This window comes from Mercurialis annua, linkage group LG7 (genome assembly GCF_937616625.2).
Source record: "Mercurialis annua linkage group LG7, ddMerAnnu1.2, whole genome shotgun sequence".
NCBI lineage: Eukaryota > Viridiplantae > Streptophyta > Magnoliopsida > Malpighiales > Euphorbiaceae > Mercurialis > Mercurialis annua.
The window spans coordinates 7,898,536-7,962,912 of record NC_065576.1 but is presented as its reverse complement, the minus strand read 5'-3'; the positions used below and the strand labels follow the sequence as shown (position 1 = coordinate 7,962,912).

The 64,377-nt window shown below is 33.1% G+C and overlaps 3 protein-coding genes, 1 long non-coding RNA gene and 1 pseudogene across 4 annotated transcripts; 1 reads left to right on the top strand and 4 right to left on the bottom strand.

Moving 5' to 3' along the window:
• Window positions 1-21,587: 21,587 nt before the first annotated feature.
• On the bottom strand, window positions 21,588-27,279 carry LOC126657339 (protein DETOXIFICATION 27-like). Its single transcript, XM_050352012.2, has 8 exons — window positions 26,839-27,279; window positions 25,973-26,514; window positions 25,369-25,455; window positions 25,207-25,263; window positions 22,818-23,056; window positions 22,603-22,721; window positions 21,824-21,913; window positions 21,588-21,743 (listed from the first exon to the last, which is right to left on the bottom strand). The coding sequence occupies exons 1-8, from the start codon at window positions 27,130-27,132 to the stop codon at window positions 21,696-21,698; spliced, it is 1,476 nt and encodes a 491-aa protein (XP_050207969.1). The 5' UTR covers window positions 27,133-27,279; the 3' UTR covers window positions 21,588-21,695.
• A 261-nt stretch (window positions 27,280-27,540) lies between these two features.
• On the top strand, window positions 27,541-30,889 carry LOC126657342 (uncharacterized). Its single transcript, XR_007633298.2, has 2 exons — window positions 27,541-28,679; window positions 30,053-30,889. It is a non-coding gene; the product is annotated as an uncharacterized LOC126657342 (long non-coding RNA).
• Window positions 30,890-35,013: 4,124 nt separating this feature from the next.
• LOC126656716 (uncharacterized) lies at window positions 35,014-37,495 on the bottom strand (annotated as a pseudogene).
• Window positions 37,496-45,460: 7,965 nt separating this feature from the next.
• LOC126656715 (uncharacterized) lies at window positions 45,461-45,917 on the bottom strand. The gene is made up of 2 exons (XM_050351321.1): window positions 45,670-45,917; window positions 45,461-45,602 (listed from the first exon to the last, which is right to left on the bottom strand). The coding sequence occupies exons 1-2, from the start codon at window positions 45,915-45,917 to the stop codon at window positions 45,461-45,463; spliced, it is 390 nt and encodes a 129-aa protein (XP_050207278.1).
• Window positions 45,918-48,346: 2,429 nt separating this feature from the next.
• Window positions 48,347-55,552, bottom strand: LOC126657340 (protein DETOXIFICATION 27-like). Its single transcript, XM_050352013.2, has 8 exons — window positions 55,066-55,552; window positions 54,387-54,928; window positions 54,222-54,308; window positions 52,522-52,578; window positions 49,348-49,586; window positions 49,146-49,264; window positions 48,795-48,884; window positions 48,347-48,572 (listed from the first exon to the last, which is right to left on the bottom strand). Exons 1-8 carry the CDS (start codon window positions 55,345-55,347, stop codon window positions 48,525-48,527), a joined length of 1,464 nt encoding a protein of 487 aa, XP_050207970.1. The 5' UTR covers window positions 55,348-55,552; the 3' UTR covers window positions 48,347-48,524.
• Between the last annotated feature and the right edge of the window lie 8,825 nt (window positions 55,553-64,377).

Here is a 64,377-nt window from a genome sequence, read left to right as displayed (position 1 = left end):
GTGTCAGAGGAAACATTCCTCACGTACCTGTCAGAAGATCTTCTGTGGTCCCAGGATCTGGTACACGAATGAGCGCTCTTGGGCAGGACCTCGGATCCCGGATAACTTGGGAGTCAAGTTATCATGGTTCCTGTATCTGAGAGCAGCTCAGAGCTCGGAGCTCGGCTTAGGTCTGAGTTGACCATACTTCAGAGCTCGAGTAGGACTCTTGGTCCGACCTTATCAGGCATGATTGTCTCGGATGATGTTTGAATTCCCATCGATCCGGTGACCCCCCAAGTCATGCGTTCTATGATTTCAAGAAGGTCGGACATTGTTACCAGGTCGGTGAAATGCTTGACTTAGTGATGTTCGTTCCTGGCGAGGTTGCTTCGCCCCTACTAGATGTGCTACGTTATCACTAGTCCCCCCCAGTGTGTCGGATATTTATGTCCGAGATGGTAGTGTTATCCGAGTTATTAGGTCACGTGATTCTGGGCGTACTTGCTTTGTTTTTGGGTGATCTCTGACACCGAGCCCTTTGTCAGGGGGAGTAGCTGGAGGGAGATAGTGACGTGAAAGGACCTGTCCTTTCGAGTTGGTGTGTCTGACAGCTGTTTGGGTGTGTCCTGGATGGCGGTTGCGTTTCTATGCACGTTTCAGCCACGTGTATAGCCGTTATTGCTGGTGCGATTTTCTAGGAGACGCTTTGAGTGAGGAGAGAGAAAAAATTGAATGCGTGCCGTTTCATTTTTCCCTCTCTTTTTCACTTATATACTTTATTTGTTCAAAGTTTTTAAACTTTCCAACTTCTCATTTCTCTGTTTTTCTTTCGTTTTTTGGCAAATTACTGAGTCTCTGTTCTTCGTCTTCTCCAACTGTCTGTACTCATTTTCCGGTTGCTGGAGTTTTTACTGTTGCGTCTCTCCTTTGCCGACTGATTCTCTGTGTTTGTACTCGTCTGCTCCAGAATTCTTGTTCTTCATACAAGTAAGTGCCTCTGATATGTTTGCTTGCTATTTTCCTGTTGTAATTTCTGGTTTTAATTTCTGCGTTCTTAGTGATAATTGACTGTATGCTGTTTTTTGATTTCCTTTGTTCTTGTGGTTTTCCGTGAGTTAGCGTATCTGGTTTTGCTGAATTTTGTTTATTTTTTTTTTATTATGTTCTCTGTGTTTGTTATTTGGAGACATGACTTTCCAGAATTCTGGAGGTTCATGCGTGTTCTTCGTGTTCTTGTTTGGGGTGTGAATTTCCAGAAATCTGGAAATTCATGTTTGTCGTTTTCGTGTTTCTGATGGTGTCACCCTTTAAAATTTCCTTTTGATCCGTACGTTTAAGTCTTAGCTAGTTTATTTTTGTTAGTGAAGCTTGTCTCATCCGAGCTGGTTTCAGTGTCTCTAGGTATGTCGGGTGACCCATCAGATCGCGAGGAAGGGGTAGGTTATGATGATAATGATCAAGGGACGGCTGAGGCGTCTGTGGAATTTCATGTAGTTCGCTCCATCCGAGCTAATTTCTCGGAGGCGGAGGAGGTGGGGACCTCGCAACCGCGAGTTTCGAAGAAAGCAAAGGGAAAAGATAAAACCGCGGATGTTGGTGGTCGACCGAATGATCGGGACATTAAAGTGTCTCGGTGTACCGTTGGTTTTTTGGACGCAGTGCGCGTAGCTTTCAGTATCCCGGAGGAGTACGAGCTCTCCGTTATTCCCGAGGATCAGAGATTGAACGACACCCCTCCGGCGAATACGATCATGTTGACTCTGGAGCACTTGCAGTCAGGGATAAGGTTTCCTCTGTCCGAGGAGTACCAGCGGTTGAGCGCCTATTTCAAAGTTCCTTTGTCTCAGATCCACCCTAACGGAGTTCGGCATTACTCGTGCTTTTTGAAGCTCTGTCAGCGGACTGGGGTCGTGGATTCTATGAGGTTATTCTGCTGTCTGTATCTGTTGTCTTTGAAAGACCAGAACCATTTTGCGTATATTAGGTTCCGAGGTGAGAGGAAGGATGTGCCTGGGGGTTTGTTTACTGGGATAACCGACTCTCTAAGGGATTTCAAAGAGGACTATTTCCGAGTTACTCATCCGACCGCCTTTCAGGGGATGATCGGCGCCTGGAGTTCGGGTTGTCATAAACCGGATAAATGGTTTCATACCCCCAGCCCTTTTGAGTCGGCTGACATAGTTAAACTTCGGGATGCAACGCCCGATGGGAAAAAAGCTCACGCCGATGTTCTTTGCCCAAAAGTCGTTTTTGACTTTTGGAAGACTTCAATGCCTGCTGGTAGATCCTTGTACATTTATGCGCTTTTGTTTCGTGATTGTTTTGTTTTTTTTTTTTACGACTTGCTTGACTTGCTCTTATCTGCTGTTTTAGCCGTACTGACCTTTGTCCTATGTTTCTTTCAGTGAACAGTATTGATGTATCCCGGCTTGCTGGCAAGAAGCGCAAAAGACCGGCGAACCGAGCTCCTGCTCCGGCGCCGGCTCCTATTGCCAGAGCTGCCGCAACTGCAGCCACTCCCGAGGCTTCCGGGGTGCCGAGGACTGAGGTCCCTGAGAATGCTGCCCCCGCGGTGGGTGTGAACCCCGTGCCTCTTCGGGTTCAGCTGCCGGGTGGGATAGAGGTCCCTGTTTCCGCAGAGCCCGTGGGGACTATCCCTTTTATAAACCTGGATTCAACCGGGACTGTAGATGGTCCGGTTCAAAAAGAAGCTGTTCCCCGAGGAGATGCTCCTAAGGAGGCTGGCCCGAGCTCTAAGGGTCCCCGAGCATCTCTGGCTGATCTGCCGCCTGTTTCTTCGGACTCAAGCACGGCGGCTTCGGGTCCCCAGACAATAACTCGGGCAAGCTTTGCCGAGTGGGTAAGTCGCCATAACGATGGTGCCCGGGCAACCTTGAACGAGCTTCCGATTGCCGGAGACGTTGCTCAGGTAACAACTTTACCCATCGACTTGGCCCACTATAAAACTCACTGGCCTGAGAATTTACTGGCTATTGTCTCTTCGCTCTGTCTCTAGGTATTTTTATATTTTACTTAGTAATTTTTCGTGTTTGTGTTTTTTCTACCTTGTACTTATAGTGTTTGATTTCTGGTTTCAGGCAGCTCAAGTATCTTACTTGGCGGACCAGAATGCCAATAAGAACGAGGTCGATCTTTTGCTGGCCAAGAACCTTCTTCTGTTCGAGCAGGCGAAAGTGCGAAATGCTGAGAAACGTGCTGCTGACGCCGAGAAGAAAGCCTCCGATGGAGCCGCCCTGGTAGCTAAGCTGGAATTGCAACTGAAGAATTCCGAGGATCGAAGGTCAGAGGACTTGGAGATGCTCGGAAAACTGAGAAATGACGTCAGTCGTCTGGAGACAGAGAAGGCTGCTGAGAAAGAAGATTTCTCGAAGCAACTCGCCGACGTCACTCGTCGAAACGAGCTGGCTTCCAAGGGGCTCCGGGGTTCGGTGGAGGATCTAAAGAAAAAGCTGGCCGAGGCCGTGGCGCGAGCTGAGAAAGCCGAGGTCCAAGTCACAGAGGGCGCCACCCGAGAGGAGAATTTGTACGAGGACTTCCGGAAGATGCTGTATGTTGGCGAGGTCCAAGTTGGCGAGTTCGTGAGAGGTCGGTTTGGAGCTGATGTCGACGTCTCAGATTTCAAGCTGGACGTGCTTGAGTTGCACCGCCGTGCCAAGGAGCTGCCTGAAGATTACGATATACCGGCAGATATTGAAGATTATCTGGCCGATGATCAGGGCGAGGGCCCAAACTGAGGCAATTTGTTTTTTGTAATTTTTGAACAATTATTTGCTTTTATTTTCTAAGTTTGTAATTTGTTGAACGCTGAGCTCTGGGCTCTCTTTTTATACTTTGAATATTTTTGCAAAGTTTGATCACTTTGGCCTTTGTATATATATCTTGTTTTTTACTTGCCGGTATGCCTATGTTTCCTTTTTATCTGAATGTTTGCTGTTATCTTTCTGAATGAAGTTTTTGTTTTTGAGAATTTTGACTAAGTACGTGACAACATGTTTTTCATAGCTAACTAAGCTTAGTTTCCGAGCTGGTTCCAGTAGTGTAAATTTTCTAGTTTCTATGTTGTTTTTATACATGGGCTCTTGACTCAGACTTGGGATAAAAAATGCTAGGGTAGGTTCTTGGTTGTTCATAGTTCGAGCTTGATCAAGTTGCTCGGCGTGGATAACCTGTTATCTCTGGATGACCCGGGATTGCCATAGCTCGCAGGTGGCACATAGCCCGTGGGTGGCACGTAGCCCGTGGATGGCACATAGCCCGTGGATGGCACATAGCCCGCTGGATGGCACAAAGCCCGCTGGTGGCACATAGCCCGTAGATGGCACATAGCCCGCTGGTGGCACATAGCCCGTAGATGGCACATAGCCCGCTGGATGGCACATAGCCCGCTGGTGGCACATAGCCCGTAGATGGCACATAGCCCGCTGGTGGCACATAGCCCGTAGATGGCACATAGCCCGCTGGTGGCACATAGCCCGTAGATTTTTTACCGAGTAAAGTGCTCGGGTTTTGGAAAAGACATGAATTCTTTTTAATCTTTTTTATTCATTGAGGGGAAAAACTTATGTTTGAGTTTTACAAAGGCCTAACTCAAACATAAGTGAAAAAACCCCTAGGTACCTCGAAAATGAAAACAAGAGACTACTGATAATGTTTCCGAAGAACCTGGGAGTTCCAAGTTCTCGGGAGCACTCTGCCCGACATGTGTGCTATTTTATAAGCTCCTGCTCGTCCGACCTCAGTGACTCGATAGGGGCCTTCCCAGTTGGGTTCGAGCTTTCCCACTCCAGCATTTCCCTTAGCGATGTCTGCCCGTCGCAGGACCAGATTGCCGACTTGGAAACTCAAGGGTTTAACTCTCTTGTTGTGATACTTAGCCATTCTTTGCTTGTATGCTTCGATTCTTAGTGCTGCCTGCTCTCTTCGCTCCTCCAACAGGTCTAGGCATAATTTCTGCTCTTCCTCGTTCTTAGCCTCATCGAAGATTTGGACCCTTAGAGTTGGCATCCCGATTTCCACAGGTATCATTGCCTCACACCCATATGTCAGAGAAAACGGGGTGTCTCCTGTGCCTGCCCTTGGCGTGGTTCGGTAAGCCCATATGACCTTTGGTAGCTCTTCCAGCCACTGCCTATCGAATTCCCCTAGCCTGGCCTTGAGCCCTTTTAGGATCGTCCGGTTGGTTACCTCGGTCATCCCATTGCTTTGCGGGTGAACTACCGAAGTGAAACGCAGGTCGATGTGCAAGTCGTTGCAAAATTCTTTGAAGGCTCGGCAGTTGAACTGCTTTCCATTATCAGTTACCAACGCTCTGGGTATACCGAAACGACACACAATTTGCCTCCAGAAGAAATCCCGGATCCGAGCTTCTGTGATGGTGCTCACTGCCTCTACCTCGAGCCACTTTGTGAAGTGATCTACTGCCACTATCAAGAACTTTTTCTGCCCCGTGGTTGGCGTGAAAGGTCCCAGGATGTCAATTCCCCAAGTTGCAAATGGCCAAGGACTGGTAATAGGACACTGCTCTGTGGTGGGAGCATGTCGGATGTTCTGATGCCTCTGACAGTTTTCACATTTCTTTACTATCTCCTCTGCTTGCCTGACCATTAGGGGCCAGTAGTAGCCCTGCAACACTGCTTTCTTTGCTAACATGCGAGGAGCTATGTGTGCCCCACAGATGCCTTCATGTATCTCTCTCAGCACATACTCCCCTTCCTCTGCTGTCAAGCATCTCGACCACGGGTGGGTGAATGACTTTCTGTACAAGACTCCGTCGAGGAACGCGTAGTACGGAGCTTGTCGCAAGATTTTGTAGGCTTTGTCTCTGTTTTCTGGCAGAGTTCCATCCATCAGGTAGTGGGCTATGCCTTGCATCCAATTTTCCAAAGGCTGAGTTAGAAAAATGGTTTCATGGTTGTCGATACTGGAATGCATTTGAACAGAGAAATGGACCCCCGGTATCTTTTCGTTCACTGTTGCTGCTTTGGCTAGTACATCAGCCTCTTGATTTTCCAAACGAGGAACTTGCTCTATCACTCATTTTCCTCCGAGCTCCTGAATTTTGTTCAAGAATAACTTGACTCTATCCACGTATCTCCTCATTTCCGAATCCCGAGCTTCAAAAGTACCCAGGGTTTGACAAACGACTAACTGAGAATCACTCCTTATTGTTACGTGCTCGGCCTTGACCACGTTTACCATTCTTAGTCCGATCAACAGAGCCTCATATTCCGCGGCATTGTTGGATGCCGGGAAATCGAATTTTACCGAGCTTCGGAGTGTGACTCCTTGAGGGCCTTTCAAGACTACGCCTGCCCCAGATCCCTCCAGATTTGATGCCCCGTCGACTTCTAAGACCCACCGTAGAAGTTGTTCATCAGGTTCTTCAGGTTGGTCGCTTGCTGTGGTCTCGGCTATGAAATCTGCCAATACTTGTGCTTTCAGAGCCGGTCTCGGTTCATACCGGATGTCATATCCTCCCAGCTGACCAGCCGTCCCGACATCTCTGGCCTCTGCAGCGCCTTTCTCAGAGGTTGGTTCGTACGTACTACAATGATGTGAGCCTCGAAATATCTCCTTAGCTTTTCCGCCGCCACTTTCAATGCCAAAGCAAATTTCTCAATTTTTGGTTATCTGATCTCCGGGCCTTTCAAGACCCTGCTGAGATAGTAAACTGAGGTTTGCAGACCCTTATCTTCTTTCACCAGGACTGCCGCTGTTGTCTCGTCATTCACCGAGAGATACAAATATAAGATTTCCCCAGGCTCAGGTCTACCTAGTACCGGGGGCGTGCTGAGGTAAACCTTCAGCTCTTCAAAAGCTGTGCTACACTCCTCTGTCCACTTGAAATTCTTTGTATTCTTCAGGATTTTGAAAAATGGCAAACATCGTTTGGCCGAGCAACTCATGAATCTGCCCAACGCCGTTACTCTCTCGTTCAACTTTTGTACTTCTTTCACCGAGCTGGGTGCTTTCATGTTCATTAATGCCTCGATTTTCTCCGGGTTGGCCTCAATGCCTTTCTCCGAGATGAGGTGCCCTAGAAATTTCCCAGAGCGGACTGCAAAAACACATTTTTCTGGATTCAGCTTGAGGTTAAAACCCTTCAGCTTTTCAAAAGTTTCTGCCAAATCTTGTGCGTGATCCTCGATCCCCTTGGATTTCACTACTATGTCATCCACATAAACCTCGACATTCTTGCCCAGTTGATCTTTAAAAACATGATTCATGAGTCTTTGATAGGTTGCCCCAGCATTTTTCAAACCAAAAGGCATCTTCTTGTAGCAATAAGTCCCCAGATCCGTTGTGAAAGTTGTCTTTTCTTCGTCATCTTTACTCATTGGGATTTGGTGGTATCCCTGGGAGGCGTCTAAGAAAGCATAAACCGCAAACCCACACGTTGCGTCCACCAGTTGATCGATGTTCGGCAGAGGGAAACTGTCTTTTGGGCAGGCATTGTTTAGATCAGTGAAATCTATACAAAGCCTCCATTTACCGTTAGACTTCTTGATCAAGACTACATTAGCCAGCCATTCGGGGTAGTCTACTTTCCTGATGAACCCGGCTTTCAAGAGCTTCTCCACCTCCAATACTGAAACTTGGCTTAGTACCAGGCCCCGTACTTGGCGGACTGGTTTGAGCATTGAACGGCTTGTTACCCCTATACCCCGAAGTCTCATTCAGAGGTCGGTACCGATCTTGGCCGCGGTTAGATCCTTGAGTATTCGGCGTTTTACTGGGAACCGGGCTTGCCGTCCCGTAAGACTTCCTCTGCCTTTCCTCATCGAGATTGATATAATTCCAAGCCCTGTCCATCAACTCGGTGTAAGTGTCAACCGGGTTGGTGATCAGGCTGTCTCGGAAGACTTGCATGCTGGTGTTATCTTTCATAGCATCGATGGCGGTGTCATCGTTCAAGTCTTCTATCATGATCGCCTCGGCATTGAACCGGGCTACGTAAGCTTTCAAACTTTCTCCCTGCTTTTTAAAGCATTTCTTTAAATCACTGGATCTCTTCTTTCGCTCAATGCTCGGAGCAAAGTGAGTTTTGAAGGCCATGGCGAGCTCTCGGAAACTAGTAATAGAGCCCTCCTTGAGGTTCTGGTACCATTTTTGCGCTGCATCGCTCAACGTTGAGGGGAACACTTTGCACACCGTGGCATCCGAGACACTTTGGACTCCCATGGCAACCTGAAAACAACTTAAATGAGTCATCGGGTCGGATTTACCGTTATATCTGTCAATGGGCGGATATTTAAACTTATCTGGAAATGGGTCGTCCCATATGGCCTTTGACAAAGGGCTAGCAATGCCACAGGTAGTAAAGGGTCGAGACTCTGCCTTGTGCCCTTTATGCCTATCCAGCTCGGCCTGGACCAGACGAGTAACTTCGTCATGCAGAGTTTTCTGATGCTGTGACGCTGCACCCGAGCTGTGAACACTTTCTGCACCGTTTCTCCTGACCGGTGGGACTCCTGCCCTCGCGGTCCGCAGAGGATCTGCCTCCGGGTCTGGGTCTCCCCTCCCCAAACCAGCGTCACCGCGCTATGTCCCCGGTGGTAGATTCTCGTCTTGCACCCCCTCCCTTCGAGGAGGAGGAGGATCATTCTGACCTTCATCTCTCGGAAAAGGGCGATCGTGCCGACCTTCGTCTCTCGGCAGATTAGTGTCACGATGATCTTCGCCTCTTGGTGCTTGATGCTCTGTGGGACCCCTAGGTCTGGATCGGGGGTGATCGTTCCGACCTTCTTCTCTCGGAGGACAACCATCCTGAAACTCAGCAGCTCGGGGCGGTGGGGCCACAGGGGTGGCTGAGGGATTGTAACTGGGGTAATACTGGGACATGACTGCAAAATGCATCTGCTGGGCCTGGTGCAGTTGGCGAGCCATGTATTCTAAATATTCTTGAGCTTGTAAGACCGCCGGAGGTATATCCTGCCCAGGAGTTGTTCCTGTTCCCGTAGCCACCAGTGTAGCGTCTACCGGGAAGTTGAGTTGAGTGGGAGACAAGGTATTGTGGAGGAAACTCTGAGGCACGGTGGTTCCTGGGGTTGAAAGGTGAGTGTGACTTGCATCTGAAGCAAAAGGGTTCGCCCTAGGATAGTTTTCCAATCCATATAAAGGCACAAATCCAGCTCCACTGCCGGAGGCCCTGGATCCTCCCACCTGAGCATTCGCCGGAGGAGTTAAGCCAGTGATCACAGAGGTCCGACCACTAGCAGAAACTCCACCAACCAAGTTAGTGTCTGTAGCCGTAGTTCCCAGAGGGTCTACCCTGTCCGAAACAGGATCATCAGCCATTGTTTCTTGTCAAGATCTGATCAGCAACGTCAAGAGAACCAGAGTAGAACAGGGGAATACGAAACGATTTCCCACAGACGGCGCCAAGTGATGAATCACCAAACTAAATCCGAGCTGTAACGACCTGCACACCACAAGCAGACAGAGGTCAGAAATAACTCCGGTGGGGGTCACCGGACGTTCACTCCGACGCTCAAGTAAGATTTTGAGGTAAAGGAAGAAGAAGAAGAGAAAGGAGAGTGCTTGGAGTAGAGAAAAAGAAAATTACCTAGGGTTTGTCCTTAAACCCTCTATTTATAGTTAGGGTTTAAGGACAAACCTGCCTTGCTGGCAAGCTGTGAGCCCAGTGGTCCCAGAAATCAGTTATGCTGACGTGGTAGAATATCCCTGCGGGAGGCACGGGTTGTTAGGTGTGTCAGAGGGAACATTCCTCACGTACCTGTCAGAAGATCTTCTGTGGTCCCAGGATCTGGTACACGAATGAGCGCTCTTGGGCAGGACCTCGGAGCCCGGATAACTTGGGAGTCAAGTTATCATGGTTCCTGTATCTGAGAGCAGCTCAGAGCTCGGAGCTCGGCTTAGGTCTGAGTTGACCATACTTCAGAGCTCGAGTAGGACTCTTGGTCCGACCTTATCAGGCATGATTGTCTCGGATGATGTTTGAATTCCCATCGATCCGGTGACCCCCCAAGTCATGCGTTCTATGATTTCAAGAAGGTCGGACATTGTTACCAGGTCGGTGAAATGCTTGACTTAGTGATGTTCGTTCCTGGCGAGGTTGCTTCGCCCCTACTAGATGTGCTACGTTATCAATTATAATGGGGGTAATTTTGTCGAAATAATTAAAAAAGTTGAATCAGCTATTAGCTGTTGGCAAAAAACTCCAAAATGGAGCTTTTCAAACAGCAGCTGTTGGAGGTTCAAAAAGCTCCAAAAAACTCTTAAAGAAAATTTCGCCAAACACTTTTATGGAAATTTTGAAAAGTAAAATCTAAAAGTTCCACCAAAAAGTTGAACCAAACACCCACTAAAAGGTAAAAATTTGAAAGAAAAAAATGCGGGAAAGATTCATAATTCTATTGTTTGAAGATAAATTTGATCGATTAATGTTAGAAACTTCGAATAAACATTAGTATTTCCATTGATTTGTTTTATTAATTAAACATATAGTTAATCTAAAAAAATACTAACTAGTTAGTTTAAAAATTAAGTTTTAATCTGATTCGTTAATAAATATGTTTATTTTTTTAAAATATAAGTAGATTAATAAAGTAACAAGGCGTGACAATTTTCACTTATCGAAGAATTTACGCACACTTAATGCTACGATTCTGAAAAAGGAAAAAATATAATGCCAATGAAAAAAAAGCAATCAGGAATTTAAAAAAAATCAGAATCCGAATAAGAAAAAAAAAGAACTATTTGAACTCTTAAAATAATAATAAAAAACAGCTTCATGAAACAACAATCAATAATATCGAATATTAAACCTTCCGAATCACTAAACTTACCTATTATTACAAAAAAGGTACTAGATTTTATTTTGTTAGAAAAAAGTTATTGAGTTATTTCTTTTGTTATAAGATGAATCTATTGAATAATAAATTTTCAAGGCAATGTGACATAACCCAATCCGAGAAGTAAGAGAAATATCAGAATTATCCGCTTAACCCCTAATAGAGAGCTTCTGCGATAGTTTATCTTCAAATCCGAGATTAATTCAAAACAATAAAAAAACAGAGTCTAGTCACTAACCTGCTAATGATCAAAGGAATATATGAAATCATATCATCTGTAAGCCGAAAAATGGCCATTAATTAAATCTGCTTCCCTTGCTCTTTGGGGAATATTTTAATCCTTTAACTGCAATGATAAAAAGATAAGGAGAAATGAGATCTCTCTACTGAACACCACACCTTCATGAACTATTCAATCAAACTATCATTAACCAAAACCGAAATAAAACCAATTGAAAGACGGTTCTAAATTCAGTTGACCTAAATGTTCATAAAAGATGTTAAGCACATAACATATATAAAAGGGATAAGAGTTTATATGTCTCTAATGCTTGCAGAGACGGACCTAAAAAGAGCGTATGATGGGCAACTGTCCACTTTATAGTTTTGAATCCCTTTAAAAAACGTTGATATGTAATTGAAAAATATAATTTTATCACCTTAACTTATATAATTTGCCCACCTTAAAAATTTATTTGTTGTCAATTTTTACTCTTCTTATAAAGTTTCATTATAATTTTGACCACCTTATAAAATATTTTTGGGTCCACCACTGAATGCTTGGACTCAGGGTCATATATGCCCTCATGATTCGGAAAGATACATATATGCCCTCAATATATTTAAATAGATTTATTTTAAGTCTTTACAGTTGACACGGTTAGAGGTATATCTGATCATTTTTAAAAAAATGTTTGTGACCTAGATAAACCTATTTAAAAACGTTAGAGGTATATATACACTTTTTTGAATCATCATGACATAATTTTTTTTTTAAGAAGTGTAAGTTTATGAAACTAGACTAAAAGTGAAATTAAGGAGTTCTTAATCTGGTTACTTTTTAAATGTGCTATTTAATATGTTAGTTTTGATTTTATGTATTAATAACTAATAAGTGTGGACACTAGAAGTTTGATTCGAGGAATTGTAAGTTTGGGTCTAAATTGGCATTTAATTAAGAAAACTGATTTAAAGAAACTTGGAAAGTCATTCCCTTTCTTAACAACTGCAAAAGAGAATTTGTGGAACAACAAACTATTCACGTGTTACAGGCAGCATGATTCAAATACGACCCAGCCGAACTTTGGTTTTATCGACAGGATTTTTTTATCTACTACTTGGCAGTATTTTAACAAAAAATATACATAATAAATACAAATATTTTATTGTTATATTTTATTGTTATATTTAATATTATATATATTTTGATATTCAATTAATAAAAATATTAATTAAAGAAATGAAAAAAATCAGAAAACATATTTTATTGATAAAAATTAAGATTTTTGTTTTAAAGGTAGAAATAAATTAAATTAGTGGACTTGAAGTAGATTTAGCATATCAAATACTATAAAAAAGATTAAAATAAAATAAAACTAACACTTGATCTAAATACTTGATCTAAATAGAGTTTCATTTTTAGTTCTTTTTCTTTGAAATAATTAGGAAAGGGAGAGCACTTGTGAGAGAGATTGAACCCACGGCTTAATAAAATACTATTCAGTGCTGATACCCTTTGAGCTATTACTATCATATATACTTATTTTTTAAATGATTTTCATTTTAATTTTCAAAATTTTTGTACAAATCACGTTTTGAGCTATTACTATCATATATACTTATTTTTTAAATGATTTTCATTTTAATTTTCAAATTTTTTGTACAAATCACGTCGTATCTATCAAAATGATAAATAAAAGAATAGCGTAACTTAAATCAGCATCACGCCTTTCACTTTAAAAAATACTTGCTTGCTTTTTAAATGGCTTTAAAAACTTATGAATGAAAATACTAGTTCTCTCTGATTTTTGGTGATTTCTAATAGTTTGGACATTCACTTTTGGTTTGATCTCTTAACTGGAAATCACGCTCGTTGGTTGTCTCATACATGGTACGGTATTATGGCTGTTTGTATAATGGATTCGGCTGCTTGGGAGTCCCTTTTCTCGCAAATTTCAGTCAAATTGGGGAATGAATCACCAACTAAATTTTAATTTTATAAATGGTGTGGTGCAAATGCTCTCATTACAGATTATGGTTCATTATTCATTCTCTGCATAAATAAGAACATTATGGTTTCAGAAGCTTTGCAGCTAAACCAGCCGACGTCTATCAATATCACCTGAAATCCTGAACTCATCTTTTCTAGCTGAGCGAAATGGAAGACCTTCAGCGTCTTAAGCGCAGCTCGCTTCTGCAGGAAGCAGTGACTGTAAATTTTGGTAGGTCGGTAAGATTTACTCTTCTATGTATATGCTTCAGATTTTTGGAAATCATTTGCTGGACAAGAATAATTCCGGCGGGAGGAATTATTTCATTCGTATAATTTGGTCAATAAGGCTTCCTCCTCGCATTCAATTCTTCCATTAGTTGTTAGCGAGAGATAAAAAATTTTCTAATGCAAATTTGGTTAGAAGAGTGTATTATTTTCTAAGAAAATAAAGGTTGTTTGCTTTGTTTGGAGGTGGAGACTTCGGCGCATATTCTTTTAGTCATTTTATCTGGTGAACTTGGATGCATATGTCGTTTTCTTGAGAAACAATTATCAGGTGGTTCCTTCTTCTACGAAAGATTTTTTCAGGCAAAGGTCTTCTCTTTGTACGAATAAATACATATCTCTATGGATTTTAATTTGGTTCATCATCAACTGGTCCTTATGGAAAGCGAGATACATTTGAGTTTTCAAGTTCAAGACAACTAAAATTGATAGCATAGTTTTTGATAGAATTAACAAGTCTATTTTATTTTACAAGTCTTTTCATTCAAGCTGTCTATTCTAGCTTGAATGTTTTTAGAAGTTTGAATTTCTTCTATATCCATTCTTAGCTTTTTTGTTTTCCTCTTCTTGAGGTTGAGCTAATGCAAATATCTTTTATCAAAAAAAAAAAAATACAACAAAAAAGACTTCTTATAACTTTTTTACATAATTAATATTTTATTTACTAAAGTTCCGGCTTTACTATATTATTATTTTATAATTTTTTTATTTCATAATTTTTTTATGAATAATATGTATATTAAAATTCACAAGTAGTAGAAAAATCAAAAACTCTATCATTTTGCACAAAAATAGTACACTCAAGAGGGCGCACTAGAGGCTACGGAATAGACAAATGACAAGGAGTCATAAACTCGAGAACAAGATACAATATGCATTTCTAAAAAAATCCATTCCCGAATAACAAAAACTTATATTACAAATTCTATATTGAAAAATCGCCTTAATAAAGCAGTATAAAATAATCGCTTCCTGTTCACTATAGAATTCGAGAAGACTTTTATTTCTGCATTTATTGATTTCCCACATTACCAAAAACCATAAAATTTGCCATAATTCCTAATATGACCCTTTACGAACGATGTTCTATTATTGGCACCACATATCCGAGAAAATCCAAACCAAACCAACCCTTTAGGATACCACAACAAGCACTTACAGTAAAATTACAGTGAATCAAAATATAAGACTGTGTTTCTACACATCAAAAATAGAGCATAGAGAATTTTGCAATGTGACAATTGAACGCCTCGCTAAGAACTCAATAGAGGGAAAATTATTATGCATAGCAAGTCAAACAAAGAACTTGACTCTAGGGGGATATGATACTCCGTAATTTTAAAATGTCAGATTTGCCACGTTTGGTAAATTTTAATTGGAAAAGTGAGATTAAATATTAAATCGGACTGAGAAAAATCTAACGGAATTGCGATATTAAATTAAAAATGACATGAGCTAGATTATTTTTGAAGATTTGGAAAATTCTCCGAAAATGCAAAATATCAAAAATTGAAAAAAATTGGATAAAAGAATTCTACCGGGACTAAAGTATTTTATTAATAAGGAATAATTTAAGAATTATGGAAAATATTTTAAAATTTGGATAAAAATAAATAAATTAAAAGTTCTGAAATAATACTTTTAGAAATTGATTACTGAAATTAATATCGAGATTTAAATTTCCAATATTAAGTAGTAATTAATCAAAGTGAGTATATTGTTAATAATTAGTTTATGTACTTAAATTAGTAGTTTGATAAGGTGTTCTTTTGACTTTTAGCCATTTATTATATACAAAAAAAAGAAGGGAAATGAAATTAATTGTCCAACTTTTTCATGAGCCATTTCAATTTTTGATTCCATGATTTCACCAGTTCATTCTTCGATTCCATAATTTCACCAGTTCATCACTTTTCTTCCTCGTCTAATAGAGCAAAACCTAGGATTTTAAAGGGTGTTACTATTCGCTGTCTCTTTTTTACTATCCACCTTTCCTATTATTACTTAACCCTTTACTCTGTTTTTATTTTAAAAACAAAAAACCGATTACTATCATCATCTCATTCAAAGACCAACGAAGAAAAGTTACAATTATTTAGTAAAAATGTCAGAAAGAGATCGAGATATCCGACAAAAACCAAAGGTAAACGTCCGATTTTATTTTTCTTTACGATTTTTCTCGGCGCGGCGGCGACCAGAAACGTCGTCGCCACCGCCTATAATTTTTTTTTTTAAAATAATGAGTTATTTAACATTAAATAATTAGTTTGTCTAAAAATTAGTTTAGTATAATATAAGTAAATTAATTTTTATTATAATTAATAGTTTATGTTTTAATTTTTAGAGAATTTAACTTAGAATTTAGGAGTTATAACTTAGAATTTAGGGTTTATAACTTAGTGTCTAATTTTAGAGTTTACGGTTCACCTATAATTTTATTTTTTTTAAATAATAAATTATTTAAAGTTACATAGCTAATTTGTTTAATAAATTAATTTAGTATAATACAAGTAAATTAATTTTTGTTATAATTAAGAGTTTGTTGTTAATTTTTTTTGAGAATTTAACTTAGAATTTAGAGTTTATAACATAAAATTTAGAGTTTATAACTTATAGTTTAGGGTTTATAATTTAAAGTTTAGGATTTATAATTTAGTGTCTAATTTTAGGGTTTAGGGTTAGTTTTGAATTTTTTATGTTAATTATTGTTATAATTAAGCTATTTTGAGTGATATTGTTGTGTTTGAGTGTTTCAGGATAAAAGCATGGAAATCGATGAGTTTCGGGTTTAATGTGAGCATTCTGAAGGTTTCCGAAGTAAAGAGACGCTAAAAGTACAATTACAAACCTGAGAATCTGACCCTGCTGCACTATTTTACGATTTTGGATTATTTAGAAGCTTTTAACGAGTTTCTGTTCTTCATATGAAATAAAATAGACATCCTAAGTTTTCCAGGGGTTCAAGATCCAACTCATTTGTACGTTTCTACACCGAGTTATCAAATTTTAAACTTCATGGTCATGCAGCGGAAAGGGTGTCTCGAATCGAGACACTAACTTAAGTTAGTTGTCTCGATCCGAGACAAAATAGAATTCTGGATAGATTATAGTGTCTCAGATCGATACACTATTATAAGTTAGCTATCTCAATCCGAGACAAACCCCTTTGGAAAGGATTTCAGCTCATTTCAAGGGCAAAAAGGCTTGGTACCACTTCCATTTTTGGCTAGACGCAACTTATACTTGATATCTTTGTTTCCCATCTTGTAAGTCTTATATAAGGCACCTTATCTCCATATTAGGGATACAACTCAAATACACTTCATCAGTGACGAAGTTAGACCGCAATTTGAGGTAGGGCACAATTTAATTGAAAAATATTAAAATTTATGCTACAAAAAATACGTCTAATAGTGAAAAAAACAAACCTTTACGACTTGATACAATTTAATCTCAATTTTTAATTTTTGTAATAATAGCTAAATTGCATTTTGTTTTGTAATAATAGGCAAATTGGTGGCCAAACTTGTTGTTTTTAATTAAGATATTAGACTATTATTATTTTTTGATGAAGAATAATATATATTAAAAGTCACAAGAAGTGGCAAAAATACTCCAAAAAAATTACATAAAAAGTGCAATATGACTATTATTACAAAAATTAAAAGATTTGATTTAAATTACAATAAATCGTAAAAGTTTGACTTTTTCACCATTAGACCTAAAAAATATACATTAAAAATACATTTTTATGTATTTAAGATAAGATATTTTTATAAAATTAGTAAATTAATTAAAATATTTTAAAGGGAATTTTGTTTTGAAGAAGTTTGAGGTAGGGCTAAGGCACTATCTGGCCCTATCCTAGCTTCGTCTATGCACTTCATAGATAATTTTTCATCTAGTTTTAGTTGTCTCTTTTAGTTAGGAGTAGAGTAGTTTTAGGATTTTGTGCCTCTATAACTCCCACGATTATTGGTGAGTTTGAAGCTTTTTAATTTGTTGTGAGAACAAGATCATTCTTATTAATGCAAGCTTATTTAATATTGAATTTTCACTATCTTATACTCCCTCCGTCCCATTTTATTTGTCCACTTTCTAATTTCATACATATTAAGAAAACTTTAATTACTAACAATTCTTTCCTTTGTACCCTTCGTGATTATTGAGTTAATTAAGAATTACTATATTAGAAAAAAAATAGTCATTAAATTTTTGCATTAAAAATGTAAGATAGTCAAACATATGTATTTATGGTACAGAATATTCTATAAATTATATCCATTTATATTAAGGGTAGAAGAGGAACATATGTGTATATAATACAAATGTGACAATCATTTTGGGACATACAAATATAGAATAGTGGACAAATAAAATGGGACGGAGGGAGTATGATTTATTGTTCTATATTACTGCTTAAAGTAATCATTATAATCTTCATTATGCTAATTAGTTATTGCTTAGTAGTTGATGTATGCTTAGTTATGAGTAGGTAAACCCCTAGTCTAGAGATTGTTTATGGTTACCATACATTATTGCTAGATGATTGGTTAGAGTTGTATGGATAAGGGTTTTATTTTGTTTATTAATATTCATGCCTAGATTAAGTTGATCCCTTAATCTTTGATTAGTGTTTGATTAATGAGGGCTAGGAATTGTTTTGGCATGATTAGCAACCCTTAGGCGCTTTTAATTATTGTCTTTGATCCTTTAATCACTTAGTTGTTCAATTGTTGTTTGTTTAATAATTTAATTGTTGTTTGCTTGAGTTTAATTCCGCAGTGTTAATCGAAAACCAATCACTCGTTTGCTAAACGAATTGGAGTTCAAAATCATATTTCATTCACTTTAAACCTCTATCTTTGTGGGTTCGACAACCCAGACTTGAAGTCAGCTTTATTACGATTTGGTGAGTAAAATTATCAACAAGTTTTTGGCTCCGTTGCCGGGGATGAGGTTGCGTTTAATTGATTGAAAGTATTTTGAAATTCGGTCGAGTTAGCTTTATTTTCTGTTTTTATTTTAGTTGTTAGTTTTTTCTTTTCGTGATATACGCTTGGTGTTCTTGTTTGTGGTTGCGTAGGAAATTTTGGATTTTATTGGTTTACCTTTAAATATTCTTTTTGATAGAAATTATGGTCGGAAAAGTAATGGCATGGAATCAAAGTTATTTATCGTACCAAGAGATTAAGTATAATTGTGATGTTTGTGGGAATTTTAGTCATACCGGAGATGAGTGTCCCGAACTCTATCCGGAGTGGAATGACCATTTCAATTATGTGGTGATCAATGACAAACTAGTGACCCCTATTCCAAATTGTATGATCCGGGGTGGCACAACCCTCTGAATTATGGTTGGGACAATTATTGGGAGAATTTCAATGAAAACTTGAATTTCAACTCAAGTTATCAACCACGTCAAAACCAATGGGACTTCAACTCCAATTTTGACAATGAACTACAACAATCACATGAGTTTTATAAAAATGGAATGTTTGATGAGGGGAGTAAGCTTGACAAGTTGCTAGAAAAGTTTGATAAAATGGAACTTGAGACCAAGAAAAGGGAGAAGAATCAAGCCGCCATTATCCATCGCCTCGAGATTCAAATTTCACAATTGGCACTTATACTCCAAGCAGTGCCTAAGGCAAGTGCGGAGGTTGTGATTGATATAAAGAAGCCTTATGTGAGACCACCTCCTCCTTATGTACCAAAAGTTCCTTTTCCGAGTCGACTCAAGAAGGCGTCGGACAACGAAAGGGGATTACTAGTCGAAATTGAAGCTACTCTAACACAACATGCTATGGCCATATATTTGAAAGATGATGGTGCTTTAGTATAACATCCTCCCACGAAGGTTCACATAGAGATCGAAAGAGAAGAGTGTGAGGATGTTGAACTTGAAGTTCTAATTTCCAAGCCACTTACTTGTCCTAAGAGCTTAAATGATGAAAGTGGGGAGAAATTTGGTATTACTACTCTATGAGGAAATCTACAATTCCTTTGATTATAAAGATCCATTCTTAGAGGATTATTTGACGAATTTAGCGAAAGATTCAAAATTCGTCGCTAAATTCATCGGTAAACATATTTAGCGGCAAATTTTGAATTCATCACTAAAATCCGCTGCTAAATTCGTTTTTACTAGTAGTGAGAACTTATGAGAGAGTTTTGTTGATCCTTTTCACTATATATGTATATTAATTGATGGAGAGATAGATCTAGATATAAATATAGATGGCAAAACAAGTATTTAATTATCAAATCGATTGGAACTATTTATTTAAAGACTATATAATATATTGTTACGTTTATAGTTAATCATGCTAATCAGCAATACAAGTGATTAAATAATGACCTAATCACTCAAAAACCCCTCACCTTTGAACTTTTTTTCAATTCCACCTCACATTGAAAAGTTATCAATTTTGCCCACTTTTAAATTTTTCGTTTTCGATTGTACCCTGAAGCATCTAATTGGCCTCTTTTCTCTTGGATAATATTTAAAATAAATTTTTCATATTTAAAACATATTCTATATAGACACCAATGATATAAATTGAACAAAAAAGCCTATTCCTTACAAAATTCTCTATATATTTTTAATTAATTTAATTAAATCTAAATAAATTTAATATATGCATAATTAATTTTTTAAATTAAAAAATCGTCAAAATTCAATGTGGAAGAAATCAGATATGGTTCGGTCAGATCTGGCCTTTCTCTCCTTCCTCCACGGGAGGAGGACCTCCTTCCATGGAGGAAGGAGAGAACAGGTCGTCCTCATTCCATGGAGGACAAGCAGGTCGTCCTCCTTAATGAGCAGCCTGCCATGGAAGGAGGACGACCAAAGCTTGCTCGTCCTCTTCGGGTTTGAAAAATACGGTGGTGGATTCAGAGCCGAAAGTTAACTTATGTCGGTTTTTTTGTTTATCTACAAAATTAATTAATAATTTCAATTAATATTAATTTAATTGTGGGTTTTTTATTAATTTTTAAAGATAAAAGATGTTTTTGTACTTTTCCAAATAGAAAAAGATATAATTGTTTCCTTAGATTTAGTTATGTGGATGATTTCATCCTTCAAGTAAAAAGATTATCAAAAATTATCAAATTAGAGTACAATTGAAAACGAAAAATTATAAAGTGGGTAAAACTGATAACTTTTCAATGTCGGGGTGGAATTGAAAAAAAGTCCAAAGATGAGAGGTTTTTAAGTGATTAGACCTTAAATAATTGGATAAGTTCTTGGATACATTCATGACTCCATATTCCAATGGAAAAATAAGTTTATATATTTTTAAAAATAATAGGGCTTTTTTTAAAAATAGCTCTTCTTTGATTTTTTTTTTTACAGAAATATCCTTTCTGGTAGTTTATTGGTAGACTATTGGTAACTCATTGATAGACTATAGGTAAAAAAAGTATTTTTGCAAAAAATTTAAAAAATGAAACACGAAGTGTAATTTTACATAATATTATGATAATAATCTGTTAATTTTATAATTTATGATAAATATATTCAATTTTTGTTTTAGATGTATTTTCGACAAATAATTGGGTAACGTTTTGGATACATTCACTCAAATGGAAAAATAATTTCATTTATTCTTATAAATATTATGATATTAATCAGTTAATTGTATAATTTGTGTTAAATATATCTAATTTTTATTTTAAGTCTATTTTCGGACAAGTAGCTTCATTTTAAAATTATATAATTTTTTTCTAAATTGAAGTAAGTATCTCGTTGGATAAATTAATCATTCATTAAATTTAAAAGTAGGTTTAAAATGAGGGTTGAATATTTGTAATAAATTACAAAATTGATGAATCAAATTGTTATAATTTTTAAAAAAAAATTATCATTCAGTTTAAATATATAGATAAATAAAATAATTTACCCCTTCAAATTCAAATATCGCACTGATGAGTTGAATCTATATGGCTAAATGATTAAAAAAGGTCAGATTTTCATTAAAATTTCACAAGTCTAAATTTTCTAATTTTATCCAATTTGTCCTGACACGCAAAATTTCGTTTCAATTATGTCCAACTATATGATTTTACTTATTTGGCACTGATGTGTGGCATGCCACATCAGTCCCACGTAGGCGCCACATCAGTAAAATCGCGTATTTGAACATTATTGAAATAAAAATATGTGTTTTAAGATGATACAGATAAAATTCTAAAGTTGGACTTTTATAAAAAAAATAGAAAATTTTGCCTTTTTTAATCATTTGTCCAATTTTAATTTAACATACCAATAGAGCCAAATACTTTTCTACTGCTATAGAATTGAGGAATCTGTCTCTTTTTACATTACAATATGATTAGCATTTATTCATAAAAAATTATTATGTATTTGTAATAATTCATTTAACCTCGGACCATTTTTGGACACGCATGCTTGCTATTTCAGCCTGCATGCAAAGTTACTGCAATTAGTATTTCACTTCAGTTTTAAGACAAAAGTAATTACAAGTATACGTAAATAAATTACCTCTTTATCCCAATCACATCGAAGGACAATGATAGCCAATATCAAGGTTTGAATTGCCGTTCCACCAAAAATCATTCCAGCCCAAATTCCCTGTTTATATTTGGTTCAGTTTGTGGTATAGGATTATATATCTATACTATATATAAAAGCACGGATAGAAGGAACAGTCAAATTTACTGAATAATTCTTTTTAGTTTAGTACTAAATAAAAATTTTATAGTCATTAAATAATTAGTTATTTAATTAATCATTAATCACTATTGTAAATAAAGTTCTAATTAGAATAGGTAGCTAAATTATCTCCAATTTAGTTTTTAGTATGTAAAAAATAACTAAATCGTCTCCAAATTAGTAGAAATACCTATCTTTTAGTTTGATTGAACTACAAAATTAAAATACTATATTTGGTTAATATATATTATTTAAATTTTTATCTTATTATTTTTAAAGATATTATTAATAAAATTAAGTTAATTAATTAATTATGGTTATTATAAAACCAAAAGAAGAATAAATTCAGTATGAAAAAATATTTAATAACCGAATATATTATATTTACTTTTACAAAAATTCTTAACTAATTTAATATTAATTATAAATAAAAAATTAATATAATTATAATAAATTTACTAATATGTACATTGACGAGTTACGTTACGAGCCACGTGCATAACACGCAATTCGAAACTAGTTACATATAAAAATACGGACGGGAACATATACATTTACGTTAATTAAATTAAATTTGTAATTTAATACTATAAGAAACAGTTACGTACCATAACCCCAAGGTCAAAAAACCAGCCCATTAAGAATCCAAGTGGAGCTCCAATCAAATAATAGCAACCCAAGTTTATATATGCCACATACTTTTGCCATCCTGATCCAACAGCAACCCCTGTATAAAAATAAATTTAAAGCTCGATTTTATTATAATCTGAATTTAACTCTAATTAAATTAATCAAAATATTGAATAATATATGTTAAAGTTACCTGAAAGAATAGGTTGAACGCTGTTGAGCAAAACAGTAAAAGCTAGAAGAACAGAGAGTTTATTTACTGCGGTAAGAACAGGTGGACTTGAGGTGAATATCCAACCCAATTGATTATTAAATAATAAAATCAATATCCAGAAGAAAAATCCAATAATAACTGATGTTGTCACTGATACAGTTGTGGCAAATTTAGCTCCTTTTCCATTCCCAGCTCCCAGCTCATTTGCTACTCTTACTCTGCATCAAACCCATCTACTACTCAACATCATTGATTTAACTATGGCTACAATAACAATTGAATATGTAAATTTTTTTCAAAATAAAAAGAATAGTTGATTGGAATGCCGCATGATTCGGATAAATCAATTTTAAAAAATATTAAATCGATTTCGAAAATTTAGATAGATTTCCAACAAATTAACCAAATTGAAAAAGATTTTCAACGAATTAGTTATATTAAAATAAATTTACAACTTTTTAATGTTTTAAATATATCTATCTATACTATATATAAAAGCACGAATGGGGAAAGATACATTTACGTTAATGCCCTTAATACTTTATAAAATATAATATTGACTAAAAAACTGTTAAGATAATTATTAGAGTTAGAGTACTAACTAAAATAAACAACTTATGTCAAGATAATTGTCTAGAGTATTTTTAAACATTTAATTATTACTATTTCAATTATTATTTAATCATCTAGAATTCTAATCAACGTAAATAACTAAATATAGTTATTAGAGTTAGAGTACTAATTAAAATAAACTATTTATGTTAAAATAATCTTCTAGAATACTAATTAAAATAGATTATTTTAAATATTAATTATTACTATTTTTATTATTATTTAATCATCTAGAATTCTAACTAACGTAAACTACCCCTAATAAATTATTATTTGATAGTCTTTACTTATATTTTCTATAAATAAGATAAACTATTGCTAATTAACTACCATTTGAAATATTATTTAATACTTTATACTTAAATATAATTTATATTTATAGAAATAATTATTAATTAAATATAAATATAATTACCCTAATTCATAATAAATATAATTATCATTATTTGATGAGTAACACTACGAGCCACGTGTGAAACACGTAAAGCGACACTGATTTTTAGAAAGTCGAAAAGATTTGGCTTTTTAATACCGTTTAATTATTTATAATTTGTTAATGAAGTATTTAACTGTTCTGAAAATAAATGAAACTCGTTTAAAATATCATCTTTTGGATTTATATTCAAATCCATTTTGTGAAATTTTATTTAAAAGTACATTACAAAAATTAACTATTGGAGCCTATTTCAAATATGATGGACTTTTTAATCTGAATATGGAAAAATTCTTAGGTAGACTCAATCTATCACGTTATTCGTGGATTAAAACTATCATATTATGACACGTCATTGAAATAAGGGCACTATCGTAATATTACTATTTAAAAGTATAAAAATCTAACAAATAAAATAACGATAGTGTCATAATATGATAGATTAGTTCACGGATGACGTGTTAGACTCAGTCTGTTTAAGAATCTCTCACGAATATAATGGATTAAAAATCATGATTTTAGCTTATTATGAAAGATTTTTCAAAAATTGTTTTTTTAGAGTTTTAAACATTTAGTTGAAATAAAGTCTAAATCAATGATTCAATTATTGAGATAGCCAGGGATTGTTTTAATGGTTGCCATCAGCATCAGTGGTAGGGACTGACGATCTGTATGTTTTTTATGCTCTAACTGACTTCCTATATAAGTTTATTTTAGGACCACTGTAAGCTTAGGCTAAGGATAACAACAAAACACAAAGTTAAACATATTATAATTATATGATTTATATACGATCCATATTAATTTTTACTGTTTAAATGATATTTCCTTAGATTTATTATACATTTAGGATTTTTATTATTTCTGTTGTAATTTTATATTTGTAAATTGCTCACTTTGGCTAGGTTTATTTTTAGAACTAATTTTTGTGGAGTTGATTTTGGGTGACACAATTGTTGTCGAGTAACCCTAATATTCTGTAATTTCTGACCCGTTTACTGTGGTTAGAATTGAGACTCATGTAGTCGAATTTTCATTATATGAATGAAATAATATTTTTGGCAAAAAAAATAAATAGTTAAATAGCACTTCATATTTATATGACTTACAATCGATCTATTAAATTAAAGAAATTGATGCGTAGAATTAATTTAATTTTCGTACTATGTATATTCGCATTGATTCAATTAATAATAAATTGTGTTTGAATCCACTTGATGTAAACACTAGCCGTTTTGACATTTAGACTGATAGGCTCCACATATATAGGCGAAAGGATACTTTAATCAATGCTAAGCAGAAGAAATAGGGAAAAGGAAGTACCCGGTAGCTGCGAAGAATGCGAGAGGAATCATCATCTCCCATCCATTGATGGTCATACTGCCACACAACAATAATTCATGCCAGTCCAAACATATTAAATTACTAAAATCAAATCAAACCAAACATACAAACAAATGAGATATATTTAATATAATATCGTACCATATAGACAACGCATCAACTGCAATTTCTGCGTTCTTTAAATTTCCTGTCATCAAGATAAGTATTCTGTAGTACCAATTCTCCAAGCTATTTCCACCAACCAAAAATATACATTTGTAAGATATTGAAATTTTTAATAATAGACAATTGAAAGGTTTACCACATTTAAATATGCTACATAGATATGTAAAGTATGGATGAAAAACATATATATGAAAATTTATAAACATACTATAGTTATTTCATTTAAATTAGTTATATAAATAAGTAAAGTAAATATTTATTACTGAAAAGTTATATAATTTATTTAATATTTCATTCTCGCGAACTAAATACTATTAATAGTCATATTAAAATGAAAACTGTTAAAATAAGATGATGCAAGCATAATCAATTAGAATAATCACAAAAGACATAGGATCAATTTTAAACAATGTTAAATATATAATCAGACACACGATCTTAATCAAATCAAATAAAACCAAATTAGTGTTCTTTATAGACAACTAGTTACGTATTATACTTGGCCAATGAAAAATTTTAGAAACGTTAAAATCTTTGAGTAAGTAAGAATTTTGAAAGAGGAAAAAACCCTAATTATTACCAGAGCATGACACCAGAAGCAGCAGAGAGTTTAGTGAACTCCCAGAGACCAGAAAAAGCTTCAACGGAGAAACCCTTCCAAGTAAGAGGACAGCCACCAAAAACCGAGTACCCAAAGCACCCAAAAACAATAATCCACCAAGAAAAATTCAAAGTCATGGCGGTTCCGATCACACCAAGCTGAAATCTCGACACTAAAAGCCAACTCACGAACACATGCACCACCAGACCAACTAAAGAAACCCATGCAATGACTGCATTCTTGAGCTGGCTTTGTAAGAATCTCTGTAATGGGAACTGAAACGCGAAGCCGAAGTGAAGTGGTATCATGTACATGGTTACTACGCCGGATAATTCTGCGACGTCGTGTGGTTGCCCTAATAGCTTTAGCATCGGAGAGGCGAAGATATAGAGAGGCAAAAGCAAAATGCAACATACAAATAATACTATCCATGAACGTTGCATGTATACTCCCAGCATATGGTATTTTTTCGCCCCATAAGCTTGCCCACATAATGTTTCTAATGCACTGGCCATTCCCAACTGATCATATACAAAGAATATAAATTAGACCCCGTTCTAGCAATGCTGAAATAAAAACAAACACTTATTTAGGTTAAATGCAAATTTAATTACGGGAGCCACATTAGCATTTTTATTCAGTGTTTTGATTTGTCAAAAAATAAAAATGGATGTTTGATTTTACTAAATTTAAAGATCGTGTTATAATTACAAAACACATTAAAACTCGTAATACTTTTTTTTTATAAAAATAGAGTTTAAGAGTTTAAAATATTTTCAAAATAAAAACTAAATACCCAAAAATAGAGGAAATTTTCTGCAATATATGAAAGGGAAAAGAGATACCAGGAGGCCCAAGTCAAAGCCAAGAATAACATTATGAGAAATGGCGATGGCAGCAAGTTCAAGATCACCCAAATGACCAGCAAAAGCTTGAGTTATAACAATCATTGAAAAAGAAGTCAGACGGCTAAAGATCGCAGGACCAACAATCGGCCATAACTTTTTTGACTCAATCCAAAATTTTCTTGGAAATTTATATTCTTGACCATCATCATCTTCTTTTTCTTGTTTAACTATATCACCTGAATTCTTCAATAAAGGAGCCTTAAATTCCTCCACTGCACCGTCTTTAGACATATGTAATAATTCTTATCTCTCGCTAATTATTGATTCTTTGATGAAAAAATAAGTCAAGAAATAAGAGTTTAAAAGGCTCACAGTTTGAGCAAAGATGGGTGGTCAAGATGAGTGTGGGACTGATTTCGATCAGTCGGTGTCTGTTCTTTTCATGCTAACACAGAAAATTTATAATTCATTTTTAGGAAATTAAACTAACAAAATAATTCAACGTGTTCTTTTTTCTCGAATAATTCAAAAACAAATTATTTTGTTTAGGTCATTGCATACGACAGCTGATCTTTCTTACTACCTTACAGCCATACTTTAGTTTCTATCCATAAAGTGCTAACGTACAAAAAAGTATATATACAATCATTATTTAATGTTTGCCATTCATAGGTATTTTTCGTAACCAATAATGCTAGGGTGTCAAAATAGGTCCAACATAGGAAGTTAGCATATTAGAACTGAAATTCATTAATGCTATTTTATGCTATATGTTTAAATGAATGTCAAAATGGATTTCACTACTAGAATTTACCTGATACCTCATTTTATCATGTGATTTTGCATATTTGTTAAATTGTTTTAATTTTATTGCCTTATTATTTTTCTTGAGCTATTTCAGGGTCACATGTGCAAGTTGAAGCATTTCGGAAGTTATCAAAGAAAGCAACACCAAGAGCACGTTTATGAACTTGCAATTTTGACTCCTTCAAAAAGATTGAATATATATTTTGGGATATTTAGAGACCTCTTTTGGATTTGTGTTCTTCATAAGATATAAAATAGACACCATAAGCTTTCATACAATCAATTAAGAACCAACTCATTCTGAGGTGTCTATAGGACGTTATGAAGTTCAAAAGTTGGTGGTGCGCATGTTTTGCGATCGCAAAGAGATCTTGACCGTGTTGTATTGAGTGACGATTTTGAAATTCTTAGAGGCCTCTAATTGTAATATCACGTAATTTTCCGGCATGTCTTGCCAAGGTTTCGAATAGTTTCCGATTAGACTCTAATTTCTTATGTGTTAATTTTATCCATGTGTTTATTTTTAATTGGCTCTACTTATTTATTTGATTTTTTGGTTGAGTTTTTGAATTTTTTTGCATGGTGGCATATGAGTTTTATCGGGCTTTAAAATCGTTGCGTTTTGGTTATCGTTCGAAGTTTTAAAACTGATTTAAAGCTTTCAGACGATCGTCTAAAATTTTAGATGAGCGTATGTTCTTTTAAGTAAATTTTGGACGATCGTCCAGTGTTTTAAACGATCGTCTAAACCGGTTTGTATATAAAGCTGAATTTCATTTTAAAACTCATTTTTCTAACAAAACTCAAATTGAAAGCTGCAACACTATTCATCTTCTCTCCCAATTGAAATATCTTACCCTAAGCCTAACTTTGGAGATTTTAAGATCAAATAACATTTTAAAACACCCTTATAAATTAAGAAGATTTTGGTACATGCGTAAAAGGATTTGAAGGATTTTCAAACTTGTTTGTTCTTGGAGCATAAGCATTTCGGTTTTCATTTTTATTTTTCAGATTTTGAACTTCAAGAGGTTAGTAATTATCATTTTGGAATGCTCTTTCAAGTCTTATGTTGAATTCATGTTTGCATGTTGAGTTTTTTTTTTATTTTTCATGCAATTTTTGGCTTGAAACTTTTAAATGATCGCATGCTTTGTCTATGGTTCTTTGAATGTGATTTCTATGTCCTTCAAGGTGTTTTAATGGAGGTTTAATTTCTGGGAATTCAAATGCATGTGAGGTTGATGGGTTAGATGATGTGAATTGATGTTTAAGCATGCCAAGTATGGTGATTTGTACTTTTAAGGTGAATTGTAATGATTTCTTTGAACATGCAACATGATCAATGTTCATTTAAAATCTGGAAATTTATTTGGTTAAGTGTCTTTGCATGATAAGTTTAGGGGATGATATGTATGTTTTTATATATTTGGCATGTTTTGGTGTTTTTGGAAAAATTTAAGTTTAGGAACCAAATTGCAATTTTGGCAATTTGAAGGGCTAAACATTAATTTTGTTAAATAAGTAATTTTGTTGTTTGTTATGTTTGTATGAATGGTTTGTTTAATTTTGTTTGATTTGGTTGGATTTGAGTTGGTTTTAGTTGACTTTAGCGCTAAACGACACTTTTAACAAAATTCAAAAAATATTTTGTAATTTGAACAAATCTGGATATTTTTCCTAGAGGGGTTGTTTTACTAAAAAAATTTGATTAAAAAATTTTATGAAAGAAAATAAAATTGATTTAATATGTTTTGGCTTTTAATTAAGTGTTTTGCCGATTTACGATAATCAGAAAGTTGTTGGCATTTTTGTCATTTGACGATATTGGAGCTATAAGGGCTGATTTGAAAGAAGTTTTATGATGAAAAGTTTTAAAATATTTTAGGATTCGCCTTATAGTCTAGACGCGCTCCGAAAATGTATTTTAGCGGTTTTAACGAAAAATGAGATATTCGTGTTTGAAAGCCGAAATAGTTTCAAAGTTAGAACTCATTCTTGGAAGCAACAACTATTCCAGAGTTGAGAGAAGTTAAAGTTTTCCAATTAATGCAAAGTGCAGCTATTGGTTGGGAGGATGATATTTTGAATGGTTTGTTTATCGAGAGTGATAAACATCGCATAAGGAGTATTCTGTTGAGAATCCGAAATATTAAAGATATATAGTTGGATGTGGAGGTTTGATAGTCGGAGGCAATTTTCTGTCAAAAGTTGTTATAGGGCTCTTAATGGAGAAGAAGTCGGTAATAATACTTCGATTTTGGAAATTTTTATGGTCTTTGGCTTTTCCTCTTTGATAGGAGTAGAAATACTCCTATATTCTATGTGTTTTATATGTCATATATGTGCATTTGACGTTGGTTTTGAGCTTTTTTGTACTCATTTTTGTGTATGAGCATTTCAGGCATAATGTGGGAGTTTTTCATGATATTCAAGCCATTTGGAAGCCATTTTGATCATAATTGAAGCTTTGAGGAAAGTTGTGCGAAGATCCGATGAAAATAGAGACGCCGAGAGCACAATTTCCTACTTGTGAATTTGACCCCTCTGCATTGATTGAAGATTTTGGAGTACTTCGAGAATTTAATCGACTTTATGTTCTTCACAAGAAATAAAGTAGACATCCTAAAATTATCATAGAATCAAGAATCGCCTCATTCCGACGTTTCTACACCGAGTTATGACCTTTTGAAGTTGACAGTTGTGCAGCAGAAAAAGTGCACGAACGTGTAACCTAAAGTGCACGAACGTGTACTTTGGCCGAAGGGAAATTGAAGGCGAAACTGAAGAAAAAAGTGAAAAATTGGCTAAGTGTTGGGGTGCACGAACGTGTACCTTTGGTGCACGAACTTGCACCCGCAGAACCAACAAAATGTGCACGAACGTGCACCAAAGTGCACGAACGTACACTTGAGGGTTCCTGCGACCTGTTTTGGACAAAAATGCCCCGAAACATTGCCAAACACCACCAAACTCGAGGGCACTTCTGGGTTTTCACTAAAACTCGACCTAAAGTCATTCTCTGAGCCAAAAGACATATAAATACGACATTAAGACATTGAAGGAAGGGTTCGCTTAGTTCGCCACATTAGACATTAGTTATTACATTAGTTTAACTTAGTTTTTGATATCCGTTCATCGTTTTAGCTTGTATTCTGAATTTTCTACATTATTGTTTTGGGATTATTGTCGATCAAGGTACGATAACTATTAAGAGATTAATTTTATTGTTTCTTATTCAGCCATGAATTCTTACTACTTTATTGTTGAATTATCTTTAAATATGTGTAGCTAAACCTTTCATTAGGGATTATTAATGGGATTTATGTCTGTTTAAACGAACTGGATTTGTGGGTTGTTGTTATTACTATATTTTAATTATTGTTCTTAACGCTTGAATTTATTTGGCCAATTTATTCATTGTCCTGTGTTTTTGTTTTAGCTCGAGAGAGTAAAACTGGGATAGACCAACATAATTAAGAACATATGAGTTAATTGCGCGAGAGTGAATTGACGAGTACGTGTTCTTAGGGTTTACTTCATAAACATTAATTGATTAGTAATTTAGGTTAATCATTGTGCGAGAGTGAGTAATTAGCCTGTTACTAGTTTGTTATCTGTTTCTGCCTGCAATTGCTCGAGAGAGAATTTTAGGTTCTTACGATTAGCCTGAACCTTAGTAGAACAACCAAATCCATATTCCAATCTGATTAAACAGTATAATGAAAGTTAATAATCCCTAGTCTTCCCATCATTGTTAAAACCTTATTTTCATTACAGCTTTAGTTAATTTTATCCATAATTGTTATTTCAGTTTATTTAGTTTAATAACAACATTCAATTTATCTTTTAACTATCCAAATCGAGTCTCCTAACTGGTTGTCTTTAGTAGCTTTCCCTGTGGGTACGATATCCGGACTTCACAGTCTGTATTACAAGTTGGCATACGTACGCTTGCGTTCACCAACAAGTTTTTGGCGCCGTTGCCGGGGAAAGCGTATCTTTAACAACTAAGTTGGAATAGCTCAGCTTGATTTAGTTTTTTATTTTCTTTTTTTACGCCGTGGGTATTTGTCGATTTATCTTCAGGTACCTTTTCCATGGTGTACTGTTTTTAAAGAAGTGTAATGGCTTGGAATCAGAATTGCGTTGTTTGTGGGAGTTTCTATCACACTGAGGCCGAATGTCCAATACTTTATCCAGCTTTAAATGAAGATGTCAACTTTGTGGGCAGTCAATGTCAAGCTAATGATCCCTATTCCAACATGTACAATTTGGGGTGGGACAACCATCAAAAGTTTTGTTGGAACAACAATTGGGGGAACTTCCATACATATCAAGACCAATGTAATTCTAATTTCAACTTTGGCGATGAACTGCAGTATTCATATGAGACTGAAGAGCATCAGAGAGCTCTAGAAGATTCACTTTCTCGCAAGATGGATATGCTACTTGATATGATGGAAAAGAGTGATGCTGAGTTCCAAAAGATGTCCAAGATTCAGTCCGAATCTATTCACAATCTTGAGGTACAATGTACTCAATTTGCTAGTGCTTTACAAATTGAAAACCAAAACGGGTTACTAACAACAATGGAAGCTACTCCAAAAGAACAAGCCATGGACATAGAGTTGGAGTTGGAAAGCGACAAGGCATTAGTGGAATGTCATTCCACAAAGTTGTCTGCAGAGGGCGAGAAAGGACAGTGTGAGGGTAGTAATCTTGAAGCTTCAGTTCCTGACCCACTTACTTTTTCCATGAGCTTCAATGAGGAAAGTGGGGAGGAATTTGGTATTACAGTACTCTATGAGGAAATCAACAAAACCTTTGACTATAGGGATCCATTCTTAGAAGGGTTTGATTCCGAGTATGACGGAAATAATATCAAACGTATGAATATGCTTAACACTACTCATGTTCTTTATCACAGGGACAATGATTACTCTGTATTATTTGATCTATATTTGAAGGAGCCAACAAAGGAAAGAAGGGAGAAGATGCTACCAAGACGGCTTCCTCATGTTAGGTTGTATTATTAACAACCTTACGCGAAGAGTCTAGCTTTGGACTCTAACTAAAGCGCGTTTGGGAGGCAATCCCAAGGGTATCTTTCCTTTCACCCTTTACACTTTTATGTTTAAGTTGTGCTTTATTTTTTCTATTTCATTGCATTGGAGACAATGCATGAACTAGTGTGAGGGTGGGGAAAACATTATGTTTTATGTTTTTAGCTTAGTTTTTGTTTTTGGTTTTCGTTTTTTGTTCATGTTTGGTATGTAGGATGATTTATGGCGAACCTCTTTATAGATGTTTTTGTATATCTTTTGCTTAGCATGTTCATGCCTTGCTTGTTTGGTTTGTCCTCTATATCATGCCTATGCCGTATTTCTTGCCAATGTCAGAATATTGAAATTTTAGTGTTTATGTCCCCCCTATTTAATGAGTTAGTTAAGTTGTGTTTTTGTGATTGAACAACATGTTTAGAATAACAGTCAAATAACTGTGTCTTTTAGTCGACATGATCTAATAGAATTGAGATGAAAATTTGTACTTCACAATTGTATAATTTATGTTGAAAGTCATTTTTAGGGCATATGAACTTGGCAAGAACATTGTTGAACAACTGAATCTCTGAGCTTTTAAGCAGTATGTATAGAAAATCATAGAGTATTAACCCGATTTGTGAGAAGATTTTGAGCCGTATCGAGAATATTATTTTTATGTCTCACTTGTTGTGGTGTGAGTCAATGCATGTTAATTCTCTAGAATTTGCCATGTGACCGTGGTAAAATTGCATGATTAGTTAAATAAATTGAAAATGATAAATGACATCTAGAAATATCCATTTCTTTAGACCACCTGAAATAGCCTACCCAATTGCCCTTAGATAACCCAAGTTGAGCCTTAGCCTTATTTTTTTTACACCTACATTTACACATTTATCTTTTCTCCTTTACCTCTTTCTACCCATTGGCTTGACAAATTAATAAAGTGTTAAAGGAACAAGTGTGAGGATGTTTAACATCCATGGCTCCTGTTATTATATTGTTTATCTCTTGCGCTATATGATTAGTATGCCTCGTAAAGTTAAGAAAAAGAAAGTGAGAGCAAGAAAAAAAAACAAACAAAAGAAAAAATAGAAATTTGAGTTTAAAAGATGAAAAATCCGAAAAAGCGAAGAACTTGAGGCATGAAATAAAGAAAAAAAGATTGAAAGTTTTTTATGAGCCTAAGAATTTAAGTGTTAGTTCCTTTTGATATTTGATTAGTTTGTCAAGTCACATTACCCATATTTGTTTATCCGTATCACACCTTAACCCAATTCCCGTTACAACCCATGAAAAGTCCATTTTGATTCTTTTTATTTGATTTAATTAGTAGTGGAATTGTGGACTATTGGCAAACTTATGGTAGAATTGCATGTTTTGGCATGAGAGTTTATATTGATTACTCTTAAACACTTGTGTGTGAGAGAGTACCTTGTGAGACACATACTTCTTAGTTGCTATACATGTTGTTTTTCCGTTCAGAGTTTGTAGTTCATCGTTGTTTTGAGATTGTTTAGACCGCCCTAGAGATTGAATTGATTTTTGAGTTATGCAGGAGTGAGTACATTTGAGAATTCTTGGTGTTATTATTTCACGTGTGAGCATTGGACATCATTATTTGTTGTTTTTCTCTCTATGTTGTTCTTCTCTAAAGCATAATTTGATTGATTCATTACTTAAGGGGGGGGTGAAAGTACTTTAATTTCTTATATTCTGACATGGTTGTGTGATTGGCGTTTGGGCATTGTTCGGTATTTGCATGAGGACAAGCAAAAGGTAAGTGTGAGGATATTTGATAGGAGTAGAAATACTCCTATATTCTCTGTGTTTTATATGTCATATATGTGCATTTGACGTTGGTTTTGAGCTTCTTTGTACTCATTTTTGTGTATGAGCATTTCAGGCATAATGTGGGAGTTTTTCATGATATTCAAGCCATTTGGAAGCCATTTGATCATAATTGAAGTTTTGAGGAAAGTTGTGCGAAGATCCGATGAAAATAGACGCCGAGAGCACAATTTCCTACTTGTGAATTTGACCCCTCTGCATTGATTGAAGATTTTGAAGTACTTCGCGAATTCAATCGACTTTATGTTCTTCACAAGAAATAAAGTAGACATCCTAAGCTTTCCATAGAATCAAGAATCGCCTCATCAGTGGCAGACCTAGACCAATAAACTTGAGGGGGCCAACATATAATCAAAATATTATAAATAATTTTTAGTATATTTAGTATTGGACAATTCAAAAGAAAAAATTTATAATACAAAAAATAAAAATATACTATTAAACATAAAAATATATTAAAACATACATCTTAAAAATTTGCACGTCGTTTTTTAAGAGAAGCCCAATCATCAAGTATAGAATCCGAGCTGAAAGTTAGGACGATTTCTTTCTCAATATTGACGACCAAACTATCTGCAAGAAATTCATCCTCCATCTTGTTGCGAAGTCTTGTTTTCACAACTTTCATAGCTGAAAATGCACGTTCACAAGTAGCGGTAGATACCGGAAGAGTTAGAACAAGACGAATCAATCTATCTAAAAGATAATATATCTTAGTTTTTTCTGTCTTCTTCAATACTTGGCACAATTGAGAAATAGAAGACAAATCTTGAAAGTTTGAATCACTTCTTTTGTCAACTTCAAAATGCTGCAACTGAAATCTCAAATTAATGATCTCTTGCATGCTAAAATCTTCAGGATAATACTTCTCTGCAAGAGTGCATATGTTGTCAACATTAAATGACATATAGTCATTCCGCGGATCTAAAGCGGAACTAAGTGTCACTAATTCCATCACTTGTTCAGTAAATCTGTTATGTAATTCTTGTAATTGGCAATCTATAGCAGCATTAAAAATATCAAAATGAAAATGGTGCTCAATGTTGATATCATCACGTTGTCGACGACCTCGACCTTCAACATATCGACCATTTAAATCTGGCACATCAACATTATGCTTTTTTGAGAATGATATGGCGCATGCAAGAAATTTTTCCAACCATCTTCTCGCAGTTTCAGAATGAGTTCTTTAGTGCTCTTCACCAACTGCATAGCATTCAAAAGATCTTGAGATTTTTGTTGTAGAGCTTGACAAAGAGATTCTGTGATGCCCATAATTTTCATCAAATGCAAGATAAATATGAATTCAAAAGATGTAATCCTTTTATGAGCTGTATTAGCATCTCCCCGTTGAGAATAAGTGTTACCGTCTTTTGAAATTCCTTCAAGCACTAAACAAACTGCGTTAAACATTTGAATAAAGCTACAAATAGAAGAAAAATGAGAGCTCCAACGAGTATCACCAGCTCGTTTCAAAGTTCTAATTTGGTTAGCACCCGTTCCTGTTTCAAGTTCATCAATAGTCTTCAAATATTCAATTTCTTCAACTTGAGCAGCTTGTAATTCATCATGACGTTTAGAAGAAGCCCCAATAAGATTAACAGCAAATGACAAATTTGAAAAAAATTCATGAACAGACAAAACCTCCCTAGATGCAGCAACAAGTGCTAGTTGTAAGCGATGAGCTAAACTATGCACATAATATGCAAATGGGCAATCTTTAAGAAATAATGCTTGCAACCCTTTCCATTCACCGCGCATGTTGCTTGCACCATCATATCCTTGACCGCGAATATTTTGAACACTAAGACTATAACGAGAAAGAATATCAGATATCTCATTTTTAAGAGTTAGTGCTGCTGTATCTTTAACATGTGCAAGTTCAAAAAAATGCTCAACCACGAACCCACCTTTATCAACATATCTCAAAACAAGAGACATTTGTTCTCGTTTAGATTCATCACGCGCTTCATCAACAATAAGACAAAATTTAGAGTCTCCAATATCTTCGCGAATTTTACTTCTCACTTTATTTGCAATCACGTTTAGGAGCTGCTTTTGAATTTTAGGTGAAGTATACTTGGCAATTTTTGGAGCATTTCCTAAAACAACATTTGCAACATTTTCATTATATGATGCTAAAAGTTTAACTAACCGGAGAAAATTACCCGGATTTAATGACTCATCAGTTTCATCACTCCCTCTAAACCCACATCCTTGAATAGCAAGCCAGCGTACAACATCAATAAAAGTTTTAACACGTAGTCTACTTTTTATGATATCTTCAGAATTTGCAGTATTAATAATTGTATCAATGTGTCTGGATTGCTTCATTAAATCAGCACAAGCTTTCACATTATTATTATGAGGCGAGCAAGGATCATCTCCAATATGCTTCAAAAAAGCACAGTTCTTTCCACTATTAACTTTTTTCCAACTTTTAAATCCTTGGACTGTAAATACATCCCAACCAGGTCGTCCACTTGCTTTTGTGTTAAAAATATAACATGGTAGGCAATAAGCAGCATCTTTAGAAGGAGAATATTCAAGCCAACTACTAAATTGCATATACCAAGAAGCTTGAAAACGGCGAGGATGTTTTTCCTCAGATAATGGAAAGTCTGATTTAGTAATTTGATAAGGACCATATTTCAAATAAGCTCTTCGGATCTCATCTCGTTGATTAACATGATATTCCCATATTTGTCGAGTAACCCAGGGTCACGTTGTAACGAACTAATATTAAATTCTGCAATATCTAAGAATGGATTATCAATATTTAGTTGTTTTTCTTGTGTGGTAGTTTCTTCGTTTGCTTTTTGAAATTTAGATTGACGCTCTTCAGAACTTGAAATATTAATATTATGATCTTGTACCGCATCTACACTACCCTCTGATTCATGACTGTTTTTTGGTTTGAAAAAAAAGTTTATATTTTTTTGTTTGCTCATGGTACCTTCAAAGTTAAAACAATCTACAAAAAGAAATATAAAAAATATATTAGATACATCAGTTTGATAAAATAATAAATATATTAATAAATAGTTTTTTTATTTAATTAGTAATTCAAATTTCAATTTGATGTCTACAAACTGTAAGAAAATTTAACAATATGTAGCAATATTATAAAAGTTAAATTCATCTAAATTTAAAAAAATTATATAGTTAATTTTATATAGTTAATTTGTGAGTGACAAAAATTGTTTGACAATATAAAAAATCATGATTACTTCTTGAATTCCTTTAAATATGGCTGAACTTAAAAATTTGGTACATATATATGATTTGTGAGTAAAAATATTGTTTGACAGTTTAAAAAAAGGGTTAAATGCAAATTCATACACCAACTTTGACCTAATTTGCAATTACAACATAATCTTTGAAACTTGGCAATGTCAGTAACCAACTTTACACTTTTGGCAAATCGATACACCAAACTCAAAAAACACTAACGTGGACATTGTAATAAACCGCCATTTGTCGTTTTATGATTGGCCGGTGTACCCATTTGCCAAGAAATGAAAGTTGGTTACCGACATTGCCAAGTTTAAAAGTTTATGTTGTAATTGCAAATTAGGTCAAAGTTGATGTATGAATTTGCATTTAACCCTTAAAAAAATAATGATTATTTCTTAACTTTACTAAATAAAACAATTAATAATAAAAAAAATAATTAGAAATAATTACCTTGAATAAAGATGAATGCTTCACAATCTTGTATTCGACAGCAATAAAATAACTTATATTTGCTTTGTTTAGTTTTTTGTTTAGAAAGTTAATAATAATTTTAGGTTCAATAGGTCCTTATATAGAAAAAATATGAAGGGAAAATCCTATTCAATATAAAATCAGGAGTACTAGTTTATTTAGGATAGATAACCATAATCTCCTAATTAGAATAAAAGATTAGTAATGTAAGGTTTTTTCTTTTTTTAAAAGTGTGGAGTGCAAGTTTCGGCAGCAGATTGTAATTTTCTAATTGGAATAGTAATTTAAAGGGAAAAAATGAAAATTACTTGATTATAGAAAAATAATACCAAAAATACGCGTGTCCCTTAGTTTTTGGGGTCAATACTTGACTTCATTACTAAACTTCTTTAGCACTTGATTAGTAATTATATTCTCACCCAACACTTATTCTTCATAAACACAAAATCACAAACTACATATCCAAAATCACAAGCTATGAAACAAAATGTAAGATAAACCACTCTTGTTCTTTTTCGATTCTTTAATTTATCAGATCTATAAATTGATGGAAACAAAGTTTAAATCGGATTTGAGATTTACTGTAATCTAATTAATTTCAGCAAAGATGAAATCAATTTGATCGTTCAGGCGGCAACGGCACGGAGGAGCAGATCGGAGAAGATGGTTCAGGCGACAACAACTTGGAGGAGCAGATCGGAGAAGAAGGTTCAGGCGGCACCAATTCGGAGGAGCATACCAAAAGCACAAAAGTGTATTAGATCTAATTATTGTAATATTACTGTTGTTGTTGTTTTTCACGCTGCTGTTGCTGCTGTTTTTTTATGTTGCTGTTGCTGCTGTTTTCTGTTTGTTCTTATTACAGCTGTTGTTTTATACAACTACTGTTGTTTTTTTAGTATACTTTCTGTATATTTGTTGTATACATTTACTATACCCTCATATAAGTTTAGTATATATGTTAACACAATTTTAAAATTAAAATAATAAAGTGTATACAAATTAAATAATTTTAATATTATATTGATAATATTATTTGTATGTTTCTTAGTTTGTTATATGTAATGATTATTTATTTTTAATGATTACAATGGTTTGGTATATCTATTGAACATTTTATGTATACTGTACATTTATTATATGTAATTATTTGTTATATGTACTGATTCGTTATACGTACTGACTTTTTTTTAAATAATTATAATATTTACGCTAATCAAATTATGTATACTTTATATACATTATACTGTCTTTTTTTATACTTCAGAAATGCCAACACCTGTTATTATCAGTATTTGACATTACTTTTATATATTTTAAAATAATAAATACACGAAGAATACACAAGGTTTATATATTATTTTAAAATAAAAAAGTATGTATAAATTATACATAAAGTATACACGAAGAATACATAAGGTGTATTTGTTATTTTATAATAAAAAAAATACGTACAAAATATATATAAAATATACATGAATAATACACAAGGTGTATTTATTATTTTAAAATTACAAAATACACACAAAATATACACGAAGAATACACAAGATGTATTTATTATTTTAAAATAAAAAAAGTATGTACAAAATATACATAAAGCATATATGAAGAATACACAAGGTGTATCTATTATTTTAAAATATAAAAAAAAGTACGTACAAAATATATATAAAATATACACGAATAATAGACAAGGTGTATTTATTATTTTAAAATTACAAAATATACACGATTAACATAGTATATTTATTATTTTAAAATTAAAAAATATACACAAAATATACACGAAGAATATACAAGGTGTATTTATTATTTTAAAATAAAAAAATATGTACAAAATAAACATAAAGTGTACACAAAGAATACACAAGGTGTATTTATTATTTCAAAATAAAAAAGTATGTATAAAATATACATAAAGTGTACACGAAGAATACACAAACCATAAATAAATATGTGATTTCAGTGTTGGTGTTATTCCTAATTGTTTCATCTCTTCGAATACAGCTTGTACATCTTAATATATATATATATATATATATATATATATATATATTGTATACTTTATTAAAAGTATAAAAGAGTACACATTACATATTAAAAAAGTGCCTGAAACAATTTTTTAAAAATTGTATTGGATTGATGGCATATATTAATAAATAATATAAATTAATAAATTAAATTAAATATAAAATATGTATATATTTGGCATATAAAAAAATGTACACATTGTATATTAAAAAAATGTATCAAATTTAATTATTTATATCTCATTATATATTAAAATTATTTGTATTGAATAGCTGAAATATAAATAAAATATAATAAAAGATCAGTCTCTATTTTATTACACTATTTGTATACTTTTAGTATAATTTTAATATACCGTCGTAGAATTTTAGTAGAATTTTTTGAACAACAAAAGCAAATTATTTTAATCATCATCTTCCAAGCAGTTACTTAATAGTGTGATGCATGTTGACAACCACCCAAAAATTGCAGAGAAATTTAATTGGTGAGACTATTTTTCCAATCCACAATCAATTAAAGTAAAGAATTTACTCATAGAATTAGTTGACAGATCCGGCAAAGACATCTCTCTTAAGAGCAATAAAAATTCTTGAGATTGGAATGTTTCCCGCAACCAATAATAATAATAAAAGAAAAAAGTGTACAATATCCCAAATTCGACTGATTAGCCCGAGATACAAATTTTACAGGTAAAGCAACATTCTTCCATTTTTGCTGCTAGTGAAAAACATGCCAATGACAATAATCTAATTGCTCACAATTTCTCATCCAATCAATAATTCAAAAACCACCCATTAATCATCAAGTAATCAAATTCCCAAATCAAAAAACACCCAGTACAATTAATCAAATACCCAAATCAAATGACCAAAGGCTCTTGAAGTTCTCCGTACCATCACCGGTGAGCAGATAAGGAAACTTTTGACTGTTTTGTAATTTTTATGGTTAAAAAAATCATTGCGGCTACTAAAAACGGTTCACCGGTCAAAGAACGGAATGAAAATTAGGCCGATGATGGTGGTGGAGATGGTTGACTGTGGAAAGTGACAGCGGTGGAGGTGGAAGATACAAAATGGAAGTATTTTAAGGATAATTTTAATGATAAAAATGGTTGTCAAAAGTTACGTGCTTATGCAAAAGAAAATAGCTAATCACGTGCTTATACAAGACATAAACTTTAGATGCAAATAATTAGGCTGATCACATATTTTTGTAATTAATTTATAAAAACAAGTGCTCAGCCTAATTTCCTCTAATTTAAAAGGTTTCTTTTTCCAAAAAGTAAAGCCCAAGTTTCGAACTTTGGACAATTTGAAGAAATGTAAACTCAATTACCACCAAGCTAATAAAAGGTTTAGGTTAAATCAATATAAATATAATATATAGATATATATCTAGTAAATTTTTTTCCCCCCATTCTTGAGGTGGCCATGGCCTCCTCAGGTCATATAGAGGGTCCGTCCCTGCGCCTCATTCCGACGTTTCTACACCGAGTTATGACCTTTTGAAGTTGACAGTTGTGCAGCAGAAAAAGTGCACGAACGTGTAACCTAAAGTGCACGAACGTGTACTTTGGCCGAAGGGAAATTGAAGGCGAAACTGAAGAAAAAAGTGAAAAATTGGCTAAGTGTTGGAGTGCACGAACGTGTACCTTTGGTGCGCGAACGTGCACACCCAGAATCAACAAAATGTGCACGAACGTGCACCAAAGTGCACGAACGTGCACTTGAGGGTTCCTGCGACTTGTTTTGGACAAAAATGCCCCGAAACATTGCCAAACACCACCAAACTCGAGGGCACTTCTGGGTTTTCACTAAAACTCGACCTAAAGTCATTTTCTGAGCCAAAAGACATATAAATACTGCATTAAGACATTGAAGGAAGGGTTCGCTTAGTTCTCCACATTAGACATTAGTTATTACATTAGTTTAGCTTAGTTTTTGATATTCGTTCATCGTTTTAGCTTGTATTCTGGATTTTCTACATTATTGTTTTGGGATTATTGTCGATCAAGGTACGATAACTATTAAGAGATTAATTTTATTGTTTCTTATTCAGCCATGAATTCTTACTACTTTATTGTTGAATTATATTTGAATATATGTAGCTAAACCTTTCATTAGGGATTATTAATGGGATTTATGTCTGTTTAAACGAACTGGATTTGTGGGTTGTTGTTATTACTATATTTTAATTATTGTTCTTAACGCTTGAATTTATTTGGCCAATTTATTCATTGTCCTGTGTTTTGGTTTTAGCTCGAGAGAGTAAAATTGGGATAGACTATCATAATTAAGAACGTATGAGTTAATTGCACGAGAGTGAATTGACGAGTACGTGTTCTTAGTGTTTACTTCATAAACATTAATTGATTAGTAATTTAGGTTAATCATTGTGCGGGAGTGAGTAATTAGCCTGTTACTAGTTTGTTATCTGTTTTTGCCTGCAATTGCTCGAGAGAGAATTTTAGGTGCTTACGATTAGTCTGAACCTTAGTAAAACAACCAAATCCATATTCCAATCTGATTAAACAGTATAATGAAAGTTAATAATCCCTGTTCTTCCCATCATTGTTAAAACCTTATTTTCATTACAGCTTTAGTTAATTTTATCCATAATTGTTATTTCAGTTTATTTAGTTTAATAACAACATTCAATTTATCTTTTAACTATCCAAATCGAGTCTCCTAACTGGTTGTCTTTAGTAGCTTTCTCTGTGGGTACGATATCCGGACTTCACAGTCTGTATTACAAGTTGGCATACGTACGCTTGCGTATTTTCACCAACAAGTTTTTGGAGCCGTTGCCGGGGAAAGCGTATCTTTAACAACTAAGTTGGGATAGCTCGGCTTGATTTAGTTTTTTATTTTCTTTTTTTATGCCGTGGGTATTTGTCGATTTATCTTCAGGTACCTTTTCCATGGTGTACTGTTTTTAAAGAAGTGTAATGGCTTGGAATCAGAATTGCGTTGTTTGTGGGAGTTTCTATCACACTGAGGCCGAATGTCCAATACTTTATCCAGCTTTAAATGAAGATGTCAACTTTGTGGGCAGTCAATGTCAAGCTAATGATCCCTATTCCAACATGTACAATTTGGGGTGGGACAACCATCAAAAGTTTTGTTGGAACAACAATTGGGGGAACTTCCATACATATCAAGACCAATGTAATTCTAATTTCAACTTTGGCGATGAACTGCAGTATTCATATGAGACTGAAGAGCATCAGAGAGCTCTAGAAGAGTCACTTTCTCGCAAGATGGATATGCTACTTGATATGATGGAAAAGAGTGATGCTGAGTTCCAAAATATGTCCAAGATTCAGTCCGAATCTATTCACAATCTTGAGGTACAATGTACTCAATTTGCTAGTGCTTTACAAATTGAAAACCAAAACGGGTTACTAACAACAATGGAAGCTACTCCAAAAGAACAAGCCATGGACATAGAGTTGGAGTTGGAAAGCGACAAGGCATTAGTGGAATGTCATTCCACAAAGTTGTCTGCAGAGGGCGAGAAAGGACAGTGTGGTATTGGGTTAGCATGTGTCGTTCGTGATGATTCTAGGAAGGTGGTGCAAGCTCGAGTAGGGAAGCTGTCGGATAATTATTCTCCTAGAAATGCTGAAATTATTGCTATAAGGAAAGCGTTAAGTGGTTAGGGGGTGGCATAATTTGGTGATAGATATTAGCTAGTGAGCTCGTTTCGTCAAGGCATTCAAGTGAAGATTTTTAATTGGATTGTTTGGAGTTATTGAAACCGTTAAGTAATTTGTCTTTTTTTTTGTAAGACGATATGTGAATCAAGCAACCCATTTGTTAACGCAACACACTCGTTCCATGTCAGATTTTCGGGATTGGTTCAATAATTATCCCGAGTTCCTTACGAATATAACCGTTTCAGATATTTTTAATAGATTCCTATTTTCATTAAAAAAGTTTAGGTCTATAAATATAAATTAATTAATAACTATAATAAGTTCAATTGGATCTTCAATCCGATTGAACCCATTTAACTTAGGCCTAATTATTTAAAAACCACTCATCTTATAATTTTTTTCATTTATACCAAGACTTAAGAAAATGTTCAATTGTACTTTATTTTTGATTTTTATGTTTCATCTCTAACTAATGAGTTGAATTGACCTATTTTTTTTTAAAAAGAGTTTAGATTAGTCCTTTATTTTTAACCTATATTCTAATAAAACGTTAATGTTATTAATAGTACAAAACACATTCTTCTTTAAAAGTTCAACAAATAATATTTTTTATTTTAGTGTATATTAATTATCAATAAATTTTAAAAATTAAAATCCGTAAAAAAAACACCATTTATACAAAACGAAATTGATTTACATTTTTTAATAAAAATATATATATTTTTTCGATTTTTCGAACTCGCTTCTCCGTGAAAGGAGGAGCGGGTCGTCCTCCTTCCATGGAAGGAGGCGTGTTCCTCCTTCCATGCAAGGAGGAACAAATCGCGTTTAGGAACCGACACGAGTTCCTCCTTCCATGGAAGAAGAAGGAGAGTTTTTTGAAAAAAAAATTATAAAAAATAATAGGATCTATTTGAACGTTTTGAAAGTTGAAAGATTTTTTAGTATTTTTTTAAATAAAAAAAAATAATCCTTCTATTTAATTGTTTTTTAATATTTTCTTTCTTAGGTTAATTAAAATGTCAAAATTTTTAATTTTGGGGTACAGATGAAACATAAAAATCGAAAATAGGATACAATTGAATATTTTTCTAGATTAAGATGTAAATGAATAAAGTTACAAGGTGGGTGGTTTTTAAATAATTAGGCCTTTAATTTAATCCATGAGAAAACGTATATTTTAGATCCGGTTATGAAATTGGGCCTGTCATGTGCAGATTTATTATTTCTAACATCTTATTTCGCACATGGCAGAACAAATTTTAACATTTTTTTTCAATAATCATACATTGCATATAGACCGTGCGACTTGCAGAGAATGAAAACACTAATGTTATACACATGATAGCGATATATAAAGAATATTAATAGTTTTTCCCCGCTTGGCCAGTAAATAAATACTCTAATGATGATTCACTTTTTTTTTTTTAGAATGAGGTAGGATTTTATTGCAGAAAAATATCAGCCATTACAATGTCTTGCAACTCATTTGTAACAACACTATCCGAGATCATATCTATTCTATTTTGCAAACCCCATTAGCTAAAGAATGCACTAATCGATTACCGTCTCGTCTAACATGAGAAAACATGATTTCATCTACCTTGTTTCCCAAAGCCACAATGTCTTCTGCAATCAACTGACGATGATCTATCACACTTTTAATATTCTAAACACGATGTATAGCCAGTAAGGCATCCGATTCAATATATATCCTCTTGAAACCTGCTGCAAATGCCGAGTCCACTCCAAATAGCCAGATGCTCAGCCATCTCCATGCATGCTATCCCTGAGAACATTTTGGTACCCAACTTGTGCACCATGCCCGCATGATCCCTGATAACCATGCTCGCAACTGCCATCTTATTATTTAAATCTATCGCCGCATCTGTATTCACCTTGAATTTTCCTTCCTCCGGTGGTCGCCACAAAGCCGATGGGATCAGCTGAACCTGAACTCTCCGCTGCTCCATATTCTGAACATGCTCAGTCAGCATGAGGTTTCCTAAGAATAAAAACCGGTCTTTCCTCCGCTTATTCTTGAAAACGATATTATTTCTATCTGTCCAGATAATCCATGCACAAATAGATGCAAAACGTTTGAATGGCTATCTCTGGAAAGGTAGAGAACACATGTGAAATCCAGTCATCCAAAGCCATCTCAACAACATCATTCATAAGCATACCTAAGGGAGAGAGAAACCAGAGCATTCTAACCTTAGAACAGCTCATCAGAGCATGTTTGAATGATTCTTCCTCCTCGTGACATCTAGGGCAGAGCGTGGGGAGTTGAACGTGCTTTCTGCAAAGATTCAGCTTACTAGGAAGGCTGCCATGAAGCACACGCCAGATAAAGTGACGAATCTTCGGCTGAATTTTGCATTTCTAGATTTTTTCAAAGAACATCTTCTCTTCTCGACGAATTTCCATCAGAAGATGGGAGAGCTTTCAGCGCTTTATAGTAGCCTGATTTAGTGTCGAACCTGCCATTTTTGTCGGGCCTTAAATACTGTTTGTCTGGGGGAAGTCTAGTGCTGATGGGAATTTGGAGGACTGCTTTGACTTCAAACGGGAGGAGATGAGCTTCAAGCTTCTGTTTATCCCATGCACAAGCTTCACTATCAATGAACTCACTCACTTTCTAATATGCGGGGATGTTTCCTGGAATAAGCGGTTTTGAGTGGTTGAGAGTTGCTATCCAATATTTTTGACGAGCATTTATATCCTGTCCATTGCCGATTCTCCAAGTCAGCCCCGAATGTAAATTCTGCTTCCCTTTCGTCAAGCTTTGCCAAACATAACTCGCATTTCTCTTCAATTTAGCTTGCTTGAAATCATCACCAGCATAGTACTTAGCTTTGAATATTCTCGAAATAAGAGAGTCCGGATTTTGCGTTAGTCTCCAACACTGTTTCGGAGCAGAGAGATGTTGAAAGCATGCAAATTTCGAAACCCCAATCCTCCCTCATTTTTCGATTGACTCTTTGATGGAGAAAAATTGTAAATTAAAATTGTTTATATCCATCGCAAAACTAATTTTACGACAGACTATCTTCTTTCATATATGATTGTCTATTTTGAACATGTTGTTCCTTCTTACATTACCTAATAGTTTTGTTTAAGCTTTTATACCTCCCTTTTTGTACGGGAAAAAATGGTATTAAGATTATGAGCTCTCTCAGTTTAAGCATATCCTTATTTTGGTTTTTAAATAAATTTTTTAAGTTTTCAACTCCATTTATATCCACATTCTTGTCTAAGCTATGTTTAGTTTTATTTTGCCTAAATCATCTCTGTTAAAAGGTATAGTCAATAATATTAGTAGTAAGTAGATCAAAAAGTATAGTCAATAAAATTACTAGTAATTAAATGAAAAAGAATAATCAATAGCATTAATAGTAATTAAATCAAAAATGGGTGAATATCTTTTAGTCAAATATTCTTCATATAAAAATTTATTAATCGATATTTTTTAGAATTTTTGATAAAAGTGGATGTTGGGCCTAATTTTTCCAATCTTCTAATCAAGCCCAAGACTGGCCTAGATCAACTTAGACCAGGCCAGACTAGTCAAGACCAGCCATCTTAGTCCACAGCAGCCCAGACCAATCACTTAAGCTTTAATATGTAGCAAATTTTTAGAGAAAATTATGGGATCTATTTTTATTTAGCAATTAGGTAACACAGACACGGATATAAAAAAAAAGAGGAACATTTGGACACCAACACAAAAAAATAGAGATATTCTAAAATTTTGTATGACGAAAATGAAATTTTATCTTCTATAACTGCTGTTAATTGTTTAATTTTACAGTTGGCGGTAGCCATTTCCTCTTCCACTTCACATTAATTTCATTAATTTCATAAAATTTAATAAATAGTCAATTTCATTTTATTTTTATTCTTGACGGATTAATATTTGTCATCGAAAACCGAGCCAAAGATAGAGTGTTGACCTTTCAACAATAAAAATGGAATCTTTTATGTGCTATATTAGTTTTTTTTTTGTTATTTTCTACTCTTTTTTGTCCTTTCTATGTGGAAGATTTGTTGTCCCTTTTTCTGAAAGACTAGTCGGGTGGAGGTGATCGAAGGTTGTGGCTATACTTTATGATATCGAATATCAGTTACCGGACATTAAAAAAGTTTGGTCGAGAATTGCACTTAATTGACGAAGCAGTTAGTAATTTAGTTTTTATTTTCATAAGTAAATTTGCAAATCAGACAAGACAAGTTAGCGTATTAGTATGTTTCATGTCAAGTTACTAGGTTTAATTTTTGAATTTTTTGAATTTCTTACAAATGTAACTGTTTCGGATTCTATTTAATGGAATTTGAGGTATTCAAAACAAATGTCTAAAACACTAAATTACCAAAACATTTTTAAAATGAAAAATGTTGATTAAATAAACTATATGTGCTGCCTGATACCAAAATTTATTTATACAAATACATTAATAGAAATTCATTTACATTTAAAATGAATTATTATTAGATTTGAACCAAACACAAGCCGAGAATAATTAATGATAAAAATCATATGTATGCCTATTCTCTCTACCGACGTATTCGGTTCCTCCTCACTTAACCTCGGACCATTTCATTATATGCATGTTCGCCTTTTCTGCCTGTAAATTTCACATAAATTTAATTCATAATTAGTAGTTTAGTCAAGTCAAGATTTGAAATTAAAAGAGGTAAAATATAATATTTTTTTATATAACATGTAAAATAAAAAATTGTTAAAATTAAGAGGGACCAAGTGTGATATTTTATATCTAACATTTAAAATTTAGAATTCATTAGATATGATTTAGTCTTCAGAAATAAAATGTATATTTTTGATTTACCTCTTTCTCCCAATCGCATCGAATAGTAATAATAGCCAATATTAAGGTCTGGACTGCTGTTCCACCAAAAATCATTCCAGCCCATATTCCCTACCATTTACGTACATTAACTAGTCAATACATTTATATCACACAGTTTTTTTAAAAAAAAAAATCAAATTTTCATAAATTCATGTCCGAACCGGCCGGTGGCCACGTCTATGTGCTGAACCTCGGCGAGAACTGTATTTTTGCAGTTTTTCTATATAAAAGTTTGATTCTTTAGTTCTCAAAATAAAATTTATCCTGAAATTACGAGATTCCGAATTCGAACTCAAACGAACATTAAAAAATAAGAATAAGAAGACTTACGATAACTCCGTAGTGAAAAAACCAACCCATTAAGAATCCGAGCGGAACACCAATCAAATAATAGCAACCTAAGTTGATATAAGCTATGTATCTTTGCCATCCAGATCCCACAGCCACCCCTACACCAAAATTAATTTAATCATTGGTCTTGCTGGTAAGTTTCATTTTAGTCCTTAAAGAAAACAGATGTACAAAATGGTACCGGAGAGAACCGGCTGAACGCTGTTGAGCAAAACAGTGAAGGCCAAGAGAACGGAGAGATGGTCAACTGCTTGAAGAACAGGTTCACTTGAAGTGAATATTGAAGCCAATTGATCATTAAACAACATTATCAAACCCCAAAATAAAACTCCAATTATAAGTGATGTAATAACCGATACTATTGTTGCAAATTTTGCCCCTTTTCCATTTCTTGCTCCTAGCTCATTTGACACTCTTACCCTGCAATTTTTCACACACTCAACTTCATATTTTACTTCAATATTTTCATTTAACTAATAAATTATAAGGTATCAAAATGGATCATGACAAATGACCAAAATTCGGGTAGAACGGAAAATAACAAGTTAGAATTGAAGTGCAATGCGTTCGTTTCATAAACATGTTGATCCATCTATGACGAGACTTAAACATATTACATCGCTGTTGACACACGAATTCGTTGAATCCGTTTATGACGCGGCTTAAAACAAGTTGTGTCGTGTCATATTGTGTTGCTGTTGCTCATATTTGATCTATTTAAATAAATGGATTAAAGGTGTCGGTTTTAGATGATTGATTTTTGACTCAGTTATAACAAAAGAGGTAAGTAGGGCGTGTTTGTATAACCAATAATGTCCTTATATTAGTCTATTAAATTTTCGTGTCATGTTCATGTTACTACGATTAATAAGTGAGTAACGTTCATGTTATATTCTAATCGTATTAATAGAGTGGGACAGCCCATTAACCCGTCTTTATACTCCGATAAATTTATTTTTCACTAAAAGTAAATAAAAGCTTTAAGTATAGTTTTTTTATAATTTAAACATGGTATTTCTGTGGCTGATTATTACAAATATGTAACAAAGTTTGTTGAGTATAACCATTAAAAAATGGCTGTAGTGAGTTGTGTATCAATTTGTCCAAGTAAACTTAATTTGAGTGAATGTTTTAATAAATTTCTTATGTAGTTTGAATTAATAACACACAGCAAAAGGCAAAACAATGAGCCACAGTCTCAGCGAAAATGATCAATCTGTTAGGTCATGCGATCTTCTTATTTTTCAATTATCATAGAAAAACAATACTTAGTCAATAATTTATCAATTAAATATAAAAATTAATTATAAAATGCAGTATTTTAAAAACCTGACCGGACCAGCCGGTCGTAGCGGTTAACCAAAAAATGGCAACCGTAAAAGCCCAATATTTTGGCTGAACCGGGTTGGACCTAATTAAATCGGTTAAAACCGAATGTTAAACCGGTAAATCGGAGATTAAACCGGTAAAAACCGGTGAATTCTAAATTTTTAATTTTTTTTAAATTTATCAAACCGGTTGAACCAGTCATTAAACTAATTGAACTGAAAATCGATAATACACTGATAAAAGGAAAAAGAAAATATAAAAGTGAAGTTCTAGTAGAAACATGAATCATGGGTTTTAGAGAGTCAAACTTTTATGTGCTGCTGGTCCATTATAAAGATTGTCCCATCCCTTTACCAAAAAAGGCAGAATTGTCCACATCAAAGATTACAAAATTGACATATTGAGTCATTGCATATTTAATTATTTATACCCATAAATTCAATTGTCCCGATCACAGTAACAGATTGCGTTATCTTCTCTTCGGACAATAGTAGCATTTATATAATAAATTAATGCAAATTGCATTTATTTTGCTATTTATGAGGTGTGTTCATAACAGAAAGCTACGGCCTGAATTAATTCTACTTTCTATGTCATATTTTTTTATGTTTCAAAAGTTATGGACTTGTTGCAAATTGGTATATTTTGAATTTTTTTATTCAATAGTCAAAGTTGTCTTATTTATAATTTTTAAGTGTTTATTTCTTAAATTGCTAAATCACAAATTTTATTTCTCAAATATAAAAAAAAAAAACCTAATTAAATTGTATATTTTATAAAATAAACAAGTATTTTAAAATAATCTAAACAAAATAGTAAAAAAATCAAAACGAGCAAAATACGTTATCGAACACTTCACTTTGTACATATAGTTGTTGTTATTGCCAAGAGTCTGTTATTTTCATTTAAAAAAACATGCTAATAGCAAAAACGTTACATCTTTAATTTAAAGTTTAAATTGTAATTTTGTACTTTGTATTTTACTAAAAGAAAGAAAAAATGATATTGATGGGGAAAAAGAATAAATCTAATTAAATTTTATATTTTATAAAATAAACAATTATTTTAAAATATTCTAAATAAAATAGTGGAAAAATCAAAACCAGCAAAATATATAATCGAACACTTCATTTTGTACATATAGTTGTTGTTATTGCCAAGAGTATGTTATTTTCATTTAAAAAGAACATGCTAATAACAAAACGTTACATCTTTAATTTAAAGTTTAAATTGTAATTTTGTGTTTTGTATTTTACTAAAAAAGAAAAAAATGATATTGATGGGGAAAAAGAAGGAAAAACTCATTAATGAAATTTGATGTTCTCTCACTTTCACAAAACTTGAGACAGAAAATCATTAATAAAAATTGGATTATTTTCTGTATTTTATCAAAACAAATTGTAAGGAAATTTCAAGAAGCTTCAACTTGAGAAGATGTTAATAAACCATTGGTTCTTCTCTTAGCAAAGAAGATAAAAATATGATTGTGACGTGGAAGCTGGTCACTGACTCGTGATTTGTTGTATGTCCAGTAGTGTTTGTTTGGTAGTGTCACTATAAATAAATAAAATAAAAGGGTCCTTTCAAGAAATTTAAATAGCCCTACCAATCAATTATTTAAGATTTAGTAGCAAATCACATTAATAAGGTTGTTTTACGAAATTGTAATAGCTAAATTTGCAGTGCATGGACCACATCAATTTGGAAAATTGTGGCTTCACTGTCTTTATCAATTTATATTTATGTTATATGACTTTTATTTACAATTTAATATTAAAATTAATATATTTTATGTAAGTGTAGTTCAGAAGAATTCCATTTATAAAAATTGTTTTAATCAAAAGCATAAGTACCTCAATAAAAGGAAAAAATTTCGTCTCCCCACATTCTATTGAATCTATGAGAATTCTAGTCTTTTTGATATAGTATCTTGTATGCATAAAACAAAAACAATTTATTGTTTTTTATTTATGAAGTTATTAAGTATTATTAACTAATGAGAAAGAAAAAAGAATTAATTAATTACCCGGTAGCTGCAAAGAATGCGAGTGGGATCATCATCTCCCAGCCATTGATGGTCATGCTGTCATGTTTAAGAAAATAATTATAAAAAAATGAGTTTCAGTCTAGATCTATGAATATATCAAGCTTTAAAAAATTGAAATACAATATTCGCATTAAATAAAACCTTACAAATACATGCAATACGCAACTTGAAGATGACCTAACTTTTGTAAACTTCAATTAATTATATACTCCAATTATATAATACTTTTGATTGCTTCAATTATATAATACTTTTGTAAGCTTCAACTATATTATATTAGCTATTGAATATATTTTTATTGTAATTTTATTGATTAGTTATCAAGGGTGGAATCAAAAAATCAAGAGAGAGAAAGAAATTTTTGTAGTTGATAGGTGAAAATTATTAATATTGTTAATCTGTAGAAAAAATTACTAAAATATAGGTGGTTTAACAAAAAAAAATAAAGATGTTTTATATAGAAAAGATGTTAGGTTAAATAGATCTCGTGTAATTTAAAGAATATTTTCATAATTTATTTAATTAACATATTTTTATAGACAATAAAAAACATTGTGACTGATTGTCGAAAAGATTAAATAAAATAGAAAATTGTACTATTTTTAATAGGTAAGAAGAAAAGTTTATTGATAATTTTTTAATGAGAAAGAAATTAATTATAAAAAATAATTTAAATGAGAAAAATAAAAATGAATTAGATATAATTAATTTTTATATTTAAAATGTCTTTCATAATTTTGAAATTATTATAATTTAATTGTTAAAATATTTTATATAAAAAACTTAATGACGGACTGCTGTATAAAAAGACGATAACATGGAGAAAAAAAGAGCGGAAGAAGATGAAGGGTTTGCTTCCCTCTGTCCCGCCCATCCTACCTACTTCTGTCATAGTATATTGCATTTGAAAATAAGTAAATATTGTTGGATCAGATATAATATGGTGGTATAATTGGTAATATAATTTTTTTTATTAAATAGACGAAAATATAAACCATAAAATATAAAATAGATACAATTATATTATTAAATTTTATGTTAAAAATATTATTTAAAAATTAAATGTTAAAATAGCCAATTATCCAACATATAGATCCGCCAATGGTGGTAACATTATTAATCAAATCTCTTTCATTTTAGAGATCGAGCTAACCCACTCCTCTCTTTCTATTATGATAATATATAAATAGTACTATATGACAAACATATATAAAATAGTAACATAGTTATAAATTATTTTGTTTCTTTGAAAAAAAAATAGTACTATTTTAGTTTTAAAATATAAAAGACTCAATCATTGATATAAAATAGTTTTTCCATCCTCTTTAAAAAGGACAAAAAGCTTTTGCACATAGACTAAAAATGCATCAATTAATAGTATTATTTTTTTAATTTTATTTCAATTAATGATGGCTTTATAAAATGAAAAATTATTGTTTTGAGTTATTGTAGTTAATTGTAAAAAGAAAAAGAGAGATAAAAGAGAAAAATTTATGTAAAATAATAGTTAAAAACTCGATATGAATTTTATATAGTATATACAATATATTTTTTTAAAAATGAAACAGGAGTATTATCTTAGAATATTCCTTAGGCCACATGGAAGTAGCATTCTAGTTGCATTTCCCATTAATCAATTGAAATACAAACAAAAACATTAAATTATAAAATAACGTTACCAGATTGACAAGGCATCAACTGCAATCTCAGCATTTTTCAGATTCCCAGTCATCAAGATCAGTATTCTGTAATACCAATTCTCCAAGCTTTTATATGACAAAAAGTTAAAAAGTTAGAACTTAAAACACAGTTTTTATTCATCAAAAATAATATTTAAAAATTACCAGAGCATGACACCAGAAGCAGCGGAGATTTTGGTGAAATCCCAGAGACCAGAAAAAGCTTCCATGGAGAAACCATTCCAAGTAAGCGGACAGCCACCAAAAATGGTGTAACCAAGATGCCCAAGAACAAGAACCCACCACGAAAAATTCAAAGTCATGGCGGTTCCGACGACGCCGAGCTGAAACTTATAAACAAACAGCCAACTCACGACCACATGCACCGCAAGAGCAACAAAAGATATCAATGCTGTAACGTTATTCTGAAGCTGGCTCTGCAAGAATCTCTGTAATGGAAACATAAAAGCAAAACTGAAGTGAAGTGGAATCAGATATATAGCAACAACTCCGGAGAGCTCAGCGACGTCGTTCGGTTGACCTAATAGCTTCAAAACTGGAGAAGCAAAGAGATAGATAGGCAAAAGCAAAAGGCAACATAAGAATAAAACAATCCATGATCTCTGCAAATAAACTCCTAACATATGGTATTTTCTGGCTCCATAAGCTTGCCCACATAATGTTTCCAATGCACTTGCCATTCCTAACTGATCATTCAAGAAAACACATAGAAAATTAGCCAAAGTAATTGTTTTTTGTTATGTAAAATCATTTTTGGCAAGAACCCATGCATGAGTATGGTTTAAGTTTTGGTTTTTTTGAGAAAAAATAGAGAGAAAAATACCAAGAGACCGAAGTCGAATCCAACAATGACATTATTAGCAATGGAAATGGCAGCAAGTTCAAGATCACCCAAATGGCCAGCAAAGGCTTGGGTTATAACCAGCATTGAAAAAGATGCAACTCGGGCTAAAATTGCAGGACCAACTATTTCCCATAATTTTCTTGATTCAACCCATAATTTTCTTGAAAATTTCTCTTCAACTAATTCATCTTCTTGAACTTTCGGAACTAAATGTTTTAGAAGCGGAACTTTTGATTCCTCTAGCGCACCGTAACTTCCCATGTTCTTGATCTTACTCGATGGATCCAAACGAAAAGAAGAAGAAGAAGAAGAAAAAACTAGCTAGATCTGTATCTTTTTCTTTGGCTTCGACTTGCACTAGATAAAGGTTTTTTATTGGCCCTACAGATGAACAAGACCAATAAGAAACTGACACGTTTCAAGGTGAAGGAAATGAGAAGCAAATAAAAAAATGAGCACGTATTACACCCACTGCCCACACCACAAGTTAAAAATTTTAAATGCACAATAGTCGATAGCTTCTCACAGTACTCTATTAAAATTATATTTATAGTTTATAGAGTATTATTTTTATTTTAGCAGTTTTACTTTTTATATATAAATATATGAGAAAAGATTAGGATGATTTGAAGAAGTAGAGAAATCAGAAAATGAAAGATGATGATGAAAGAGAAGAAAAATATTTAAAATTATGTTCAGATGATATGGAGGCAATATCAAGTTCACATTGTGTATTATTTTTTTGTCAAAGTATTTCAAATTATGTTCATTTAAAATGGAGGCATTACCAAGTTCACATTGTGGACTATTATTTTAGCTAAACCCATTTTTAATGTATCTAACGATTTTGATTTATCAGGTTCCTCATTTTTTATATAATTTTCTCAAATTTTTAATTTTTAATTCGTTGGGGCTTTAAATGAAAATTCACTTAAGGACCCAATGATTCAAAATGTGAAAATTTAAGGACTAATAAAATAAATGAGATCTACTAAAAAATTCAGTAAATCGAAAAGTGAAAGTTTAAATAATCTGATAAACTAAAATTGTATAATTTCAAAATTTCAAAATAGGTTTAGCCTTATATATGTCAAAATAGTTAAGATTATATGTTAACTGGGAAAGTAATGCAAACTCTTAACAATTAGTATTAAATCAATGCTTTCCGTAAGTGTTAGATTTTTTTTTCTTTTCAATACTAGTATTTTCGTATGTTTTGATCAGCTTGCGGAAGCTGCTTTTGGTTGTTGTTGATTAGTCTTTTAATTGTTTTTTCACCCATCTACTATAGGTATTTTCTAGTTTGTGATCATATTTTATATCAATTTTTCTTTTTATTTAATTTTAGTTAGGGACAAAAAATAATACATACATTAAGAGAGTATCAAACTAGTTGAGATGTTTTGGTTGTGTATCTTGATATCTCGACTACAATTTTAATCAAAAAAGCTAGTATCATATTCAAAGTAATTTAAATTTTAATAGATAAATATTAAAAAAAGAACATAATTTTATTTATATTTTATTTGCAAGCTTCAAACATAATATGTTATTTAATAAAAAATTTACTCCTTCTGTCCTAATAGAGTTGTCCATTTTACCTTTATCACACAGTTTAAAAAAAGCAATTATTATTTATAGATTTTGTAAAATTTATCTTACTTTTCTTGTCATACCCCTATTTAATATGGGGTCCACTTGCAATTTAATTTCAATTTATTCATTAGCGGATTTTTAATAAGGAAAATATAAGAAAATTGAGTGTAAAAGTTAATTATTTTTTGAAAGTGGACAAGAGTTTTAGGATAAAATTTTTTTTTAAAATAGACAACTCTATTGGGACGGAGGGAGTATTTGAATCAAGATAAATTAAGAGTATAACGGAACTAGGATTTCAACATAGGGAAGGTCAAATTACAATATATAATATAAGGAGTAGGCAATCTTAAAAATTAGGGAGGTTAGATTGTTAAATATTAAAAAATTTGGTGCTAATTTTAACAATTTTGAAAATTTTGAAGCGACCATGACACTCTCATTCCTTCCTCTCCCTTCGTCAATACTTTTTAACTTTGAATATCAATATAACATTATTAAATCAACATTGTGAAAGGAAAAATTCATTACTTTTATTTGTTGATAGGGAATAAATGATAGTTTTTAATGAAAATTGTTGTACAAAAAAATCAGGCAAATGTCTAAATTAAATTAAATTTAAATAGTTTTACTATTAAAAAACTTTATGCATATCAACCGAGAAATCACAGTCGGAGGAGTTGCATTGACAATATTCAATCAAACGATTATTGATACTCGCCCTTAAAAATTTTGTAGTAAAATTTATTTTTCTTAAAAATATGAACAATCTTTACCTTTCAATTTTTATAATTAAAGCCCGAATAAAGATAATTGTGTTCGAATATTGAACTACTTCTACTCATTCTTTATCTTCTCCACCATCATAGTTCTTTTCTTTCAAAATCACTTTTCTCAACCACTCCTCTCTGCTTGATAACATTAATAGAGGAATCCGAAATTGTTGATTGAGTAGAAGAATAAGATACAAAGTTATATAAGCTAACAATATAAGAGAAAGCATTTTAAGGCATTTATATAGGCAAAACTAAGCAATAAAGGAAAATACTATACTACCCTACAATACCATATTAACTATGCTAACATCCCCTCTCAAACTCATGATGCGATAGCAATGAGCATTGAGAGTTTGTCAGACAAAAAACGAAAGCGCAAAAAGGACAATGATTAGTAAATAAATCTGCAAGTTGTAAGGAGGAGGAGACAAATGGCAATGTCAATGTGCCATTCTGAAGGTGATGGCGAGTAATATGACAGTCAATCTCAATATGCTTGGTCCTTTCGTGAAAAACTGAGTTATGAGCAATCTGAATTGCACTCTTATTATCACAGTGCAAAGGAGCTGGTCGCCGCAAAAAAACGCCCATATCAGCAAGCAACCATCGCAGCCAAACGATTTCACAAGTAGTAGAAGCCATAGCACGGTATTCGGCCTCTGTTGAAGACCGATATATAACATCCTGCTTCTTAATTTTCTAAGAGATAAGAGAATCACCTAAAAAAATACAAAAGCCAATAGTGGATTTGCGATCAGTAGGATCACCAACTCTATAAGCATTAGAGTAAGCACATAACTCCAAAGATGAAGTAGAGGAAAGCAAAAGGTCTGGAGATGGGTGCCATAGAGATATCTCAAGATGCGAATAACAGCAGCCCAATAAACTGTAGTAGGAGAAGTAACAAACTGACCGACTATGTGAACATCATATGTTATATCAAGACGAGTGATAGTGGGATAAACCAAATTTTCAACAACCGTTCTATAAATACTCGGATCTGGCAGTGGATACTCATCAGAAATAGAGTACCGAGCATTAAACTCAATTGGAGTATCAACAGTCTTATTATCCGAGAGGCTAGCATGCTCAAAAATATCAAAATATACTTAGATTGAGAAAGAAGATACCCTTTCGGAGAAGAAGAAACTTCAATACCCAAGAAGTAATGAAGGGGACCCAAGCCTTTCATAACAAAACTTCGAGTCAACTCAGACTTCAACAAACTAATCCCAATAATATCATCATCTGTAATAATCATATCATCAACATAAAGAGAAAGCAAAATTCGACTAGCCGATGTACACTTGACAAACAAAGCAGAATCATGGTTACTCGGGCAAAAACCAAGAGAAGTATCTGCAGTAGAGAATTTTTCAAAACAGGCACAGGGAGCCTGTTTGAGAGCATAAAGAGTCTTCCTAAGTTTGCAGACTTCACCAGGTTGATGATCAATACCAGGAGGAGGAACCATATAGACTTCTTCATGAAGGTCGCCATTCCGAAAGGCATTTTTAACATAAGTGATATCCCAACGGCGAACGGAAGCAACCACAACAAGAGTTCGAAATGTAGTCATTTTTGCAACAGGAGCAAAAGTCTCTTCATAATATCCATACCATATTCTTGAGAATAACCCTTAGCAACTAACGAGATTTATATCTTTCAATAGATTCATCAGCCTTAGTTTTAATTTATAAACCCAACGAGAACCAATGTCACATATTCCTGCAGAAAGAGACACTAAATCTCAAGTATGGGTTTGATGAAGAGCAGTTAGCTAATTAATATTAATGGAGGAATCTGAAACCATTGATTGAAAAGAAGAATAAAATACAAAGGAATAAAGGCTAATAATAGACGAGAAAGCCTTAAAGCCTTAAATAATATAAAAGACTTTTATATAGGCAAAACTAAACAATAAAATTGATCTTTTGTATCGTGACAGTCTTGTCCTGGATAAGCATAATCAATGGCTGGGCTATGATTTTGTTAGTAGGAACTTGAATAGAACAGCTCATGCTCTTGCTAGGAAAGCTGTTACTGAGTTTGATTCTCAAAATGTTTGGTCGGAGGCTGTTCCTTCAGACATAGTTTTTCTGATTTTGGCTGATATCAACTTAGTTTATCAATAAAATATCTCTTTTCCCTAAAAAAAACTAAACAATAAAATAAAAGATTATACTACTCTATAATAGCATATTAATTACGTTAACACCGCTAACCTAACTGCAGCTCATGGAGGACACTATGCAATTGCTGGAACCTTTTCTAATAATGCCTCTAGTTTTTTCGATCCTTTGCTTCAATTGATGGATGAAATACGCATAATTTTTCATCTTTTAGATTACAATTTTTTTGGAGGTATTCATTATACAATCTCACCTAGTGATTTTGGGGAAAAAATAATAATTAATAAATAAAGTCAAAATGGCAAATGACAATAGACATAGGGGTGTAGCTCAAAGTTTGTTTGATTTGCAAATTGTTTTATATTTAATTTTGGCATTTTCTAGTGTTAACTTCATTTTCTTTTGTATTGTCTCCAATGTTTATTTTATTTTTAGATGCTTGATGATTGTACGTCACGTGTTTTGCCTGATAATCAGGAAAGCATCAAGATTCTCTTTTGAGTAGTTATTCATTAATTCATTTATTGTTTATCTTAGAATAAACAGAATGTTATTTGCATTTTATTATTTTTTATTTCATCTCTTTTTTTGAATTAATTATTACAAATGTGTTAAATTAAATTGATGTGATTTTAAAAATAATTGATTGTTTTTCATCTTTAATTCAATTTGCTATCATCTCTTTCGTCCAAAAATTCAGTTACTTTAATTTTTTATTTAATTTTTTGCTTTTGATTTATTAAGGGTAAAAATGTTACTTTGTTCTTTTTATTACAGTTTGGTGCGAGGGAAACTCTATCTCCAACAATTTAAAGCCTTCTTTTATGTATTTTCTTTATAATAAATGATTATGATTGAGAAACTATATTAAAAAGTACTCCTAGTAAAGAAAATAGCATTATTTTTAGAATATTTAATATTATAGTTGAGAAAATTACTTTTCAAAAATTAATTTTTTTTTCCGGAGATTTTAATAAAAATCCTATTTAAGAAAAATAGGTAAACATATGTTTTTCTTGAGAAAATAAATTCAAATCAAATATCAATTTTTCAAAGAGCAATTCGGAATGTCTTCATATATGTTTTTTTTATCAGAGATAGAATTCAATTACATCAATAGTTAGTGGTTAGTTTTATATTTTAAATTGGCGTTAAATCACTAACTCTCCTAAATTTAAAATCAAAATTTCAAAAATGTACCGAAGAGTCTTATTCATCTAGACTAGGCCTCACAGACAATTATAGCCATATATTGCAGATTGAAAAAGCTGCATAATTGTGGTTCCATTAGAAAAATGTGTTATAATTGTAAATAAAGCTGCGCATGGAGTGTCATTTTGTGGTCCTTTGCAGATATGATTTTCCCAAATTATAGAAGCTAAAACAATTTCTTTTGCATCCAATCGAGAGGGGACCATTGCTGTTTTTGTTGCTGAACTACGAATTACTATAACTTATTCTTGGCCGATCTATTATAAGAATGCTAAAGCTATAAAGGAGATTCTTATCTAAACCCAATCATTAAAAATAATATGAAATCAATCAATTAAATATCAAAAAAAAAAAACATTTTTTTCCCGCAAAGATATAATATTTTTATTGATAATCGATTATAAAAATCTCGATTCTAACCACCTCAGTTGGGTTAGGGAATTGTTACAAAAATTGAAATCTCTAAGGGCTTTTTTGCGCTTCATAATGCTCGAAGTTGAACTGACCAATGTCGTGTCCCAATGTCAATTCTCTGTTGAAATAAGGTTTGAAACTGTTTCAACATTTTATAAATATCTTTGCTTCCATAAAAGAATTGTGCGGGAATTATTTACCTTTAAGAACTTTGAAAATAAGTGAGTCCGGTTGCGAAACGATGCGTCATCCTTGTTTAGCAAGGAGCGCTAAATTGAGATTCTTTAAATCATAATCAAGCTGTAATTTTTCCTCAAAAAAAAATCAAGCTGTAATTTTATTTTCTATTTATAAAATATTTATTATCAAAAAATTTCCTCAAATATGGGATTATGAATCAAAATTCAATTTTTTAATTTACATATTTATTTAGAATTGAGCTCATCATTTTTAACTAAAACGAATAATACTTATGGCAGTTGGCTCACAAAATTAGACAGATTTGGTAGATTTATAAGATAATACACAGAGTCGTCATCCAATTAAAAATAAACAAGACGCCACTAAAAGCGCCTTTAGAAAAGGGCATATGCCAATTTCTCGAGCTTAATTTTTTGAAATAAGCAGTGCAGCAATTTGAGGTGCCTCTTTCAGTCCGTCGAGTTTATTCATCTTGTCGAGTCAAGCTTATAATTTCCAGAGCAAGTTATGTTATGTTATAAGTGTGACTCGAGGTATCTAATTCAGCTCGTCAAGCTGGAATTCCTTTCCTCGAGCAAAATATTCGTCTCGAGGAAAAAATAGCAGCTTGTCGGACCTTGTATCATCTTGGAGCAAAAATGTTTTCGTTAGGCTTCAATTAGAGGATTACTTTTTAGTTCCTCGAGCAATTATTTATCTTCAAGATAATTTATTTTTAACAAGATCTACCTTGTCGAGCTGATTCGTCTCGTTGAGCTGGAATCACAAATGTTTAATTTATCGGGAATAATCGATTTTTTTTGGCGGACGGTATGATTGGATTTTTATTTGTAAGAAAGTAAAATTTATTTTCAGTTTGGATTATAAATATATCTTACTCCATTTACAAATAGTTGTCCATTTAGATATCTCATGTGATATTAGCTACTTATTTTCCAAGTTTACTAATCCCTAAAAAATGAGTCTATGTTTTAATTTAAAATGCATTTATTAACTAATAGAGTTATATTAGTATTTTTTTTTATAAATTAAGACAAAAGAAGCACTATCTTGGTATGTGCAATATTAGCTAAATGAACTGTCACGACCCATTTTCATGAATCGTGACCGGCGCTAGGGTATGGGTATGGTTGTACCAAAATCCGTAGCTAGCCTTGCGGATAACCAACTTATATCATCTAAAATAATGTACCTGCAGAAAACCACATGCTCGGGGGCAACCCAGACTTCAGCCTAGTCTAGCAGTACATAAAGCAACATATATTTAAAGTATGCTTATCTCGAATTATAACTCCAACAGTATGGAAATATAAATATAAATACCATAAACACTGTAATCATGCCAAAAGAGATAAAGTAATAATTGGACCATTTCAACAATCAATAGTCTAAAACATAAATGTAAGACTAAGACATAAATAATCTAATACTACTACTGCGGTCTAAGAGTTTAAAATAGTTCGACTCTTTTATTCTGAAATAAAATAAAGAACCTCCGAGAATGAAGAAACGGAGATCGACCAATACTCAAATTATAAACCTGGAAAATTTGGGAAAAATAACGGGGTCAGATTTACTGAGTAGAGTTTATATAACCATTTACATTTATTAAGTTGAAAACCTTTAAAACGTTTAATAAAATATTTGTTCATTTATGGATTATCAATGAAACCCTAAACCACAATTCTAAATCCATTGTTGTGTCGGTGAGACGTATCTCAATAACCGATCCCCGACTATCACTTAATAAATAGTGAGCCCAGGAGACGTATCTTCCACCGGTGCCCTCACTAAGGTGAGACGTATCTCAAACCTACCTCAATACCATAATAATCATTACCGGTGCGCACGCAGTCCCGATGATGCCCATCGAGTAGCACGTTCCAAATCAAATCCACAATGCCGAAAAACAGTTTGAAAGCTGTTTATACATATATATACAAAATATAACATTTTCTTAATAAAGAGGTAAATAGAGATATAAACTCACTGCTTGATATTCCACGTGAAACCTGGCAAACAATTTAACTCTGGTTCGCCTTTGAAGTACGAACAGTCGACCGGTCTAGACAAGGTATAAAATAATAATTAAAAACAGACCTTAACTCTAGAGAGTACTAGACACCACATAGGACTAGCACGGCGACAAATCAATGTAAAGCCAAGACAGAGTAAATACAATACTCAAACAATTATAAAGTCAACAACAAAATAAACCTATTGAGTTCTCTCTTTAATCTGTTTCAAAAATATTATTTAAATATTTATTAAATAATAAATCAAAATTTTTTTCTAAATAGTGGGTTAGCCGAGTTACCGATAACTACCAAGCTAACCTTACATGTCGGGTAACCCAAGTATAACCCGACCCAACCATTTTATCATAAATATAAACCATAGTTTATAATTCCTAAAATAATAATTTAGATAAAATAATAATTCATAATTAAAAAGGAACTTAATCGCTTTAGATACAAGTAACCAAAAGTTACAATCAATTGCTTAACAAAAATAAGTTAAGAATATAATTGAAAAGCAAATTTGTAATTTTGGCCAAATTGGCACACCAAATCAAAATTTCTAAAACGATAATTATCCAAATAATTATCCCACTAATAAATAAAATATAAATATCGTTTTTAGATTATAATTATCAAAATAATTCAATTCATAATCGAAACTAATATTATTTTCAGATTTAAAATAATATTATCAATTAGCCAAATAGCAATCAAATCGGTATCCAAAATAACAACATGCTCGACAATAAACAGAATCAAACAAATCGAATTAATTGAATCAAATAAAATTTAAAATATAAATATAACTTTTCAAATAATAAAAATACATAACACCTAAACTCACTTTTGAAAAGAATTTAATCTGTTTTCATTATTATCATTTTTGAAAGAATAAAAGAGCACTACGAAAAACAAAAAAATGAAAAGGCTAGGATGTTG

Bases quoted from the DNA above. Each gene is read 5' to 3' on its own strand.
- LOC126657339 (XM_050352012.2), bottom strand. From the start codon at position 27,132: ATGTCTAAAGACGGTGCAGTGGAGGAATTTAAGGCTCCTTTATTGAAG. The intron at 25,456-25,972 runs GTAATAATTAGG...TGGTGGAAATAG, and splicing joins GCTTCTGGTGTCATGCTCTG to CTTGGAGAATTGGTACTACA. The intron at 22,722-22,817 runs GTAACTTTAACA...ATTTTTATACAG, and splicing joins CGTTCAACCTATTCTTTCAG to GGGTTGCTGTTGGATCAGGA.
- LOC126656715 (XM_050351321.1), bottom strand. From the start codon at position 45,917: ATGGAGCAGCGGAGAGTTCAGGTTCAGCTGATCCCATCGGCTTTGTGG. The intron at 45,603-45,669 runs GTTTCAAGAGGA...GAATATTAAAAG, and splicing joins GGACTCGGCATTTGCAGCAG to TGTGATAGATCATCGTCAGT.
- LOC126657340 (XM_050352013.2), bottom strand. From the start codon at position 55,347: ATGGGAAGTTACGGTGCGCTAGAGGAATCAAAAGTTCCGCTTCTAAAA. The intron at 54,309-54,386 runs GTAATTTTTAAA...GTCATATAAAAG, and splicing joins GCTTCTGGTGTCATGCTCTG to CTTGGAGAATTGGTATTACA. The intron at 52,579-54,221 runs GTAACGTTATTT...TAAACATGACAG, and splicing joins GTTGATGCCTTGTCAATCTG to CATGACCATCAATGGCTGGG.